The sequence below is a fragment of the Aphelocoma coerulescens genome, chromosome 2 (assembly GCF_041296385.1).
Source record: "Aphelocoma coerulescens isolate FSJ_1873_10779 chromosome 2, UR_Acoe_1.0, whole genome shotgun sequence".
NCBI classification, from domain to species: domain Eukaryota; kingdom Metazoa; phylum Chordata; class Aves; order Passeriformes; family Corvidae; genus Aphelocoma; species Aphelocoma coerulescens.
Genome location: NC_091015.1, coordinates 21,315,111 through 21,376,058, shown reverse-complemented (window position 1 = coordinate 21,376,058; position 60,948 = coordinate 21,315,111). Strand labels below are relative to the sequence as shown.

The window sequence follows — 60,948 nt, the reverse complement described above, 5'->3', positions numbered from 1 at the left end:
TGTTTGAAGTGGACACTGATCTGCACTGTGTAAGAGGTAAGCAGCTCCCCCAGTTGCTGGCTGGCTGAAGCTTGCACTTCAGTATACCTGTGGTCTGATACATTAACTGCTTTGAATATCCAACTAAAAAGTCATAATAGGCTCTAGAACCACACCTGGAGCCAGGACAGAGAGCTTTTATAAGAACATTTAGCCAAGAGTCTAAAAATCATTATCTACCTTACAGAATAAATGGAAGGTCAGATGTGGGATTAAGTAATTTATGAAGAAAAATTTAAGATTCATGGTGTGGATTTCTACAGCCAATATTATGTGCAGTTGGTGATGTTAGTATGTCATTATGGTGTTTCCAATCTTAAAAATACCTGAGTCAAATCTATAGAAAGTTTTGCTGAGGCAAAACTTAATATTTTGTAGGAGGCTTCATTATCAGAGCTTTAGTGTTATTTATGCTATTACTTAGTAATGAACCTGCTAGCAGAGGAACAAGTATTTCAAAGAATCGTATGGGCTTTTAACATAAATCTTATAAAAATTAATGACAATTTTACTGTTAAATCTGTTACTGTTTCAAAACATGGCAGTACAAAAGCTGAAATGTCCAATTCCCACTGGAAAAGTTATCTCTCAATTGTTTCCTACTTTTTTTCTGTAGGCCAGAATCCTTTAACTAACTGTAGTTGAAACCACTACATAGACAGTATTTTGTATTGATTATCCTGTCACAAGGGGATAAAATGAGGATGTGACCATGCTTTACAAAGAGAGCGAGTCTGTGGGATCTGAATTCAGGATGACATGCTGACAAAAGATGTTCAGCATTCCTCTTTGAACCTTACCTTTGTGAATATTGTCCAAGTTAAAAATCTTAGCAGAAGTAATTCCTACATGAAAAGCATTAAAGTTAATTTTAGATTGAGCAGATTAAATCTTATATCAATCAAAGCATATAGTCTGCAGAAAAATGTGTTTCTTTTCAAGAGATCTCCAGGAAATACTGATTTTTCATTAGTTATAGGTATTAACTAGTTTAATCACACAAAATCAATGTAAAACAGTCTAATGAGCAATCCACCATGCTGGTGAAAGCAGGGACTGGCTGCTTTGTGTGTGAAACCCCAAAGGACGGGACGTTGCAGGGGAAGCTGTGGCTGCACTGTGTTCTCACTGCACCTCTGGCTGCTCCCAGCAGCAGAGCTGCAGCACAGGGCTCAGCACAGCCACGGGAAGCTGAAGGTGCTCCCTGGAACATGCTGGATGTTTTGTGCTGAGCAGACTTGCTTGCAAGCCGGAGCATCCAGAGTAGCTGTCCACAGCCTGACTGCAGACGCTCATCTAGTTGGACAGCAAATTAGCGCATTGCACTAAGGGACTTGTTTCTGCTCGGGAACTGATGTGTAGACACAGCCATTCCTCTCCCCCAGTGGATTTTACTCCCACATCAGTTGCCTGCTCCATCAAGGCCCATCTTGGGCTTCTTTGACCTAAACTCATGCACACAAGGAACAGAAGAGGTGAGAGAAAGCATAGAGATGGACCAGATAAGCAGAAATTGTAACTGTCTGAAGGAACAAAACTTCAACAAAAGTATCCAAAAACCAAAATGCCCAGCATGTACTTAAGTGATTCACTGTTTTAAAGGGCCCTTTGTGTGGATTCTAACAAGGATATTTACATTTGGGTTTGTACTGGCTGCTTACCTTTAACAGTTCAGACTTTAACAAAGCAAGTATGTATTTGTTACCCTTCAGCTTTCAACTCTAAGTCATGTGGGCTAATATGAAGCACTAGAAGTAGTCTTTCCATTATTTACTTAGATAACTTATTTGAGGCTGTCTGACTGTGAACTTCAGTATACATTTAAGTGTAGGAATAATTTCTTTTACCATTTAGCCAGCAGCTGACCCCAGGACCCTTTTCCCCCCAATCACCTCTTTTTTATGAAAGTGAATTTAGAGCAAAAAGACACCAACATGTATCTGAACAATGTTCTGTCTCAAAGGGTTCTGAGACATGGGAAGGAGAAGCCAGTTTTCCAGACCAGCTGTCCGATGTCCTGCTAACTGTACCGTGCTGCCAGCCAGGACAGTAGCTGTCTCCCAGAAGATACTGTCTTTTCCTTGGCAATTAAAATTGAATGACTGTGCAATATGTAAAAACCCCTAGGGTATTAATCAAAATGTCATGTAATTGCATGTTTTGCTCACATGCTTTCTTACAGTTAGCATTATCAATTTCCTCTGGTTACTTAGAGCATGTATTTAATCCCATAGAGTGCTCTGATATTACCGACTAGGCTTCAATTTGCAAACTGCAGTATATACATACACACAGAGGCAGCACTTAGAGCAGAACAACTTGTGAAAATTGTATAGGTTCCTAGACATTTTTCTATGGGAGCAAATAAAAAGTAGCAAACATTAATACCCTGCATGTTTTAAGTCTGCTCTCTAAATAACCACATTCTTTTAGGGGACAAAAAGTGAATTTCCATAAAGGCAGAATCTCTCCCAGTTTGCTCGTCAGGGAAGAAAGGACAGAAAGGTTCGTTTGGCTGAGGTTCTCAGATGAGCTGCCTAAATGCCATAAAGCACTGTTAGTTAGCCTCTGTAATCCAAAAGTGAAGTAAACCAGAACCCAGGTCTCTAACAACTAGGCAGTATGAAGGAAAAAGGATACAGGAATGAGGGTTCTTATATCACACCATCATTGGCCAAATGTCTCTGGAGTACAGTAGAAGTTTTAATCCAGACTAATGCTTATATACAGATCTCACCAAAGCTGGGCTTCTAATTGATTTTTTTTTCTGTGAGATAGAACATAAATTTTATGAGAGTGGACTAGAAAAAAGGATGCATATCCTAACAGATTCAAACCATGATTCAGTGCAAAATCTGGTGTGAGATACTCCAGTACAAGCCCTGGACAGACACCAGCATTCAAGACAAAGAGCCAGAAAAGTGAATTTTCCTATTCCAAGGTGCCAGTGGAAATCTAAAGACATTTATGTTAAATGTGCAAAACCAGCTAAAACAAATACTTATCAAGCTTGACTATTTTTTGAAAAGTAAAGTTTCACGCCTGACATGCAGACTCTCCTAATTTGTTATCTGTAGTTTTCACCGGTAATACCACTGTTGCACAAGATTTTAATGTCAGGCCCACACCACCAGACAGAATACTTGTGTTCAAAGTAAAGCCAGTCCTAGGACAAATTCAGGAATCTTTTCAAATCATTGTTATCTGCAAAGGATTTTTTTTTCAGAAAAAGAAATCTAAAAAAAAAAAAAATAAAACTCTCTTAATACTAAGATAACTCTGTGATCAGTTTGCAATAAGGAATGGTCACGGTAATTCCAGAAGTTAGGAAATTACCTTTTGGTGTGGGTTTTTTCTCCCCCAAGATATGTTCAACTTCAAAGCTAACATTTCTAAACCTGTGGTCCCTTTCCATCATCTCAGATAAGCAGCAAACAAGTCCAAGTAAACCAAACTTTGAATAATATATGATTAAAGGAAAAGATTTTATTTTAGGGCTAAGAAGTTGATAATAAATAAAGGAATATAATAATGTAATAACAGATGTTCTCATGCACTTAACACATACAGTAATGCTGGCTTACACTGCTGTTTGGACAAATTAAGAAGAGGTATTTGGCAATATTATAAGTCTGAATAGTTTAAAGATTATAGAACAAGAAATTATTTCTGCTGTTTTTACATTTCTTTTATACAAATTCAAATAAATATTAATATATCTATTTTTCCTCAGATTTTCTGTTCACTTTTAACATGCCCAATAACTAAGCCACAGTAATATACAACTGCCAAGAAAGAGTATTTAAGAATTATACTTATTCCTAAAAATTTATTTATGTCACATTGTGCAAGCTCTTTAGGTAAAATTAGATTTTAGGAAAAACTGCAGAAAATTTTAACTCATTAAAACATATCCAGTGCAAAGGCCAGTTTAGTCCACACATTATGGTACTGTAATGTAAGCTAGTATAATTTAAATAATAAAACATGCCTATATGATGCTGAGAAAGCTGAATATGTTTCATGTTTTAAAGATCTGACATCTAATATGCAGATTCTGCAATATCAGAATTTTTCAAATCTTCATGAGATGGCAAAATAATGGTAAGACTTTATAAGTAGGCTTTTTTTTTAGGATAACTCACATTAACAGTACTACAGTGGCCAAAAAAGACAAACTATTATAATAGAAATCAATCTGATTAAAAAATTAAATATTCCAATTAACACTGAAAAAGTGTTTGTAATCATTATTTACAATTCCTCAATGATACCAGTGTATAACTCCACACAGTCAAAGTATACCACTCCCCAAGCAAATTCCAATTCCGTCTCCCCATCCGAGGATCCAACGGGCGGATGTTGCCCATGGACAACACCTCAGTTTAGGGAAGGAGATCGGTCTGTGCTCCAGAGCAGTTCTATGTATGGCCACTTGGTCTGCAAGCAGCGTTTCACGGGAGTGTCGTCAGTCTGCAGCATTGGTTCTTCAAAGCCCATAACAACTGCTGTGCCTTCTACATACATGACCTGTCAAAGTAAACCCAACTCTGTCAGCCTGTTCAAAAACTGTAAGATGAGATGATATTATCACCAGTTTAGGAGAGGGTTTGTTATGATATACATCAAATCTGTGAAGTTTTACATGCTTCTTTTTTTAATGAAATGGAGGTATGAAATTGAAAAACCCTAATCTTTGAGTGCTTCTGCCTACATTTTGGGGTATGAAACCACTGGATATTTCACAGGGGGGATTTTAAGGACTTAACTACAAGCTATTCCAAAGACTGAGCAAGTATATTTTCTGGAAGAGTCTTCTAACTTGAAGTCATTCTTGTTCCTTATGGCTCTTAATGCCTTACAATCTTTTACTCTAAATTCTCCTTCAGGAACTTAGAATCAGTCATATTGTGTTTGGTATACCCCTTTTTTCGAGAACACTGAAAATGAAACGGGTCATCTTTGTTTCCTCAGTAAATGGCTCAAAAAATACTAATTTTTGATGCAAGCCTGGACTACTAAAAAAATTTCATGAAAAATTCTGAACACCTAATTTAGATGTAGAGTTACTTCTAAAAGTTGCATTTTGTGTATGTTACATCTCCACCGTCCCTTACAGTTCAGACCCCCCCCTTATGACGGGTAGGTGTGAGAAGTGCTCTTCTCAAAACACAGAGTTTCAGAGACCTGGTCTGGCCAAGCAATGCAGTACAGTAGCTCAAATATGATCAGGAGCACAAAGCACCTTCCAATTCCAAATATATCATTTTGGAAGAAAATCATCAAAATAATAGCTTTGTAAAACATCTGTTTCAAGTTAAGAGTATTTTGCCTGTAACTGTATTCAGTTTTGCATAGTTACTGTTATTAGGGCTTAGATGTACATCTTACCTTTTCATTATAATTAGATTGCTTCAGTCCATTGTAATGGTAAACAGTAAATGACTCTGAAACCCTGGAGTCCTAGTAGAAAGAAGACAGTTAATTTCATGTGGCATACACTGTGCCTTGAGTCTCTTATTTTTACAACTAGACAGATGCATTCAACCAGGAAGACTAAAGGAAACTTAAAAAGTACCATTTCTTTTAGGTGACAAAATCTTCATTTTACCTCAGAAATAAAAAAACGGGTGCCAGTAAATTAATGAGTAATGGGCTCAAGAGCACGTCATGATTTTCTGTGTTCACCTGGACACTTTGAACTACAACTTCAGCACTAACCATGTAGAAGCTGTCCTAATGTTTAATGTCAGACACCTTATGCAGTAGTCACATGCATGTTTATTTATCACTGTTTGGATGCTACAAAGTTTTTTACTAAGGACTAGATCCAATCTCTGGCCCTCCATCTGAGAGCTAAAAAGCTAATATACTCCCATGCCTAAGTAAACTAATTTTGAAGACACTGGTTCTGCTGAGGTCCAACTGCAAAAGTACTGGCTCTGGTTGACCTTTACTGTTCCAGGTGTTTAAATGTTTTAGTCCTAAGAGGACTGAAAGCTTTGGATTTCACTGAACCAGGAAACACAAATCAGGTGTAGTATCAGCTCTTTTATGCCTACCGGACCAGGCTCCAAACAAAAGCTTATCCCTTTTTTGAGCACATGGAAGTAAAGGCTGGAACGAGAATAAATCTGCTCAGGTTACAGTACATCCATCACATTACAAAAACCCTCATTCATTTTTCTACTCTTGAATGATTCACAAACTCTCTCTCTATGGGTCTCTCACAGCCATCTAAGCTATTCAGTGGAAGGAGGGTGGTGAAAAGGAAGATAAGTGGTAGCTCTGCTTACAGAAGTTGCTTCACAGAGATAAATAAAATTAAACTTTGCTGGGAGGAAAGAGGACACATTCATTTCCCTGAGGAAGTTACACTCACCCATAAAGAAAAAAAATGCTGCTTTCCACTTCTTGTCCCATGGAAGTTATGAATTCTGTGCAGTTATTGTTTTCAAAAAAAAAAGGGCTAGCAGGGAATTCAGGAATCCCCCTCTCAAGGTGACTGCCCTAAGCACTAAAGAGTCAGGCTGAATAGCTTTGAATAATTTTTTTCTGAGCCAGCAAATTTCAGAAGGAAAGCTGAGATATCCTCCTACTTCTGAGGTGGAGTTGAGTACTTTCTAGGAGAGTAAGAACAGGGGTTTGAATATCCTCAGTGAAGAAGGAATTGAATCGGGATCTCCCAAGCCCTAGCTACATGTTCAAATATCAACACCAACAATTCCAACCATCACTGTTATCGGCTATTTCCTCAAAGTATTTGACCTTAATCTTCATTTGTGCAGAATTTCACTTTCAGAAAGAATTCTTTCAGGTGTCAGTATGGGTAAAAGCTACTGCTACCTGATCCACAGAGCACAGACACTGAAAAAATGGATACTGGCAAGTTCCAGTCCAAAACATGCAGATTGCTCAAACAGCACCCATAAGGCAGTAACAATTCCCATGTTTTGTACTGGAGCCAGTGAAGGTTTAACAGGTCAGGCAAAACTGAGTGGTGGGGAATCACATGTAACAGGGAATTAGCACTTGACAGACAGGCATTGACTTGGGGGCTCCAACTTTACAGCAGGCAAAGAGTTCCTCCACCAAGGTGACCAAGGCAGGGTTCTGCCCATGATTGCACTGTGCTTTGTTCTCCAGCTTCCCTTCCTCAGTCAATGATGCCCTTGCAACAGGAAAGAGAGGCAGCAGCCCCATACAATGGCTCTTTTCTTCCCCAGGTATCTAGGGCCCATGCTATTGGACAGTTTAGACACAGCCAATTATGGAGGATGTTCTTTGGCTTTCTGGACTTCATTCTAGCATCTGGGGCCTAAAATTAAGCAGTGGAGTCTTCCAGATTTGCAAATGTAATATAATTGTAATAAATAAGTTATATTCAATTGTGCATGTATTTCCACTTCTGTATAAACAAATGAAAGGAAGAAGAAACAGTTGGCAAAAATACAATGCAGATATAATTCTAAAAGTCCAGAGAAAATTAACACTAACTCCTCTTTCTCTTTCCTCTAGATGATGAAAGTCTCTGAATGATCTGTTCAATCTCTACTATCTATGGCAGTGCAATTCTAGTGTCTTCTGACTGACCAGAATGTTTCATAGTACAGAATACTATACCCAGTGCTGCACAATCCTTAACAAAATAAATCTCGCTGAAGGCACTTAAAACCCAGCAGTTCCACATTTCCTTGATTTTAAAAATTAAGCCACATAGTTTCAGTGACACATTAAGATAACAAGCCTTTTAAGTACTCCTCCCAGCCCTTCTCCTGCTTCCACCAGCCTATCCTTCTATCTCCAGGTAAACCTGCTCTCTTTTGCTAATACAAGCATGTGCATGGCAATGGAACAAGCCCCCAGACACCTGCAAAGAGAGCTCTTACCCAGACCAGCTCCCTGCTCTGGTTTACCACATATCTGTTTAAAGAGGCTCCCAGTGGCAGGGAGGCAGTGTGAGGGCAGGAAAATGTGATCCAAAGCAAAGGGAAAAGAGGACAGCAGTGCTAGGTTAACACCTGCCTCTCGGTAGTGGTGCAGTCTTAAAGAGTATACGGAGCAGACTGAGAGTTTGAAAATAATTTTCCAATACCCTAACTTCCACATATGTTAAACCTAAGTCTATAATGACTTTTTGTTAAACTGTCAAAAATTTTACATTATTAAGAAATGTACATAAAGATAATTTTAAATATGTTTGCAACCTTTTCCTATTTGTTGGCAATATCTTTAATATTCATAAAACCAGTATGGTCATTTATTCTCGTAAAAACCAAACTCCGATGAACTTTCTGTGTAAGGAAACAATTCAATGTCACATGCAAAATGATTATATATTTCCTGAACTTAAATTTAGAACTTGTTGCTACAATGGAGTTTCCTTCCAGTGTAAGGCTGAAAAAATCATGGACATGTTACAGAAAACAGAAGTCTACCATTTGTGGTGGAATACAGAAGTTATCTGCTGATCAGCTGAGTTGAATGAACGCAATACTTATTAAAAATTGTGATATTGATGAAAGTTTTTAATGAGTCACAAAGCCAAACAGAATGGACAATGCTCTGCAGCAATAAAGCTATACTGATTACCTGCTCAGGGAAAAATTCTTGCAGAAAGGGACCCAGTAGTATGATGCCCAGTCCTTCTGGGTCTAATTTGGTCTTCATGAGGTTTACACTAAGATAAAAACATTGAATATAAAAGTATGAGTAAGACACTTTTATTCTTGCATGACGAAGTTATGCTGTGCTACCATAGTACTGACTGCCAAGTATAGCAATACTATTCTATTTTTAATCACAAGTGACAACTGCACCAGAATGGTATGCAAGTTGCCAAAACATGGTTATTTTTAAATAAAAGTAATTTGTTATTTTAAATTAAATAAGTGATAATTCTGAAGGACCACCATATTTGGTAAAATAATTTGAAACCCATATAATCTAAAACCAGGTTTACAGCCCAAAAGGCATTTTGCTGTCTTGTAAGCATTCTTTAAAGATACAAAAACCAGCCATCTTTCAAACATAGCTCTGTCACTGCCAAACAACCTGTTTTTAAACACAGATTTGAAAACTTTCCAAGATTTTCTAAGTACGCTGAAATAAAATTAAATTTAACAGATGCATTTCTACATTTACATCGCATACTTGATATCAGAGAAGCCAGAACCAACAAACAATGGAAATACTAACAGTACTAATCTGGAAGCCTTACTGCATGACTATGATCTAATTTCAGGTCACTGCAAACAAAGATCAGTTATAAGTCTATATATCTATTTAAGCAATATATTTCTACAGGCAGCAGATTGTATCTACGTGCATCTACCTAGCCCTCTGCTTTAGTTACAAGTTGTACCGTACACAAGAACGTCCTCATTGGGTCAAACCAACAGAGAGTCTTGCCCAGTATCCTGTTCCTGACACTGGCCAGCAGTGGATGCTTACGATACAACAGGGCAAACACACAGCCTTAGTTTACCCTCCCCATTTCCAGCAGTCTGCTGCTCAAAGATATCTTCAGTGACAGGCAGTATCTAAAACACAAACATACATATTTTTCTTTCCATGCATGTGCCTAATTAGCTTTGAACCCATATATACTTCTGGCTCTTAATAAACTCCACTCAAAAAATGAAAATGAAACTATGGATTCTGGGAATAGATGTTCTCTGTTTTGAACCTGTCACCTGATAATTCAGTTTGATAATACCCCATTTTTGTATTGTGTGAAGCAATTAACAATCATTCCCTATTTACTGTGTAAATGGTTGTCTATCTTTTCCAGGTCAAACAGTCCTAACCTACCTTTTCCTTGCACTAATGGCATTCTGTATCTTTAATTAGCCTTGCTGCATTCCTGATACCTTTCTACAATATTTTTTTTCCAAGCTGAAGTGAAACAGCAGGCATTTATACAATGACATAACTCCTATGAATCCCACTCCATGTATATCACTATCAGTTTAAGTCTAGAGGTTTCCTGACCACTAATATCTAGTTCATAGACCAACAATGTGTATGTGCAATCAGCATTGCTTTATCCCTTGAGTGACCAATCTACATTTACTGTACTGACACTTCTCTGTTACCATATCTTCTAGTAACTTCTGCTGTTCTTACATATTGTTTTTTTAACATCTCAAACACATTTGTATCAGCAACAATCATAAAAATCCCTACTGCCAAATCCTTGCTGGCAAAATAATAGAATTCACAGACTTAATACAAAATCCTGTAAAATTCATCTAATTATCTCCCTCCATTAAGAAAAGGTGACATTTTTATTCTTTGGTCAATTCTTTATCTACAAAAACCATTCCTTCCTATTCCATGTTTAGCCATGAAATATTTATATGCAAATTTTCCCTCGACTGGCCTTCAAATCCTTTTTTAAGTGCTGTTGTTCATTTGTCACCTTCTCATTCTGATACTGTTTGGTACCAGCACAGTCCACAGTGGTAAGTCACCTAAAACAGTTCAGCAATGTCCTTCTGATGTTTCTTCAGGATTTTGGTTTTTTATTACTTCTTTTGACACTTCAGAACCTTAGTTACTCTGACCACCCATAAGAAGGCTTAAGTACAGAACCCCTCAGTAATCTCCAGTGATGAGGAGAACTGCTCCCTGCCACCTTCCCTGGTGAATAAAAAGAACTCACTGCACTTTTCTAATTGAGTACTTTTAAATATTGGGAGTTGTCTGTCAGAACTACAAACCTCTTGCAAGCCTCTTGGCACTGATAGGCTCAGAAGAATACTATTAGTTTTATAACTTTGCTGATTAGTCTACAGAAGATTTTAACTCACTTTATATTGTATTTACATTTAACATTCTATAAATCCAGATTCTTCCCTTTTTTTTTTCATGTAGGCACTATGTTTTCCTCTCAGAAGACACATTCTTAGCTTCTCACAGATGCCTCTTTTACTACATAGGCCTTAACCACCCCAGGTCTCTTTGCTGGGGGCTGTGGGCAGAAGGTGTCATTTCCGAGGTCTTTTTGATTGTTGTACAGATGCATTTTGTCCTTCTGGCTACCCCCTGCATGTCTTCTTTAAGTAACTTCCTTTCTTGGTCCTAACACAGAACTAGTAGTAAATTAATTGGACTCTTTTTGTTTCTCCCTCAACACACAGAGGATATATTATGCAAATCTTAAGAGAGTGGCTCTGTTAAGGTCCTTGGAAGACAAATTTTAAAATTCATAACACTGACTGTGATATCCTATAAACCATGCTAATTTACCACCTTTAAAAAAGTTCTCTTCTCAAGTGAAACCACGACTCAGGATTTGCAAGATACTGGACTTCAATCCTTCTATTCCTCATTCTCACTGCTCTCAAAGTACAAAATTTTGGTATTTCAGTGGCTGTTTGGAACCTGCCCAGATTCGTGAAATGCTGCAATAGAGTTGCAAAAACATTGTGTTTGCAAACAGAACCATGACAGATAATTTTTAAAATGCACTTAAAATTATGTAATTAAGATTAAAGCAACGTATATACTCACTAAAGAAACACAAGAACTGTTTAAAAATACAGAGCCACCTAAGTTTTTAAATATGGTAAGTGTACAGAATTTAATCAATTAAGCAGGAGGGTAGATCTAATAAACTTGGACTGTGTTATGTTTCAACTGAGGCTTTTTCCTTCAGCAGATCCCTAGCACCTTTCAACGTTACTGGTACCACAGCAGAGCTACTGAACATGTGTGGGCTTGTGCTTCAGTCTCCTCAGTGCAAAGCCTGGCACTTGAACCGAAGAGGTTACGAGTGTTGGGGTGATGGCCTTTGTACTGTTATGGCTGAGAAGTGTGTGGGGACAAAAGCCTGCACTACTGGTCAAATAGACAGCATAAAGTGTTTTAAACAAGCTAAGTCTAGATTGAGAGATGTGCTCAAATTGGTGCCCTAAAGGGCATCAAATGGTTTTTAGAAACAGGCAAAACAAATGAGACAGGTGGGTTCTCAGACACATTCACTAAAAAACTAGAAAATTTTACTAAAAACACATGCAATGGCATTCAGTACTGGCTAAGTCACCTTGCTAATGTCTGCTCTACAGAGTTTTCCCCTCTACAGTTCTAAAATGCTAATTAGGTCTGATCTTCATACATCCTGAGATTCTGAGAAACTTAAAGCCTTGGACTAGATCATCACAAATTTACATAGTACATTTGAGGCAAGGCCTTTAATTTTCCTTAAGAACAAACAAACAAAAAATAAGCAAAAAAGCCTGTATGGAGTTTGAAATACATTATTTGTACTTGTGTTCCACACTAAAAAGACAGAACATCTAGAACCAAAAGAGAGTAGGTTCTCAAGATAAAGTATTAGGCAATATATTTCTGTAAGAGGAGATGATTTAAGACTGCATATTCCATGGTTTCATCATGACTTCAATACAGCAGGTCTTTTGACTGGCTTTTCATACATCAATTTATATTTGATATACTATGCACAATAAAATAAGACAGGGCTATGCCACAAATGTCCTGAATGCCAAACAGCCAAATGGAAAAACTGCTGAATGAAAAATGAGGATTTCTGCACTCTGATTGAGACAGCAGAACAAAAAGGCAAAAGAAAGCTTCTCAGACCTATTAAATGATGGCTTTTTTCTTTCCCTTCCTTTAAAAAACAAATATTTTGAAGATTTCACCATTTCCTGTCATAATATGAATGTGAGCGTTTTGTCTTGTACTTTCTTTTGGTTTGGGTACCTCTTTATTTCAGTTTTCACTCCTATCCTCCAGAGAACAACTCAGTAAACTTCGTTACACTTCAGACATTTGGAAGGACAGAAAATGGGCGCAATCACATTTCAGATGGCTGTCGTAAGTAAACTTGCAGTCTCCACAGTCATTCCAGTTTTGACCCAAGTAAACTAGACCAAATGTTTACAAGAGAGCAGAAGCATCTTTTGGAGCAGTAAAAAAGTTCAAGGGCTTGGCTCTCCTTTCTGCGTTAAGCATTTAGTCACAAAACATGGTAAGTTTTGACACTGAAAGTTAACTGTTGTCACTTAATATTAGTCTTGTCTGTCCATATTAGAGTTAAAACATTTGAGTTTTAACTATAATCCTGAGAATCAATGTGTCATTTCTGAAAATAAATGGTAATTATAAACACTATAAAGTCCTGAGTGGTGGTGGAAACAAAACTGTAACTGAAGCAGTTTCAGCTTCAAACTCTGCAGAAAGATCCAGTGGTAATCCAAATCTGCCACTGAATACCTTGATTGTTTAGTTCTTCTGTCACACAGTTTCACCCCCATTAATATATAGAAATATAATCCTGACTATCTCCTCAATATATGGTAATGCAGTAGGTCTGAGGGATTTTTTTGCTTCTAGTTACCACTACCAAAGTTAGAGACATCTTAATTTCAATTCCTCCCCTTTAATTTAAAGCTGAAACATTTAAAAATAACATTCTGTGCCCAGAATGTAAACTAGGAAAAAAATCCAAACCACGAAAGAAACCAAAACCAACCCGAAATTATAACAGGTATGGGTTAACTGAATCCAGAAAAAAAGCCTTAAATGATAATTAATGTGATTAATTGATACTTCTGCAGTATTTAAATTTTATTATACTTACTATTCAGGATCTGAAACAAGGTCCAGAGCCTTCATTACATCTTCTAGCAGAGTGTCAGGTATAAAACCATTATCTGAAGAAGTAGCAAAGCTTCTTGTGAGGAAAAGAAACAAAATGCCTTCCAGGAGAACAAATTTCACTCAGAAATACAAATACTACATATCTTTATCTGTAAAATTTGCAAGCAAATGGTGGGGTTCTAGAAGGAAAGCAGTTTTCAAATGCTTCTCTCATGCTTTAAAAAAAACCAAAAAAAACCCAGTGCAATACAGAAACTGAATTTACCACTCACACAATTAGAAGCTTAATACTTGCTAAGAATTCAATCTTTGTATAGAGCTCTCCACTAGGTACCTTGGGGTAATAACTGTACCATTTTTCCCTTTTGATTAGTTAAAAAAGTACCCGAATGCCAGACATCCTGTTTTCCAAAACATAAGGAAATTTTCTGTGTGTGCTGCATACATTCAAGAACAAAATCTCATGAAGAATGATTCATATTAGAACAGTTTTTTAATGAAAATTTAATATAGGAGAAATAAATTTTATTTAAGCTTTATGTTAATTACAAAGAACATTACAAGGTTAAAAAAATCTCTTAAAAATTCTACTTCCTATTTTACAATTTCCCTTACTGCAGAATTCTCAGATAATTTCTTCATAGAATTATGGAATGGTTTGGGTTAGAAGGGACCTTGAAGATCATCTAGCTCCAACCTGCCTGCCATGGGCAGGGAAACCTTCCAGCAGACCAGGATGCTCAGTGTTGTAGATTGACTCCTGTACTGAACATTTCTTAAGGACTAGGCATGTCATTCCTCTCTTAATGAGTACACTTCTATTAAAAAAAGCTTATTTCAGCACAAAGTACAGCCCTTACCCTCAGGGTCATATGTCTGGAAAACTCTTCTTGCTTGTTCTGAAGGCGCTTCAGGAGCAACAAGGGCCATGTCCTATGGGGGGGAACCACAAAGAAACCTTACAAAATATTCTTAATTCAGAAATAGATTACTAAGAAAGTATTTAGCAATACTACACCCAGTTGGAACCTAAATTAATGAAAATTTCAATGCAACAGAAGAAAAGTTAAGGTGATTTGGCAATTTTGCTGAGTGACATAAAACAATCAAGAAATATGCTAACGATTACCCCATAAACTTCTAGACAAATTTTATGCAAGTCTTTTCATGCGGATGTTGTAGCACAAAAGCTAATTGGAAATTACAATTCCAATCATTTGCACTCAAGAGCTTCAAGCGGGAAAGAGCACAGAAGAAACTAATTTGGGAGGCGTCCCTTTGTCCTGATAATCTCTTCTGGTGAGAACAACTTGAAAATTGCTTACATACTGGAAAAATAATTTCTAGATTTTTATATTAATTCAGTATCATAATAATGTAATTTTAAGGGTCCATAAATACTACTTAATTGAAACAAACCCACTGTTTAATGAAAAAATTTCAACTGATTTTATAAATGAATTATAAGTAGAACATTTAGAGAAAACCAGTATTTTAACAGTTTTTAAACTGCTTTAACTCTTTTTAAACAGTTCATGTTTACATATATTCTAAAATCCTTTAAAGTACTTTCAGATAAAAAGTCCATATTAGCTCAATACAATTAGTTTCATGATGCCAAATAACGTATGAAGTTGTGCAGTTGTTGAGCACATACCCTGTCATAATGGGTAACATGTTATTATATAAGGTACATACAATACACTATGAAATTTTGTAGTGTGTGATCAACTCTTAAATAATTTGTAACACAAAACATACTAAGCAGTAGATTTCATTATTACAGTGTATTACAGTAAACTAATGCAAATATTTCTCGGTTTAAAATCACTGATGCCATGGCATATAGAACTTATTAACAAGATGATTAGTGATTTCAATATTCAGGATTTAACTCTGAAGAAGGGGTATTTTAGTGGTAGTTTCTTATTAATGAATCAGCAGCTCACAAAGGCTATGCAACAAGGGAGAACTCTTAAAATTTCCAATAGTATGGAAGGATATAACCCAAAGTAACTTCCAGTGGCATAGACATATAACTTCAAATGTAAACTACATAGTTCTACTTTGGTTTATGAGTATGCAGTTCTTTCCACACAATCATAATGTAATCCAAGAACAAAGACTATCATTCACGTTGTCTTCCCTACCCACAAATTATCTTGTTAATGTAGTACTTTCCACACTCTCGTGATGAAAAATGGATTCTTTAAAGCAAGTGTCCTGCAACTACCAATTTTTTTGATAGTCCAATTGCAAACACTGTGTATTTCTGTTAGCATTTTAATTTTTCAGGTCCTTAGTTTTTCAGTTCATGTATGTATACATAGGAAGAACTTAAGAGATGAAGCCACTGAATGCATTACTCAATACTGAAAATTCTCTCTTTCAACAGAACTTTCAAATACGGTAAAGCCTCCAAATTGTTACATATTAACACTTTTTATTCACTAAATGTGATTTACTGATGCTCTAAGCAAGTAACTTCAGGTGAAAACTTAGAAAAGTCTGCCCTAGAGAGATGACCAAAAGACTCACCTCTGTTACCTGTAAAATAATTCACCTTTTCACTGAGACTGCTGTCCTATAAAAAGTTTAAAATGCAAGATCCTTTATATATAAATCCCATACAACCTCTAACTTATCATGTTATTAATTTCCAGTATCCAGGTAACTTTAAAAGTTCAATTAGTCCATATTTTTGTATCTAGGGGAAAAAAAATACTATAGTTCCCTCATGCAATAAAGCTGAAAATGTGATACACATCTAACAAAAACATATTTCAGCTGCCCAAGCTGATATTTCACCATATGTGCCAAAATATGTTCCCCACTCCAGCCTTATGAATTGTATTTTGATGTAACCCATGCATTGAAAGTTCCATATAAGGGAATCCCACAAACAGTTAATTACAATAATTATTTCCAATACTAAGTACAACATGTCCCAAAAATCATGTTTCACTCATTGGCTCTTGTGATACACAAACAAGTCATTTTACATTACTTTGAAAAGTTATTCTCATCAGTAGTACCAGTTATTTTAAGATCCCATGTTTAGCCTCAGAGGCAAAAAATATTCTTCATAAGTTCTAATGAAAACATTCCAGAAGTTTTCATTCTACAAATCAAAAGCATAACATAATGGCTAAGCCACACTGAAATCCTGGCTATGAATTTTTACAAAGATCACACCCTGAAAGACCAATTGCCCTGAAAAATGAAATCTGCTCGCACATGAACTGCTTTATGGTTCTACACTATCACTATTGAGTGATATGGGTAAGAATTACGTATTGTAATACTAACTGTCTTCTTCAGAATTTACCTAGAAACAATATAGAAACACTGGTTATTTATCAACTTTTTAACTTGCTGTAACTTAATCACATCTGAAGAACTGAAGTTTATTTAATCCAGTCTTGTATTACTGAGAAAAGCATGTATTTTTCAATGCTATAATCAGTGGCTTTCAAGACATCAACTTTTCCAAAATGGCTTCCTAAGAAAACAAGGTAGATGGGATCTCTGAAACTGACTTCCATGTCTCTAACTGACTTCTGAATCGATTGCCCAATTTCAATTTTACAGAGGAAACAGAAGTCTCACAACTGGTTGTTGAAACTGGATGCCAGGCAGAGCATCTCAGTGAGGAGTTGGTTCAAAAAGAAAGCTGATTTCATGTGTCAGCAAGGTTCCTCTGGAGATTATCTTTTGAAAGAGAAAAGACACTTCACACAATCCTACTGATGTACTATGTAACTGTATCATTACAATTCAAACACACAGGTCTTTCACACATGACCAGAATGCATTTCAAATTGATAGTGGTCTGAAATAAGAATGTGCAACTTCAGTTCCTCCTGCGGCTGTAATCATTCATTTGCAGTGAATCTCCACATCCACTGTATGTACCCCGGAGGAGACAGAGAATGTTCTTCTTCAAAAGGTGAAGGGATCCTTCACCTTTTGAAGAAGAAATGTTCTTTTAGCCTAAGATATAATAACTCATTTAACTAAGAGAGAATAGACTTGAATGCAGCTTTATTTGAAGGCAGGGAGCAGAAGTGCCATATGCATCAGCACACATACAAATGATGTTGTGTGTCCTAAAGGCATCAGATAGTTTTAGTTGTAGGGACTGGCTAGGAAACGAACCAGAAAGTAAAATTTAACATAGACAGTATCAGCTGAAAAACAGGAAAGCTATCATCACTACAGTAGCAAAAGTAAGCTCAGTCTTAGAGTGATATAAAAATCCAGTTGTTGATTCTCATTAAGATGAAGAAGTCTCAACAGAACTTGGGCATTGCTTGAAATGACATAACAGCTTTTTTTTGTAGATTTTCCTAGGAGCTATTTATCAAACCAAGGAAAAGAGAGGCCTTAAGATGTAAAATGGGAGGCCATTATTACCATCATACAAAGAACTGAACAGTTATGGAGAGGTCATAGATCTTGTTTCCTCTTAGGCATTACTAAAGCAGTATTGAGACTGCTGAGGTATGAAGTTACTGGTTCTAAAAATACTCTAAAAATACTGAATCTACTGTCAATTTAGGCAGGCTATTGTGAAGGGCATGTCTGAAAAGGGACAGTTAGAGAATTATGCCTTGGTAACAAAGCAAGTAAAATCCTAGAGCCCTTTCCTGCAAAGTCCATCCTAAAGCATTTGATGTTATCGACATAAATGCAGTTTCAAAGATTATGAGTCTGGCTCTGAACAGAGGGATGGCCAATGAAGACTAGTTCAAGACTCCCATTTGTATTCAGGGACATCATCTGCACCGGCAGTTCGCAGGGAGCACTGTCCCTGGTTGGTGCAGTGATAGCAGCGCCCTGCACAGAGCGCTTACAATGATTTTCTTGTGCTCGCCAATGGAATGTGAGATTGCTCTGCAGCATATTATCTTCCATGAGTGAAGGCATTAAAAAATGCCAAACAACTGGAATATAACCAAAGAATACTTGAAGGAGTATAAAATTTTTCCCACTTGAGAGCTGTATATGGAAAAACTGAAGGAAAGGTCCTTGACTTATCTGTCACTATACAAGAGCTCTGCAGCCACAACTACTTCCACTTCACAATGGCAGGTTTAAAAGATTATATACTGTATCCTCCTAAGTCTTGAAGAAGGGCTATGAGTCTATCAGGGATTCAGAAAATGCCAAAAGAAAATACTTTTCTTGAATAAGAGAGGAAAAAGACACCATAGGAAGAATGCCGCCCCCAGAGTAGCAGTGTTCTTATCAGGGGTCAGAAAATACAATATCGACCTTGTAGTTTAGACCAGGAAAATACAACAGTTTATCTGAAAGTGTTCACCAAGGGATAGTGGTGGTGGAGGAGGAGGAACATTGACAGCAAGCAATTTGTTACAACAAGGTGGTTAAAAGGAAGCAAACTGGCTCTAGTGGCACACTGCCTTGCAAAAGTGAAAGGACTGTATTTACTTCACAGTACCTGCAGTACCTTGCTGAGAACAGAAGAGAGTTCTCCATAGGGAAGAATGAAAAGCTACATATGGACTACTTCAAATTCTTTTTCACCTTCAGCCATACTACCAGACAGAAAAGAGAGCCTACTTGATCCAAGAGTGGGGTGAGGCTGTGGAGGAAAAGTGAACACAAACCAAAGAGGAAGAATTAACAACAGAAATCTAAGGACCCTGTCAGCCTATTCATCTGGAAAGTGGGGTTTTTAACATACACTCAAGTAAGTTATATAAACCACAATATATCCTCCATTCCTGTGGGAGAGGATGGTTTAATAAGCCAGCCAACAAAAAAAGCCACAGCATAGCAGTTTTTAAAAATAAGAGAAACACAAAACTACAATTAATACCTGTTTAACAGTTACATTGCCAGAGATGCTGGTGATTTATTTTAAAACATCCCAAGAAGGCAACAATTCACTTGGTGACTCATGAAAAAATAAGAGCTTTTTCAACGTGTTCCTTGCTTTCATGGACTGATTACAAGACATTACTGTGAACCAATAAAGATTAGGCATATAGTATTTTTCTTCATATAGTATTTCAGTATCTTGTTTTTCATATTTCATATCTTGTTTTGCTCATCAACATAAAGTCTTTGTTTTGAAAGCAAAAATAGATTACTGGAATTATAGACCAGGAGTCAGCAAATTTGAGTTTACTGGAATTCTTATCTAATAACTAAATTATATACTACCCTCAAGTCACAAGCTTAATCTGAAAGGGCAGCTTTTCAAATTATATTCACATAGCTTATTTTTTTTTTGAGGACAGAATGCAGTGCTATGCAAACACTATACTTTGTTCCTATGAGGAATCAAGCTGGAAGTGGACAAATTCCACACTTTATGACTTCCAAAACCTCCACAGTATAATTCACTCAAGATGAACTTTAGCTTCTATTATTATGCTACCCTTTTTCCATGTAAAAAAATTAATACCTAGTCTTAAATATTATTTCTACATCTAATACCGTTTCAGTCTAAAGGCATGAGCTTATTGCCATACAATGCAGTGGTGAGTATTGACATACTAATTTTATTTGGGAATTACAATAAGGAGGCAGGAAATGAACAAGTATGTCAGGAACATTTGATACCAAAGTTTACAACAAGTGAAGATTCACTGGAGAAATTTAAAACTTCCTAAGTACAGTTCTCACAATCCTGAAAGCTGCACTTAATATTGGAAACCAGCTTACAGTATTCAGTTTCCCACTTAAACCATATAATTCTCTCTTGGGATGACGAAAACCCTCTGGCTTGCCTCAATCCAGAATGATGAAAAGTTTTTGAAAATAGACTGGATCAATTATTTTATAACTCAAAACCAACAAGTGTTTCTAAAGGACAATTTTTAGCATGGTTATTTAACCTAACAGTAATATTTTATGGCTTTTCACATGAAATGTACAAGCTCTGGGAAGCAATGAAGCAAAAAAGTATATTAATAATGGCATGTAAGCCACTGTTATTTAGTATTGGTAAGGAGTATTTTAAGAAATCTTTATATGCACATTGCTACGTGTACAGAGAAAATACTAAATATTCATAAATACCACCATTTCATATATTATAAAAACAGTATTGCTGTTTACGTTCATATTTGAAGTATATTATTTCAGGTAGTTAATTCCAACAGTAGCAGAATAGAGCAATTAGCTTCTATAAAAACCAGTATGTTTATTCTTTTATCAATACAAAACTTGTGACACTTTTTCATTAAAGCTGTATTATACAGTAAAGCCCATCTCACTTCACTCAAACTGCATGAGCTTTCTTAACTATGCACAGACAGTGACCAAACTTCTCTAAATACACCTGCACTGTTTCAATATTTTCATAGCACAGTCTCTTTGACTGACAACTTTGGCACCCCTCTGTAACAGATATTCTTAAAGTACATATATAAGATACCCTAAACTATCAACTGGTAGAGGAAAATGGCATTGGACTCCCTGTAATACAAAGAGAAAACAGATTTCATGCACTTCTTATGTAAAACAAACTAACACTGAAAAAAATGCACTTAAATATTGAAATGACGTTACTACAGTTTTACAAACAAAAGAATATATTATTCACATAGCTAATCACATGTAACTTCTTATGTTCTGTAAGAGGAGAAAGATAGCAAATGAAGGCAACGTCTAAAATATGACTAAATGTGCTTCACCTTTCCTAGGAAGAGTTCAAAGGTCCCTCCTCCATAGACAATCCCTGTCCCTGCCTTTTCTCTGTATTTGTATTCTTCCACATTCAGACTTTCAGGTTTGAAAGTAGAGCTGCCTTATCAAAAGAGGTCAAAGATGTTATTTTCATTTTGGATGCAAAAAAGCTGCTATCGATATGAAAGGACTAAATAAAGCAAAGAAAAACTTACTTTTCAATGCTTTTAAAAAAGTGGTTAGAAATTGGTTGCTAAACATCTTTGTGATTGTACTTGGATTAAACCCAATTCTGTATATGGATTCACCCTATTTTCCCAGGGATTCCACAGCTGTCACATGTATTAAGGTTCTGTGGATCAAACAACAGCTACAACCCAAACCAATTTTAACCAAGTTCCTGCCATTTATTAAATGACCTAAAGTCTTCTGATAGAGATTCTCTACACAAGTCCAGTCTGTCATGTCACATGCTTATTAAGCAGTTTGTGAGTTTTGCAAAAAGCAGAACTTGGCACAAAGTTTCAGAACAGGACTACAACAGTTACTATTTTAAAATGTATTTTTATTACTGAAGCATATGTTGTTATGTTGGCAGTCTCATTTACTGTTTCTAGTTCCTGCATCTATCCCAGCAGGGTTTGGGCACATGGGAATAAAGCAGGCTGAACAGAGAATAAAAAAATACGTAATCCTCCACTTCCAAGGATACATGGTGCCCCGCTCAGCAAGAACATCTGGTCTTCAGACATTTCGGAAAAAAAACATGCAGGGAGGCAAATGGCCACAAAATAATTTCCCTGTTGTTTAGCCCAAGAACACTTCACTTAAAAATATCTTTAATAGCCATTCAATAACTATATTTAAAACTGTCTGTTTCCTAAATTCTGTAATACATTAATGACTTCAGAACATTTTCTCAGGTAGCAAAATTGTAAGGGAAAGAATGATTCCTCAGATTCACTCCAGAACATGTATTTATAACATGTGAGCAAGGATTAACAGCCATTCACAGAGATTCATCTTCTCAAACAGAACACATGGCAGGTAGATAATCAGTTCATAAGCTGGAACTACCATTCTGTCTCGTGGTGAATACTACATTCCTAATTCTAAGTCTTAGTATTCCCAGTATCATTATCTGGTATTAAAAATATGCAGTCAGCAGGCCACAATTAAAAGATAAAGTAAAAAGGAAGGTGTTTTGTAAAGCAAAGAATGGATGGTGAGAGTCTGGCACTATCAAGGTTTATGATTTCTACCTCTTGCCTCACGTAAAAGTACATGGAATATGTGGAGAAGTTGTTCATTTCATTTGCCTTCTCTTCATCGTGATACTACAAGCATACTAAATTCCGTATTTTGGAAGACAGTGGTTTAGGTTTTAGGGCTTTGCTTCTATCTACTATCTTTGCTTTCAGAATTTATTTGATAGAGTGACTTATAATTTATAAAATTGCATTTAGAAATTTCTTTGATGTATTTACTATTTGTAAACCACTGCATATACTACAAAAAAGAATAAAACAACTACAATGTGTTTCTTTAAAAATCAGTCCTTCCCTGGGTAGGCTAATGTACATGCAAACTAGATGTTGCTCATAGCCTCCTCCTTCAACACACAGGAGGCTGCAATTCCTTCTAGAAGTTCTCCTATGAGGTAGGACCCAACTTGTTACCTTCCAGCCCCCAATTTCAGTTTACATATGAAAGTCATACATTCTAATATGAGGAAAAGGAAAATGTACTCCTCAGGACAGCCCTGCCTACAAATGGGCAGGAAATGACCCACCATTTCTATACTGCTCAGTGCATTTTTCACAACAGCTGCTTTACATGTTCACCACTAAAAGCTTTCCACTAAACATAGAGCTAGCTCATGTTCAGAGACAATGTATCCACCTAGCTATTGCCAAAAATTGTCTCATGGAGATGTCTACCCATTAATCTCAGGTTATGTTCCCACAACCTACTGCTAACCTTTAAAAATCAGACAAAGTTTGTTTCTTAACCAACTAAAATGCAAACTCAGCAAGCAATAAGTAAACAGAGCACACACTTGGAAGGGAACTAGGAAGCTGGAAAAGTAAATTGATGGATGACCTCTAGAATCACTTGTCTTCCTAAGTGCATTTAAATAGGCTTGAAATGATTAAGGAGACATTTTTCCTAAAAATGTTTAATGTGATATTTGTAGGCATATCTTCCTTGTAAGTTTTCCGATTCAGAAGTGCTCCTACAATGCACTAAATTGAGAGCTTAGCAATTTGCGGGACATTCCTTCATTTTTGATTTGTGGAGCTAGAAAAGGTTCTCTTATTGCACCGGCTTTCTATCCTTTATTCTTTCACCCTTCCTGCCTTCATTTCAAAGAGTATCTCATGCAACAAGTGGTAGTGTTTTATTTTCAATTTTTATATCTAAATGTTGCTGGATCAAAAGTTTCTATTAGAACTGTGAGAACTACTCCCCACCCCGCATTTTACAAGTTTTCATCTAGGTGTGGAAACAATGTGCCCAGAGTCAGTACCAAGGCATTCTCTCATCTACCTGAGCACAGAATAGTATCAAAATGTGTAACATTTCAGGATAAACTCTTTTCAGTAAGTATAGCAACTCAGAGGAGCTTTGCCTTCCTCAGTATTTAAAAATTCTTCTAGTAAAGCTGATGTAGAGACCATCAAAAGTTGTGAGCAGACAGGGAGATCTGGTATTTCCTAGCAGCTATCAGAGTTGGCTCAGCATTCAAACAATGTGGGAAACAGGAAAATAACATGAAACAAGTATTTGTCCTGAGCAAAGCTAAAAACTGTATGATGGCTAAAGTTTCTCATGAAAGCCACCTCCACTTAAAACCAAAACTACATTTCTAATTAAATAAAAAAACTTGTAACCAAACAAACCTCCCCTCTCCAAAAAAAAACCCCCAACCAAAATAAAAAAAATCCCACCAAAAAAACCCCAGAGACTTCATAAATGACAATGCACCATGACTTTGGGCAAATTGATGCCATGGACTGGTTTAATTAGAAACAAATATGCCACCACACACTGTTGCATCACCTATAGAGTCTCTTTTACTAGAATGAAAAATTCAGACAAAATCTAGAAGTTACTTGATAAATGCTGGTGTGCAAATCACTGACATGAATGTAAAAAGTACAAGCTCTCCTACAGAAAACCTTCCAAACAAACTATAAAAAATTGCCCAGAGGGACCTGTTCACAAAAAGGACCACACACCTGTAGTATGAACAAATCAATCCACAAGTAAAATCAGAACAGACCCACAAAGAGCAGAATAAGGTTTCACAGTTCAGCTCTGTGATCTCACAAAGCTAGAGTAAGGTAGAACTTTTCAGAAGTATTTTGAGATGTACCCTGCCAACAATGAGACCTCAAAACTGGCCTTTCTACTACTTTCCAAAACTCATTTGGAATTGCTTGTGAACTGCTGTGTTATTCAGAACAACTTAAATTCATTTAGGAATAGCATTTACACTACAAATCTTAAACCAACTAGTAGAGTAACTTAAATTCTTTTTGGGAGCCCACAGTTCCCACAGGAAACACCCTCCTTTAACATTCATTTTAAAAAGGGATCTCTTCCTGCAGAAAGGAGCTCTCAAATTAACAGCCAATAGAAATATTTGAAGATTCAATGTTGATTTAGTCAAGTGACAGCTCTTGTCAAAAATGAAACAGCATTTGCCTCCCTACTCTTAAATAGCACAGAGAAAATCAGAGTCCTACTTTAGCCCAGAAATGATTTCTGCAGTTGCCTCAGACATCTACATTTTTTCCATCAGTTGTCCAGACTGTCCCAACCAGAACCAACTCCTCTTACTCCTGAAAACTAAAGACGCTAAATCCACATGCTCTGTAACCATTTCCTGAAGTGGAATTTTCAAAATGTGATTTTATTTTCTTCTCTGATGAAAACATACTTTACCCGCATTCACTGGTCATGGGAGCGAAAAACAAAAGGAAACGTGTAGGTATTTTTCACTACCCTTCCAAAGTAGAAGAGTTCTTAAGTTAAAGGAAACACATAGGTTACTTTTGTAGAAACCAAGCTTGTTAACATATACTAATAATGACTGAATTTTTACACATGCATCTTATTTTCTTTCATGACCACTGACAACCTCTGCTGGTGTTCGGAGCTTAAATGCTGTACCAACTAACACTCCCCCACAGCAGTCCAGCTCTCGTAAACACCACTGAGCCACATTTAGGCTCTCCTATAGCAGTGTCAGTGTTCGCTGAGGTGCCCCTCAGTTGAACTCTGATGAAAAAGATTGTTTAGGAAGAGAAGTGAATGTCCTTTCTTCTGAGAGACAATACTATCAAGGATGCAGAAAAAAGGCCCTGAGAATATGCAGAACAGGTTACAGTGATCAAAGTCAGAAAAATAAAATCTGAAACCAGTGTGGTTCCAGGAGACCAGGACAGGACATTTTCCTTCAAAAGCAGTAATTTGTAACTTACTCAGATTTCTCAGACAGAAGTTTTCTCTGCTTATCTAACTCTTTAAGTCTAGAAATGCTACAATGCTGTAACTGAAAATGGATAGCCAATTCTGTTGAGGCCTGTGTGCTCAAAGACCTAGAAACAAACTAACGGAATTTTTAAAAAACTTACACAGCTGAAATGTCCCACAGACAGTTTCAATCACCTGAAGTCACCAGACTGACCTTCATTCCATGCTGTCTTTTCACTTTCAGCAAGTCTGAATTCAAACTTCAACACCACGTGGATTTGCATGTCAGCAGACAGTATTTAGACAGCACCTATTAACCTCCTGTTGTTCCTCCTATTGTTTGCACAGGAACATTTTCTTGTTATATTTTGCATAACATTTCAACTTGTTGGTATTCTTTTATATAGTGTCTAACCACACTTTGACATTCCTAGAAGTTCTGAATTGTCTCAGCTTGTTGTAACTTCCTATGAGTACCATAAAAATAATTAAGAAGTGCCCCTACAACATTTCATCCAGAACATCACAGCCTTATTTAGAGCTGCCCCACTTCCTACTCTCTCTTATCCCTACAATAAAAGAGTAAAAAAAAAAAAAACAAAAAGACTGTGATGATAAAGCTGATTTTTAGAGGACATTTACAACACCACATATTTCCATTTGCACCGTCTGACAGAGCATGCAGGGAAACTCAGTGTGTCAGATGAAAGCTTCCTTGTTTGCTTTTGTTGGACTGAAGCCATTTGAAAGTCTTCCTATTCACTGAAAGGAAGGGTGGGCAGGGAAAGGCAGAAATGATGGCTGATTAGATTAAGTAGCCTATGAAGAATCTACATACTTTTTCAGGCAAAATCTACCTTGTTGCAAATGCACAGCCAGTGACCTCTAAGAGTAATAGCCACATTTCCTTTTTTGGAAAATGTTAAATTTGGACTGCTGAGCATTAAGCAGCTTTCTGACTTTATACACACACATTTGTGAAGAAAAAGTTTTCCAACTCTATTATGACACACAAGTATCAGAGTTCTGAAGAACTATTTAGGTAATGCAGATGTTCTCATGTCCTTTCTGACTTCAACATTTATTCATGTGCCGAATAAGCTGTAGTATTTCTGCTCAACCCAGCCTACCTTAAAAATGAATTTATGGTAAGATGCGAGGTTTCATTTCAGATATTTCCAGATTCTATTTTCTTTCCAAAAGATCTAACTACAAATAATTATTTGGCTGATGAGAGGCTGGCAAAGTCCCAGACATCAAAACTACTGATACTGTCTTCAATAAAATGTGCTTCAATCAAAATTGCTGTTTCAATGAAGAAATTATTTGTTATTTCTCTCTACCTCCAAATCTCTCTACTGAAACAAGGCTAATAACTCACTAGGTACGTACAGAAATGCCACGACAATCAAAATGTGGAGATGAAGACCATGCAGGTAGAATAAAATTTACTCTTTTAGTAATAGGAGAAACCTTTGACCCACTGTAGACTTCTCTTAAAACTAGGAATTGACTCAACAGCCTCTGTTTAAGGCTACTTCATGCAGCAGCAGTTACAAAAGAGCTTAAGACCCATTACATACTTTAGTTAACTCATTTTCACTTGAAGCTGTAAGTGTGACCTTTGGCCAAAGATACTGTGCTGCATTTTGCTCACTAAAATCCATTGAAAATATACAAAGTTTTAGGATGGCAGCTATGAACAGGTTTATTTATTTTAGAAAATAAAACACTTCTCACAGTCACAGCTACAAACGAATGGTCCCCGCTTAAGAGTAGCGCAAATATGTTCTGGCAGACAGCAAAAGAAGTCTACAATATTTAAATCAAAATGTTCTGAGATAGAAAAGTGTGGAGGTTAATTGTTCATTCCACTGATAGGAAACCAATGTTTATCATTCATCAAATGCAAAAAATCTGAGTCAAACATCTGAGTACTAAAGAAAAGCAGCCAGCTTTCTTTACGTAAAGCAGTATGCAGAATTTGAGTGAAACCTTTTGCTTGTTAAACCTCCATGCTCAAGGAAAGATAGCAATGAAGATTCTGCTCTGTTCCCTGATTTTCCCATGCTAGTTGTCTATAGCAACAGTAGCCTAGGCAGACTGCTGTTTCTAGATTTCCAGACCAAATTACTCAACTAATGACAGAAGTGACTACTGTTCCGCTTAATAATTGCCTAACATTATTCTATTTAAAAATACGGCTTTATGATCCTGTAAAATATATGCAGCTTGAAAGAATTAGAACTTACTTGGTTTTTTCAAACTTAATCTGCACTGGTTTGGGCTCCACAGTTCATTTTTCTCTTCCCATTCTGAAAATTACTCTCTCATGTAATCAAACTCGCCATCCTCAGTACCAAACTGAGGATGAACCTACATCCTCAGTATCAAACACCATCTACACAACTACACGTGCTACTTTAACAATTTGCTGATTAACCTCTGGCAATAAATTCAAGTTTTTTCCTGTAGTTTTTGACATGTAGCTTCAATTGATACAATAATGGTTTGTCAACACAATTTGTATTTCCACTGTAGCTGACATCTCTGCTCCGACAGAAATGCTCAACAACCGCTGCTTTAGAAAGGGTGAGGTTAGATACGCAAATTCAAAAACTAAGAGCTTTTACATATCTTCAGCTCCTGCTCTGCTTAATAATAATAACAACAACAACAACAACAAAAACTCTAGGAAATTCTTTGCCAATACCATGTCAATTCTTTATTCTGCTTTTTATTAATCACAAGCTGAAGTTTTCCACAGCCTAAGTGGAGTTCAGTAAAGAAAGGAGAACCAATTGGAGACAGTAGATATTGATACCCAGTTACTCTAAACCCAGGAAAGAGCCTTCAACACCCTAAAACAAAGAGCATTAGAAGTGGATTTCTGTCTGGAAACAGTCTCTGTCGACACTAAACATTAGCTGTTAACACTGTGACAGGAATGCTGGACTGGCGTAACAAAGTGATTATACCTATTTGCACCATACTGCTGTTTATATGACAAAGTAGTGGCTTTGGTGGTATCATTCAGAAAAACTGTGGAAAAAATTTCAAAACTGAAATAAAAAAGCTTTACTAGGAAAGACTGGGGAGAGAGTAAAGCAGGAAAAAAAACCATCCAGAGGAGAATAAGGATTTTTCTGTTTCATGAAGTAAGGAAGAAAGAATATTTATCAGACATTAGGGATTAAAATTTGAAAAAAAATATTCAATGTGTAACACTGGCTAATTAATTTAAAGGGTTTTTTAAAATTTAAGTTTAATGATAAAAAAATACTACTACAGATAAACTTCCAATATACTGTGGAGGTTTGTTTTTTTAATAAGAAAAATCTAAGCATTTGTGCTGTCTTTCTAAAGATTAGGCAAAAGTTTTACTTATGGAAATTCAACAGCTCAAAAATTTACAGCTTTATCTTTGTCATATGTTCTAGTATTTATTTTCAAGATTTATAACTAAAGTTTTAAATAATTTTTAAGATACTAGGTACAGGAAAGTTCATTTCTAGTAAGTGCCAATAAATATACTAGTAGGTACCATTCAATGTTTCAATAAAACTTTTAGTCAGAAACAAGTGTTGTATAAAAATAAAATTTAAGAAAAACAACTTACAATCTTCAACTAAAGAAACAGAAATTGTCTCTTTGGAAAATCTGGTCTAATATTTTAAACTGAGAGTCCTCCCAAAAGCATTTTATGTTTCACAGGCTACAGTAGATATCTGATAGAATATCTGATAAAATATACATAAAGAATTACTGTAACAGTCCTGATATCTATTTTTAATCTAGAACAACCGACTACAGATTAAAAATTGTGAAAGTACTGTCAGGGAGATGAAATGACTATGTAACTCTCTCTTGCATGACAGAAATTTAAGACGGTACTTATCCCAAGCATGGTGTTCCAAAACATAAACTACCCCCAGCCCAATAAATTAAGCTAAATCTGAAAGGTTTCACACTGAAATTTATGAGATATTGATGAAGTATGGAACAACTCAGCCTTAAAGGGAAGGCTTAATTAAAAGGTTTAGTGACTATGTTTTTACATTAAAGCCACATAAAACTCACACTGTAGCAAGATCTGCACTTTGAATTTATGTGGTGTTTATCTGCCTGAGGTTACCAAAACCACATCTAACATACCTTGGCAAAGAAGACTGTGAGGTGTGTTTCGCTGCCAAGTATCCAAATGGGAAATTTTGGAGATTTCAAATAGGAGCCAACCTAAAAAGGTACAACAATATCAGAAATACAAAGCAAACCCAGAAAGGCCATCTAGTTAGTGACCAAGTTAATGAGAATTCAGTTCGTTTTCAAAACAGCTGGGACTCCACTGATATAAAATGTTCAATAAAATGACATAAGTGTCTAACTTGCAGACAAGTACTATTAACAGTAATAATGTTAAAGCCTGAAACAGCTTAATGAAAGAAAACTTTTAAATGATGTAGAAAACAGCTTACCTTACAATATCTCAGAGATTCCATCAATGTCAAAAAGCCTACTGTTGCCTGTTTGTGTATGCCAAGAAGTTCTGTTCAAAAGAAAACACAAAACTTATTCAAGAAAGATCTGCAAATCCTATTTTAAGTAAATTTTTCTTACTTTCAAAACTGGTCAAGTAATAACTTTAAGTTATGCAGTTTTAGTAACAACAGCAAATCATAAAGATATAGTAAAAAATGGTAATTTCTCTCTATATAAAATAAGATCTCTCTATATATCTCTCTATGAAATAGTATTTCTCTATAAAATAAGATCCAGACTCATGGTTTTAAGAGCTTCCTGTTGGATTTTGTAGGGGATGAAGTACTTGCAACTTACATCACAATTATTCTTAGAAAAATCTAAGAAAAACAGCTATCTTGAAGAGGAGAAAATCCCATCTATATCCATATATGAATGTTTCTTTGCTCTCCCTCTTTTTTTCTTAAGAGTTCCTTGGCCATATTTATCTTAACCATTTCACATTCTGAATATTAAAGCATAATTTTGCAAATAATAGTTTTGTTAGCAGAAAAACTAATTTTATTTTCAATACTGACTTCCACTTAAAGCTCTCTGACACACACACCTGCCAGGAACAGCCGAAATATTTATGTACTACTGATTGGAAAAGCACTTACAGAGCCTTACTTGAGGTCCTCTAATAAAGAATGAGAAAGTACTTCAAAATTCAAACTTCAAACATAATTATACAGATTTGGAAGACGCTCTGGGCTTTCATATACATCATCTCCAGAGTTTCAAGTACTGTCTGCTTGGAACAGCTCTGCTAGATACCCAAACATTGTCTAACAAGAGCAGCACATACCTGGAAACATACACCATGATCAATTTAAGAAGATCTGGATTTACTTTTTTTTTAGTGAACACTGACTTTCATATTTGAAAGTTCCCTCTAAAACACTAAGTCTCACCCGTAATTTTTCACATCAATTATTTGCGTACAACAGCATAAAACTGACATCTTTATCCATAAGCTAAAGCCCCAGGACCATAGCAAGTGAAGGAAACTACTCTGAATTTAAAAGGTTTCTGGATTTGCAGAAGTCAACTCTGCAGCACCAGGAATGCCATACTCCCTTCACCAACTTCAAGTGTACCTGAATTTTGCAACAGTGCAGAACAATTATAGTAATGGTTTAACTTTTCCCTCTACTGTTAAGCAGAAGTCCCCATAAATCCAATTCTGAAAATCAAAACCCAAAAAACTTACAAACATGAGCTTGTTCACTACCTTTGTGTCTGCAAGTACAACTCCTGCATTTGAGTGCCGGCTATACATATTAAAAGGATCTTTTCAGTGTAGAATTCTTTCATCTGAAAGCTGTGCTTTCAGAGATTATCTTCAAACTCGCTTGGAATTAAAATATTCAGGGGATGCATAGATTATCCCTTGCAAAACCCCATTATCTCACTGATTTATAGCTGAGTTACTATAAATTGACATATGCTGAGACAATTAATCTTTTCTTTGAGCTGAGGGAAGGAGAGCTATAGCCCAATTAAAAAAAAACTAGTGAAGATTCCTGCAATCTAGGGAACAGCTAACACACAGAAATAACATACTTATATGTGCAATGAAGTAAACAAGTGGCAGAAGTAAGCAACAGTACATGAGAGAAGTAATTTTACACACCACATATATTTCTTAAAAATCATTAGCAAAAATCAGTGTAGAGTTCAGTCTGCTAAACAAGGGCTTCAGATGCAGGAGCCAATGCCTGGGTGCAGAACAACAAAGTCATGTGTAAACAATATTTACTATGCAGAAAATTATTCAAAATAATTCTATGTTCCCCAGACAGATAACTTCATGAGAACTGTGACTGATGACTAGAGAGAGCTGGGATTTTGGCTACTGCAGAAGCCACACAGTGTGCGTATTCTTTATAGTTAGCAGTCAAGCTAAACAGACTGTGTATCTGGAAGCTCCTAGGTTAACTTCAGTTTGTAGTCACTGGCCTACCCATCCCTCCTTCAGAATTAGCCAACAGAGAAGAGAGACACAAAAGCAAAAATCAGTCTCAGATGATTTACAAAGAAACAAAGGGAGACTAGCGTTAAGTCAAAGTTTATTCTGTGAATATCCTCATCCCACAAAGAGAGAAGATGACTGGAGAACACCAAAGATCACCTAAGAACATAAATATTTATGCCTCTTGCCACAAAGTTAGTTTCTCTTGCTTGGAAAAGCACTTTTGCGAAGTACTCAATTTCTGAACACATTTCTGTTACCAGCCGCATCAGCACAGCGCCACCGAGCGGCCACACCGACCCCACAAATCCCCGGCACTGCGGGGGAAAAGCAGATCCAGCACTAGTTGCATTCATAGGGAATTGCTACAGCGCATGTAGGAACAACAGTCCTAAAAAAAAGTGGTAAAAAAAAAATTACCTACCCAGATCTTCCCACTGTGGACAGTTGTGGCAAGAGAAGAGATCAGAATAAGAAGAAAGGTTTAAAGGAGAACATGTAGATAGTCAAAGAAGAGATATCATTTCACCGGCATATTTACCAGCAGCGGCCAAGAACAATTCCAGTTAATAACTTCTACCCTATCTGGAAAATATGCAACACTGTGAGAGTCAGTGCACTGAGTACAATCTGCAAACACATGGTAATTCCTCAAGTTTGCAATTCAGTATGTTCTTTTGTCACTGCTAAAAGTACTAGCAGTACCTTTAAAATGGCTTATAAATATTTTTAATAATTTACTTATTAATTCAAAACTGCTTATCTAAATAGATGAACAAGAGGTAAAGTGACTTTAGATAACTTCTGAATAAAAAAGTACTCAGTCCTTGTTATTTTGATACCTGCAACCCTTCTACATGAAAAGCTCATAAGCACTGACAGGAGAGAAGCTAAAGGTTTTACACACAAAGAGAAACAAAATCCAAGAGAAATGATCGAAAAAGAAAAGATGGCAAGAAGAATTTTTAGGTAAAGAAAATTTGACAGTGTATCCAAAATTCAGTCTTGCTAAGAAGTTGTGAACAGTACCGGCTGCTCTTTATCTTTCTTTTTGATAGACAACAAATCACTTGGTAACAGATATGATTATAGACTTAAGACAGTGAATAAGCAGGTTCTGACTGTAATTATCCAAGGGCTTCAAGAAAATTGAGGGCTCCCAGCACTAAAGTCCAGTTACTTCACTGGTCAGAAAAACTAACAGGACACATAATACCAGATCCTTAAGAAGCAGTAAAGATCATTTTTTGCTCCTCCACTCCCCACAAGAAGAGATGGACTCTATGGGAGTTCTGGTTCTAGGTTTTTAGGGCAGAACTGACTGAGAACCTAAGTGTGGACTATTACTATGTCCAAAGAAAGTTCAGCATTCTCAGAAAAGAAAAAAATTCCAACTTGGATAACCAAGAAATAAGGCCTACCAGAAAGATAATCTGAAAGGCAAATGAGTGAGTGAACTCACAGTATTCAAAACCAATACACTGAATTGCAGAACAGCAACTTATCCTCATGTAAAGAAAAACTGCAAGAACAATTCAGATTGATTGATCAATCATAATATAAAAATTCAGACTGATAAATCATAATCAAAAAGGGAAAATTAAAAATACTGAAGAGAACATAGGGATAAAACCCAGAAGGCTAATTGAAACAAACTTCAGTTAGAAATGGGGGGATCAATGACAACAATGTCAAACAGAGGAAAGTTAAACACAATATCCAAATGATATTCTGTAAGCCTTAAAGTACAGGCTGCATGGAATCATAGCCAAGTGCAGTATGTCTCAAAGGAGATCATACTACTTCTTCATTGCCAAACCAGAGCATTTTGATTCAGGTCTTGCATGGATCTGTCCTGAACCTCATTTCAAGTAAACATTTTCAATGCTGACTTAGATGATGGAAAATCATTGTAAGAAACGTGCTGATGAACCTGAGATGGACTTTGTAGCAGTGGAAGAGAAGATGTGAATGTTTCCACAATTCAAACTGTTCCTGTTTTCATATAATCTCTATTTGTAAAATGAAATGCAAAAAACACAAAAGCCCTCTAACCATGAGCCTCCACTGAACTCACTCCCCTACGTCAATGTCTTTCCTGCACTGGGGAACCTAAAACTGGACACACCACTCCAGAGCTTGTCCCACAAGTGCCAGATAGAGGGAAACAACCACCATTTCTCTCCAGCTGCTGGCTACCCTCCTGCACAGCCCACGATGCAGCTGCCCTTCTTTGCCAGAAGGACACACCTGAGTACAACTCAATGCCCACAAGGACCTCTGGTCCTCTTCTACCAAGCTGCTTCCCAGCCAGTCAGTGCTGCCCTGTGCCGTTGCATGGGTTTATTCCATCCTGGGTGCATCTCAGGAGATTACTGTCAGTCCATTTCTCTAGCTTGATGTGGCTGCTCTGAATAGCGGCCCTGTCTTCAAACTTCCCAAATTGCAGAGATTCCATTCCCTTCCATCATCCTGGTTATCAGGTAACTCCTATGTTCAACTGGTAGCTGACAATCCTATATTCACTGATATTAACATCAGCAATTTTGTGCAAGTATGTTTTATTTCCATTTGAGGTCTACTAAAATCAAAGGGCAGTAAATAAGGAGACTATCAAAACAGAAATGGAACACATTCCAAATCTATAGGTCAGCATCCCAGAGTATGTAAAAATTATGAACAAGCACAAACTAGAATCAACTTACTCATTCCTGAACATTCTCTGTCTCCATCCCACACGTTAGAAACAGCATGTCCCGTCAACAGCAGATTAATCAAACTTTGGCTATACAACAGAAAGAAATTATGTAAGACATAAGAAATTAAAAAGGACATAAAATTTATTTCAAAAAAAGTGGTTATCTGTAACAAATTAAAAAATTATTGGATTACCCAGACAGCCAAGCAGACATTTTATAACTATTTTCCATTTACTAGTGCGTATTTCTAATTCAGGAACACTAATAATCATCTCCACTCTTTCAGACACAAGCTTGATATGGAATGTAGCCCTGAATTTGAGAATTATTCTTCTGAAATTTCAGCAAAAACAGAAGCATTTCCTCAGAACTGATACAGTAAATGGACTTAGCAATGAAAAAAACCCACGCTTTTCAGTGTTGCTTTTAGTTATTTTAAATTTATAATTGAATCTCTTTTAATGTCAGTAATTCCCTAAAAGAATGATCAGTTACATAAAACAGAAAAAATTACCCCACATATCATTTTAAGTGATAGCAAATGTATTTTACCTTCCATGACCATAAACAGGATCTATCAATGGCTCAGCTGCATCTTCAATTTCATTTTTTATGTTTTCAATACCCTGCAGAAAAATTGCAAACATTTTTGCTATCTTAAGGAATGAATTGCAACATTTATACAACAACAGAATGCAACAGTAAAATATAGGGAGGCTGATGTTTTTACATGAGTTGATAACTAAACAGGCTGCTTTCTCTTCAAAGGAATATGTTTTCAAACATCTTGTAAGAAAGCATGTTTTTAAAATGTGTAAGTCTCCCAGATCAAAAGAGAAAAAGACAAACCAAAACCCAAAAAAACAAAAGGCCTGAGCCTTTCAAATTTTTAGGCTGGAACTGTACTGCAACATAAATGAAGATACCATTTCATCCATTTGTCTGGACTTAGTTCATCAGTTACTGTTCATCTTTTACAGAAAAAGGGTTACATGATTGAAGTTTCTCTTAACAAAGAAATATAAACCACACACAAAATATATCAGGCAAACCACAAACCTTTGTCAGTATTACAGAATACAGAAAGAGCAATACTCCAAATCTGTTTGTCCACGCTGAATATTGATCCCAAACTGCATCCTTCAGTTCAGGGAAGCTTTTGAATGCTCGTTTGCTAAAGACAAAAAACAATAAGAAACAACAGAAAAGAAGTACGTATTTAGATGAAGCATTAGAATAGTGCCACAAAGCACAACCAAGAAATACTAACACCCAACATGAAAGTGTCAAAGTAAGAGTAGAACAGATCTGGTGTTATATACAGAATGACACAGCAGCTCTTCTGGAGTTACTGAAACTGCCATAGAGTCATTAGTATTTACCCATCTGAAGATGATAAATAATTCTGGAGCAAAATGCAAAAATGAACAATTTTGAGATACAAACACTAACCATAAAGTTACATACATGTATGAAAGAGCTGAGTGGCTTGCACCACTACTGTCACTCTATAAAACGCTGTTACTGAAATTGCAAATAGATTGTATGTCACCAAAATAACATATGCATTATATAGTGTTCTGAAAGACATTCGGCCCATAAACAAGGGAGAAAAAAACCTTCTACTTAACCAGGTAAGACTATCTTCCAGGCTTTTGAAGAAATTACTATATTTCCCGTAAGAATTTGAATTTGTTAGACTCTTGCTCTGGAAAAAGCAAATTGTTCAAAATATTGAACAGTACTACATTAACATTTGGGACACTATCTGGTTGCGTAATATGGTGACTATCTGGATGATAAGGTAACACCATGCAATCATATGTTTAAAAAGAAAAAAACTGAAATAAAAACCAAGAAAAGGAAGAAATTAATCAATATTCCAGTGAAGCAATACACTTTCAGTTTCTTGGGGCAGTTAGAGCTAAACACTACATTTCAGAACACAAGCATTAGTTTTTACTGAGTAATTCAAACTAGATCATAGTCTCTGCTTATCTTACACAAACAAGTATATTATTTTCTGATTTCTTGCACACTTTTAGTAAGCTTTGTTTAAAAAAGAAACAAACATCTACAAAAATACATTCATAGATGGGTTTACTCTGGCTAATACTTGATTTCTAAACATCCTTTCTTCATCAGTAGAGTACACGTGGCATACAAAGTATGCAAGGCAAAGCCAGTTCTGAAATCCATCTGATGTCTAAAGGTAAATGCCAGAGCATTCATTCCCAGTGAGAACGACAGAAAAAAATTAAGTGGGTATCACAAGTGCAAAGAGTGAGGGGGTGAGCAGGAGGGGAGGGAAAAGGGCAGGAAATTACTGTTTTGATCAGATAAGGTTATAAAACTTTTATGTACTCATCTTTCTTATTTCCTTATATGACAATGATTTAAAAAATAAACTATAATTACTACTGATAAAATAAATTGTGGGTATTTCAGTTCTAATTAGCAATATTTTCCATCTCAGGTGTTTTTTGGAATTCCGCTGCTCTTTATTTCTTCTTTGGGGATTGATTTGTATAATATTTACCCAACTGTTCACTGTGAAAATAAAAGGCTGTTGCCTTTAATTATAAACTTACTAGAACTGTCAGTTCTGTGTTTACACCCCAAAAAAAGAAGAGGGTTTAAAGTATGAAACAAAAATCAGTCTTGTATATGAAACATTTTAATAAATGTTTCTTACGATATCCCAAATCAGGAAAAATACTAGATGACATTACATAAATATTGAGGATTAACATCTTTATTATAAAATCTTGATTAGCTGTGTTCATATACTTGAAATGCACAAACTATCCGGCCAATTTATCACATTACATTGCTTCAGTTTTATTTTAACGCCTAATACTTATGCTCAAAATAATATTCCATTTAAAATGGTTAAAATGCAAAGAAAAACCACAAAAACCCCCAAATCAAAACTTGAAATCCATGTTTAACCTGATGAGTAACACACAAAAAGTTCCTCAGCATACCCCTTTAAGGCCTGTGAATATTAGTGTAACTTCAAAATATTGTATTTTAAATGTTCCAACATATTACTTACTGAATTAATGCATGAAATCGCTCAAAGCCAAGCTCTTCGACAGCCAAGGCAGCTATACACAAGAGACACTTTTCAGCACTACACATGGCAAAAAAATGACACAAGATACACACAGCAAGCTAGTATACTTTCAAGCTCTAATTATATTTTTAATCCTCCCCTGACATTTAAAATTAACTGATTAGTATAAACTAATTTACCGCAACATTAAGATTCCACCATACAAATTAGTGAGAACATTTCTATTTGTACTAATCAATTTATTAAAAGCACAAAGCCACTGGAGTGTGTAGTCTTGGAAATATTTGTCATATACTAAGCTGTAGATTTTGTACAAAATGTGGCCGTCACAAAGTCACCAAGCATATGCATTCTATAGATAGAATTTTGCAGGTCCACAAGAAGTACTACTTCCTAGAAAAGCAAGCATGATTATTTGGATCATTTTATCAGTGTAGATAAGCTGTATTTTTTATTTGAATATACACTTCTGTTACTGAAATTGAGGGCTTTTTCTTCCCTTTAAAGCTTACTTATTACAAACAAAAAAGTAGAATAATTCTACACAGTGTTATGCATTCTGTTTTTAAGCAAGTTCTCGCTGTTTTCTTTCAATAATGGGTAAACACCCTTTCAGGTTAGTGTTGCGTCCAGGACATAAAAAAATACAGCATTAGTGTCTTCCCAAGTTCAACACAGGCTTTATACCTTTCTTTTTTCTTTTCTTTATATTTTTGCTAGTAGAGCAATATACAAAACAGACAGATCTGCTTTTTGATAGATGCCACTTGATGCCGAATATTTAAACAATGCCTGATCACCCAGCTACTGAATGTGATTGCATACAATTCGGTCAAGATCTGAAGCCATTAGGGCTAATTTTACTGATTGATTCTTCCCAGCAGAATTCCAGAAAAGGCATTTTATGCCCATTCCAATTGTATTTTGAAAGATGCACTTGATTTGCCCTATATGCAAATACAACTGATTCTCAGGCAACAGATTATTTTCATTTTCTACTTCAGAAATACAGCAGTAGCAGTCTTAAGAGTTTTAGTTTTTGTCATTTGAATAACTATAAGGAATTGCTTAGATTACCAAGAGCAAAACTGGACTTAAAAGAATGTATTTTTAAGACATTTTTATAAAATATGAAACAATGAATCTAAATTGCAGAAAATTCTGCAGAAACTGACCTTGTTTGAAGAACACATGTTTTTGTAAGCAGAAAGTTAGAGGGACTAACTCATATAAAGCAATCTTTGAACCTGGGAACTTGCACTACTAAGCCAACGCGTGGCCAACAAGTGACTGCTATACACCACAAAAGCAGATGAAAAATGCTGTTGCATTCAGTAAGTGTGCTCGAATCCACCTTTTGTTCACACACCAGGATGATAGGCAGTTTCATTCTGTTACTAAAGAACAGAGTGAAATGCTAAGTGAATTACTATTTGAAATAAAGGGAAAGAAGTAGAAATTCTAAAGAGAAGTAGAGCTATACATAACTCAAACAATGCTAAATAAAAACAGTGCTTAGTGGAATGAAAAAGAACAAACAGCAAGAGAACATGAGATGTATGAGAAATACAATTGTATAGAAACTCTGTAAAATTATGCTCTATAGTGCTGTGTCTAACCATATTTCATGGCTTTATTATAAACATATCACCATATTCAATTCCCAAATAGCCTGCCATATGGAACTGTATCTGCAATACTCCCTGCTCACCCAACTCATCTCTTAAGTCCTATCAACTATGACAATGCCAGTTTCTATTTTTATTGAGTACAGCAGCCAAGAAAGAAATAAATTTATCCTTTTGCACTAGCAGTTACACAACTCTGCATTACTACAATATCTTCTCCTCAACATCTCTGTCCCACCCCTAACCAGGTTAAGAAGATGGTTCACAGTTAAACAGCAGGACAGAGGAAGGGAAAAAAGCCCAAACCTAACTAACATATCTTAAGTTGGTAAGTGTATTGCAATATACATAGAAGGCAAAATACTGTACATACGAGAGATGCATTCAGTGTCTAGCAGGGAATGTAGAATAAAAACAATGAAAGAGATTAACATTGCCTGTGGCACAAGCAGACTTTACATAGTAAATATATCCTGGTCTTCCTTGAGCACATTCCATGTTATTAAGGACAAGGCAGGCAGAATTTGAAGACTTAGACAGAAACATGAAAAATGTAGTTATGTAATAGAATGGATTAGCTCCTAAGTGTCAGTGTTGAGAGTAATTATTAACTGAGTGTGTGTTTAAAAAGACTGTTGAACATTTTCTATGGTTAGAAGCCCTTTGGAACTTTGGAAGGCAATACATTAAAAAACAGGACAGCAAGATCCTGCAGATAACTAGTCTCTGCTTCACTTTCTCTTCAAAGCCAACTTCGTATCATTAGCAAGAGCTTCAGAGACAACTAAAAAATGCACAGAAATTAGGACTTTCAGAGTTACAATGCCTTATTTTGCAAAGGAAGATTTTTTTTTTTACAGCAAAGTTGCAGATACAAATTTCTGTATAATACTTTTCCTTACTTAATGCTCACGTTGGAACTCTTATGCACCGGCCTTCTGTTTTCCAATTAAATAACATTTTAATTATTGCTTGAGCCTTCTAAAGCACAGGGAGCACTCGTTGGAAGCACATGAAGATGACTTGTAACATAGAGCTCCAGCACTACAAATTTCTGTAACTAGCTGTGCACATAAAAAAATCTATTAATACAATTTTTACTTTGCAGTTATGCCACAAACTGATGAATAACATACTCCTTCCATCAAAAGATGGCACCTCTATAAGCAACATGTTCTCATGTGAGGAGTTTTTCATACTTAAGGGACCCATTGCGAAAAAAACAACTGTAAGAAAAAGCAGCTTATCTTTTAACGTATCAGATCTCTCCTGTTAAAAGATTAATAAATACAACTCTCTGATCATACGTGCCCAGATAAGCTTTCCATGTACTGTCTCTGCAGTAGTTAGATATGACTGGATGCCTCATCTTAGTGCAACAGATGATGTTCCCCGTATCCTTGATGTCAGTAACTAATGAAGGAATCAAGCCGTTTGCAAAAAGCAGGTAACTGAAAAATTCTAATCTACAAAAAAGTATTATAATTTACTAGAAGGTGATTTAAACTGTTTAGTACTGCACAGACAAATGGAAAAAAGCTATTTCTCCATAACAGGGGATCCAGAATGTTTTAGAACAAATAAAGCATTGAAGAATTTCCTACAAAAACTCTTCTAAAGCAACAAGTGACAAAGTATTCTTCCAGTGTTAAGAAGCATGTAGATGTTTCAAAATTAAAGATCTATCAGGTCCCAATAAATTACAAAATAAAATTGAAGATTATGGAAATTGCTGAAATTCTAAAGAAACATGTATGTTAGAACTCCAATGATAGACAGCCCATTGCTTTCAAAAACAGGATCAATGCCTCAGATTTGTGTGTTGTAGTTAGTCTTTTACTAGTGGAATCACTAATGCAAAAACCCCATCTGTGAATAAATAAAAAAGCAGTGGGCCCTCAAAAACTATGCAATACTTCACTAAATGATGGGCAATTTAGCATAGAAATGCATCTTACAAGGTTGTTCCTCTCGACGACTAGATTCTGCAGGACTTTCAGAAATACTAGCAGTTTCTTCAGTTGTTTTTCCTCTTATCCATGTTGCCAGACAGTATGACTCAGAGTTATCAGAGCAAGCCATTTCCAAAATATCACATAATGTATGACAGAGAAGGTTCTTCTGCTCCTCTTCTGAAAGATCAGAAACCCACATGAGTTTGATTGCTGAGAACCACTGTCATACATAAGCTACTAGTATCTTTTGTATACATTAACACTATCTAAATAATTATTATTTTTATCTCATTAATACAATGTTAAGTGCTCTTTGACTACACTGGACCAAAGATTATAAAGCTGTCTTTCGAAAAATATGGTTTTATAGGATTTCTAACCCATTCCCTTTCTTAATAATGGATTTCAATTAAATATTTATAGAACACAGAAGCATTAAGGACAAGCACAGAACTCACAGACTGGAGTTCTGAAGCATGTAGTACACATATGGTATGGAAGCATGCAAACAAAAAGAAACTGTGAAGTATTTTAAATTCTTTGAACTGAGATATGCTTTACAAAAAAATAAAATGGAAAAATAATGAGGGGAAAAAAAGAGGTTACAGTACCTGGACAATCTCTCCAAGTAGACTTTTCACTGGTAAAAAGCCTCTTCAAAAGGAATGCCTTTGGTATTAAAGAATAAAATACTATTAAAATACAAGACAACACCAACTTTTATATCATGTCACAAGCTCTACACCAAAGCATTTTTGCATGTTATCAGAAGAGTTTCAAGCTGCTTATCATTCAGTACAAGAGTCTGAGCCTGCCCTGTTTACTGACTTTTCCCCATCAAACCAGCCACAAAGGCGGCCTCATAACTACATTCAACACTAAAGATTTGAACCTCAAGTACACTTCAAATACACATGCTATATAATGGCATACACACCTCCAGACTCACAGGACTACAATAATGGAGGCATAAATATTTTTCAGTATAACTCATCAGTAGTACAAGACATCTCTAGTCACTAAGACAAATCCCTTTAGTGGTTAACAAGCCCAACTCTTTTAACCATTGCAAATAATAACCTGCAGATCAGGTTAAAGAAATCCTATGCATCTTCATAGCCCTGCTTTGTTTTATCATCAATGCTAGTGCCGCAATTAAAAAAAAATGCTCCGAGTTACAGAGAGGGAACAATGAAAGAAGAAACTTTGTGAAAAGGTCTTGGGTTTTCCAATTACTCTATAAGATGCCATTTCAGGTATTTGAAGCCCCTTAAAAACAGCTGGTTCAACTTTCACTGCTTTCCTGACACGCTCACCCCGTTCTCCCATTACAGATTTTTTGCACACCCTTCTAGTAATTCACAGCAGCAGCAGGCACTGCAAGATCTGCTCGATCGCCTCCTCCTTTCCTAGCTGGAACCCAACTCACTTTTAAATATGCTTTATTTACTTAATTTCAATGAAGTTTACCTATGTATCATCTAAAAAAAACATTTGTCTACAAGAACATTTTATACACTAAAGATGTGGCACTGCCTTTAAAGAGCTGGCTGGTCCTACTCTTTACTCTCTCCAATCCCCCAAATAAAAGATTTGTAGTTCTAACATCAAAGACCAGACACTCTGCATCTGGTTTTAAGACTAGAGAATTAGAGAGAGCCATGCTATGGAGTACAATTCATAATAAAATAGCTTTTTATTGATTGTTTGCCACTTAAACAAATGGTGCTTCTTCCTGTGGTACAAGTCTTTTGGTGGGACCAGCGTTTAGAATGGCAGAGATTTATGACATTATACACACCAGAGATGCAAACAATTCCACAGCATCAGTTGTCTGACCCAGTTACCTTCCAGTTCATGACCAGATTCACTCTCTGTATGACTTAAGTATGTCCCAGATCAGTGCACAAGGCCTCCAATCAGATTGAGACATACCCACAGAATTTGATCTGTGTTTAGGAAGAGTCAACAGCAGGTTACCAGAAAAAGTAATCTCGTCCATGATTCAAAGCCTGCCTATCTCTACAAGGTGCTCCTACAAGAATAAAGAGCAGTTGCAGTTAAACAAACTGCTCCAGCAGAACAGATCCAACCTACAGGTCCTACATCCACCCAGCAGTCAGAGCTGCCCTGAAACAGCATTGCAAAGAGCATGCACAGCCTGCGAAGGTACAATCGAGTAAGAGAACAAAAAAATCACAACCACAGTTGGTTGAGCGTATCTGCAGCACAACTAAAATCCTAAGCACATTATCAGGAATAAAATATATTCACCTGACATATTTCAATTATTCTGCTAATTAGAACTTTGAAAGTATAATGTTTCCCTTTCAGTACATGGCAAACCGTGTTAGATTTGAAAATCAACTACTTCAAATATTTCTAATAAAGAGTTACAAAAAAAAGGCAGACACTGTGACACAGGTATTGCCCTTAAGAGCAGGGAATTCAAGAGATGTGAAAGGATTAGCATTAAATTTCTATCTGATCTTTTCCTCCTCCCTTCTATAATGCATTCTTGATTTTGAAGTTACTTCTACTTGGATCAGCCTGCTGCATTTCCTCAAACAAATGTCCTTCTGCAAAATTATAGTTCAAAATCAGCCCATGCCCATCTCCGTATTTTTACAGAGATTCTGCCTCCTCCAAACTTTAATTATGATACAACTGATCTGCAATTTTGTTCATATTTGTTTTAGCTCCAAATACATAAAGAACAAATTTTGGGCTCACTAATTTTAAACCATTCCTATAGTAAATGCATCGTACCTGCACAGGTGCTATCACTGCACAAGGGCCACCTTCAAATTGTTCTAATGCAGTTGATTCAGAGTCACTAAAAACAAATCCTGTCAAATGAAAAAGAATTTTATTCAGTGAAATATGTAAACGAGCACATGTTTAGGTATACTCCTTCCCTAAGAGAAATGACATCTGACTTATTCACCCTTAAAAATCAGGTTTTTGTTTCCTTGATAATGCAACTGCGTATGGTTAAACTGTCTGAAGAAGTTATGAGTACAGATGAAAGGACAGAAATTAATTATTTATATCTGCAATTAAATCATGACCACAAAGGTCCAGCAGCAAGGGTTTTAAACAAAAGAATTTCTACTTAAACCATGTTTTTCATTTTATTATAATTTCTTATCAATAAATTAAAATTTGTGTTACTATTTTGTCTCACATATGTAAAAAAAATACATCTTGGAACCTTCACTGAACATGTATAATACACTTCCATTCCTGATGAAGGGCATGGTATGCCTCCCACTGAGCTCATTTTTGACCTACCAGTGCATCCTATTAAGACTGAAATATGCTGAGTAGCTTAAATATTCACTTGTAACCACTGAATCAAGCCTCTTAATGGTGTTCTTTCACAGAAGATACACTGCATTTACTGAGATGCAACATCACCTATTTTCCCTCTCCAGCTTTAATGTATTTGTATTTCAGAATCATCTTACAGTCACATAAAAAAGCACATACTGGAGCAATTACTGCAAAATTGTTTCATTACCACCTTGCCCTTAAACTTGTCTTTAAGATAAGGTGATTCATAGCTTTCATTTCTCATGGATAAATGCACATGCAATTACCTTGATGAAGATGATACACGGCAACTTACAGTGAATGATGCTGTACATTATCCTTTTAAGTAATGGTAAGACTGTGCCGAAGTCATTCTAGTTCACTGTAATCTAGAAACCATGCAACTGTAGTCAACAACTAACCAGCAAACACAAGCAAGTGGGGGCAGGCAGAAAGGGGGATACACATGCATCTTGTCACACACTGACACTGTCAGTCTCAGCACAAAGAAAGTTCAAAGCTACTTTCCCACAATTTCTCCTTTTCCCAATTCTATATGATTACATGCTGCCATATCAAAAGCATCTCTAAGCCCCGGATGTGAGTTTGAACTGAGGAAATTAATCCCCCCACAATACAGCATGGCAAGTAAGTCATCCCAAGCAGCAAGAGATAAGACTACTGCATGTTTTGTAGGCCATATTTCATCACAGAATGGTAGCTGATCCCCAATAATGTTCCCCAATATTTTTTTGTTTTAAAAAGGATCAGCGTAGCCATGGGATTTCCGCTGGATCTGGCTGAAGGCTCCAAGTTCCTTTTTAACCACATGGCAAATGTGCCTTACAAAGATGTATTTTATATCCAAAACCTTGGTGCCTATGTCAAGCCTACAAACTTAGACCTGGCATCACCTGATGTCACAGTGAAGCTCCATTAATTTAACCAAAGCTCCATACTTTAACCAAAATTTGCAGTAATGTCATTTCACTTCCTTGTTAACATGCTCTACTAAGAAATATCCTCAGTCCTTTAAACTTTCTGAATTGGTATGTGCAGGCTTAGAATATTAAAAGATAAGTCCTCCTCTGCTTGTGTTACTGCATGCCATCTAAGCATACTGCAACTAGAAAGCTTTTTTAGTTGTTTCAATGATTTGTTTCTGCAGAAAAACAACATACTTGGGTGTGGTACCACTAAACCACACTTCAGAAATCTCGAATTTGCTTCACATTCTTCAGGCTTCTTACAGAAGGCATGAACTGTCTCAGCTTAACCCTGCCCTGTTTTTCAAAATTGCTTCCTAAAAACAAAGAACATCAAGTGATCCACCAGAATGAATACAAATTTGAGACAGACAATGTAAACTCAGTATCACACAATTTCACAGAATACAACTACAGGCAAAACACATATATAATACCTGAGGAAACACTTCTTATTACTTAAATGCTACTTAATGCTTAATAAATATTAAGATTCTAAAAGCTGTCAAGCAAAAAAAGGGCTTCAGGCAGTATAGTTTTGCTCTCTTCTTTAAAAGTTCTACAGAACTGTAAGTCAGGTCAGGTAAAATTTCAGAAATCAGCATTCTGAACTCCAGCTGGGTTCAAGTCTACCTTGGCCTGCAACCACACCAACTTACCTTTTTAACCCTCCACAACAGTCACATTTTGGGCAATCTAAACACTCATCAACCCCGTACTCTTCCTTATGATTTGTAAGAATGGCCTGGCCACCCTTTAAGCAACCAAGATGAGCATCTCTTATCCAGAGTAACTTCTACTTTCTCTCTTAACCATTCATACCTATTATACAGCTCTTTTCACTCAAGATAAAATTTCTAGAAGAGAAAATAGGTAATGCAGACAAAATAATATTTTTAAAATTAATCTGTGTGCCTTTTATCCATGAGTATAATTAGCATCATTTCCCTGCAAGAAACATAAAATAGTGTCATTACCATACATTTTCCGTGTCATTTATAACCCTATTAAACACTCCATTGACCCAATTTTTTCAACATCACTACTGCTCTGCTGCTTTAACCTTTTGGGGCAGTGTGGCACGGAGATGGAATGGATCTAGATTCCCGTTGGTAGTCAGTGCATTGCCCAATATTTTGAGTAATGACATTCAGAAATCTGTCTTTATATCCTTTGTACACTATAATCACACAATACAAAGTTTTTTCTCCTTATTTCCCCATTTGGAATTTATGAAGGTCCATGTTTCTTTCTCACACCTAATTCTTAGCTCTTCTATGTACATTTTGCCCAAATTAGCGTATGACTTTGTTACCCACTCTTGTCCTTCATCTAATATGCCACATCATGTTCCAAAGCACTACAAAACCTATTAATTCTTCTATTATGACTATTCCACCACTTTCCTGAATCTTTTCACTACTAGCCTGTTTCTAAAAATCTTTTTTTTCCATCCAAGACACCATAGACATAACTGTCACTTCACAAAGTGTGAATGCTGTGTCTCTTCAGTATTTTCACTCTGCACAAGAACCAATTTTAACTGAAGAGACATGGGAATTAGCAAAGAGCATGCAACTGTAACCAGATTAGAAAAACTCTTGCTGATCCAATCTAGCTACAAAGATGCTGTGCTATTCACTTCTTGTCCTAGAATCACAGAATATCCTGAGTTGAAAGGGACCCACAAGGATTGAGTCCAGCTCCTGTTCCTGCACAGGATACCCCAAGAATCATAGCAATGTGCTTGAGGGCATTGTCACAATGCTCCTTGAACTGTCAGGCTTGGTGCTGTAACTTCCCTGGGAAGCCTGTTCCAGTGCTCAACCACCCTCTGGTTTTTCAAACCTTTTCCTGATACCCAGCCTAAGCCTCCCCTGACAGCTTCATGCCATTTTCTCGAGTCCTGTCACCGATCACAAGAGTGAAGAGATTAGTACCTGCCCCTCCATTTCCCCTCGTGAGGATGTTGAAGACCACAGTGAGGTCTCCCCTCAGTCTCCTCCAGGCTGAACAGACCAAGTGACCTCAACCACTTCTCACCATGGAAGTGCACTCCATTTTCTCTTTTGGGATACAAGAACTGCCTGAAACACTAGAATAAAACATTATTACCCAAGCATGACCCAAACACATCTTAATGTTTCATCCTTTCTCTAGCGCTGGGAACAGAATGATACACATTTTGCTTGTGGCTTTGGGTTTTCCAACCATATCTTTGCAGTAAAATGAAACTTCTGAAATTTTCTGTGGGGAGAAAAACCCCCAACAAACAACCAACATTCTTCTGCCCACATAAAGGAAGAAGCATTTACTACAGCAATACCACAACAAAACATCACTGAATAGGTTGTGGATAAAGAGACTTAAGTCCTGCAAAGGTATGAGGTATGTGTACAAACTACCTGGCTGGCTACCACTACATTGGGCAACTGGAAGCTTGAAGAGAATCCAGCTAAAATGGACCTTTTTACATTGTATGTTATCCATATACACGTAAACTGTACTTCCCACTATGCCTGTGCAGTTAAATGCTTGTTTGAGAAGACCATTCCGTATCTTTCTTTCCGAAGACCAGTGAGAACACAGCTTATGTAACTTTGAAAGGTGCACAAATCTGCCAGACATTTACACTGGATAGACACGATGCTTCATGCCTTGGGAGTGATCTGAAGAGCAGTTTTATGCATGAAATTTGTCCCTTGGATCAATGGACACATTTACTCCTAACACAGGTATGTTCCTTTAGGGTTCTGTCGTCTTCTCAGCTCCTTCCCAAGTCCTCCTATCTATGCCAGGAAACACCGAAGAGCAGACTGAAGCTTTGCACTACATTCCTGTGTCTGCTTTGAGGATTCTGGTAAATGGAATCCACAAGGCTCAAACTGCAAATTCTGCTCCAATCATAAAGAAAAAAATTCTGTAAAGAACTCTACACGAAAACTCTCACAACAACTTTGCAGCCATGCTTTTGTGGCTCCTTTGTTAAGTCAGGAATAAAACCAATATATTTAAAGTTGCCAATGCAGCAAACTGAGGGAGTTACTGTCACTAACTTCCAACAGCATATCCACATGAGCTGGGTCAGCTCTCTGAACTGCTCACAGATCAGCCCATCTTCAAATGAGTACGATGGTCAACAAGTTTGGTGCATAACAGGATTTCTGGAATGCTGCTGTCTTTACTGAGAAATTAACAGGTATGAGTCTTACATTCCTTCACACCCTCCCTACTGCCTACTTTTCTTTCCAAATGAAAATCATAGTTCTCAACTTCCAAAGGGTTTGATTTGAGAAAGGATCAGACGATGTTCAGCAAGTATCTGAAAAATTGCCAGTGTTGGCATTACAATCAAAAGAAATAAACACACAAAAAAATCCAACACCAAACTAGTTGTTTGGTGCTTTCTGTGCATTTTATTGGAACAGGATCTATCTTTTAAACTTTCAAGTCTCTGGAAATAATAAAGCTTGATATATTTGTTTGGTTTGGTTTTTTTTTTAAATCTTGATGAGTCAGTGTTGACAGGCCTCCTTTGCAGCAAGTAAATGCTGCAGAACTTTTTCAACAAAATAGAAACTGAAAGCTGGGTGAAAGTGTTATGCAGGTACACAAGGTAAGTGACTGGAACTGACTATTTTGATTCTCAGTACAAGACCTACAAACAGACTAATTTAATGTCATGGGGTTTTGCTACACAAAATTGATTATACTGAGGAGCATATAGAGAAGGGAACAGATACACTACACATTGTAGTCACAGGGCTTTACTAAAGAGAGATTGGAAATAGCAGCTCCACTGCAGAAGCCACCAAGAACTCCGGAGACCTTTTCCATTAATCCTTCAGTCAATCACAAGTACAGCGCATTATAGCACACATTTCAATAAATTTTCAAACTGCAAAAATTTCTCATACAAATTATCTTTAAAACTTCAATTGTGGAAATCCAACATTACCAGTTAAAGAAATAATTAAGCTTTTTAACACCGATTCTTCTTTTCTGACTTTGCACACACCTTGTACTGAAACAGCAACATTACCAAAATGTAAAGAGATATTTCAGAAAGTAATTATATTTCAATAATCAATTTTTTTAGGAAAAGCAAGCAACAGCTTTACTGTGCCTGCTAAACTTGAGATCTTGGAAGGAATTTGGCTTTTTTCCCTAAATATTTATTATTGAATCATCTGAAGACAGATAAACCTAGGGAAAAAGATACGAGTCTGGTAATGCACTGTGTCCAGCAATGGGGAGCAGCTACGCAGCTCCCAAATCTACTGAAACTATGTAGATGACAACACCCTTGTTAAAAAAAAAAAAAAAAAAAAAAGGCAAGGAAAAGAAAACACTAAGAAACTTCTGTTTCAAGCAACTTTACCCTGAGACCTGGATGTTTTGTTTTTTTAACTATAAATTCCACTATCACTTATGAATTTTCTCCAGGAATCACTAGTTTTATCATGAACATCATAATCATTATTAGAATCCTTCAAAGCCCACGAAAGTTATAGAGAAGGCTAGTATTCCCCCTTTTCAGCAAGGAAAGGTACACAGACTGATTCCTTGCATATAATCTTATAGGTAAGCCTTGCAATTGAACTTTTAAGGACCGCCAGCAAGTCTCCATCAAGAAGAAACCATGCATAAGCTACATAACTTAAATACAGAAAAAACACGTTACAAATACCGCAGGTCCCAGCGCTACTGCTGCTTTCTCTCTTGACATATCCTAATACTGGCATGCACCTGCTCCCATGGCCAAATAACCAGTTAAAAAAAACGAATGTGGGCTTCTATCCCAAGCCTGTCCCCGCTTTTGCTAAGTCTATTTGTGACTCACATATTCTTCGCAAAAAAAACCAGAAACAAAGCACAACTTATGTTCGTTTCCACAAGCTATGTAAAATCACGACATGAGACGCTATTGATATATTTAATAAATTCAGATCCTTTTTTACACAATTTTAAGTTCCTGCGGAGATTTGTGGCTAAAGACGACCATGCTGCAATAAAACAAAATAATTATTTAGCAAGGGAAGCTGCCGCATCATTTTCCCGCGTGAGCCAGCGCCGAGGTGCCGCTGACACAGGAACGGCAGCAGTGCCCAGGGCACGGCGCCCCTCGGGCACAGGGCCCCACAGCGCAGGGGGCGGCGGGGGGAGCTGCGGAGGCGACCCGGCGGGCGGGCCGGGAGAGCGGGCGGGCAGCGAGGCGGGAAGGGCCGGGCGGGGCGCGGGGCACGGCGCGGGGCACGGCGCACGCAGGTACCTTGCGCCCAGCGGCAGAATATGGTGTCGGCCAGCCCGCGGGGCCCGGCCTTCTTGCCCCACACCAGGTGGACGAGCTCCTGGCCCGCCTCGGACATGGCGGGGCGGCGGCGACCCCGGGCCGGGCGGGCGCGGCGGCTCCGGCGGCTCCGGCGGCCCCTGCGCAGGGGAGGGAGGGGCGGGGCCGCGCGAGCGGGGCGGAGCCGGGCCGGGCGGAGCGGCCCTTTCCGCTTCCCCAGCAGGCTCTGGGGCTTCCGCGAGGCCGGGGGCGGGCGGGCAGTGGGGCGTGTGGGCGTCGGCATTGCTCTGACAAATCCGGAATGGAGGTGTGCTCTTAGGGAAAAGCGTTTCGACCTGAAAGTTCCCCAGATCAAACTGTTGTGTATTCGCACTTGGAATTCTTTCTGTGGTGAGCAGCCGAAATGGAGCTGCGGTGTTGTGCCCGCCCACTTTAGACAGAATCACAGAATCGGTAGGGTTGGCAGGGAGCGCTGGAGATTGAATCATGAAATCATTGAATCATCGGGGTCGGAAGAGATTTTTACGAGCATCAAGTCCAACCATCACCCAGCACTACCACTGTAACCACGAAATGACATCACCCAGCGCCAGATCCAGACACCTCTTAAACACTTCAGGCATGGTGACTCCACCACCTCCCTGGGCAACCTATTCCAATGCCTGACCACCCTAACAGTGAAAAAGATTTTTCTAATAATCTGATCTGAATCTCCCCAGTGATAATCGTCAGATCATCTTGTCCAAGCCCCTGCTAAGGCAGTCACCTGCAGCAGGTGACACAGGAACGTGTCCAGGTGGGTTTTGAGTGTCCCCAGAGAGGGACACTCCATGACGTCCCTGGGCAGCCTGTGCCAGTGCTCTGCCACCCTTAGTGTACGAAATTCTACTCATGGTGAGGTGGAACTTCTTGTGTTCTAGTTTATGGCCACTGCTCCTCATCCTGTGGCTGGGCACCACTGAAAAGAGCCTGGCACCACCCTCTTGGCACCCACTTCTGAGATATTTATGTGCATTAATGAGATTCCCTTCTCTAGACTGAATAGGCCCAGTTCCAGCACTCCGTCCTCAAAAGAGCATCTGCTCCAGTCCATTAATCATTTGTGTGGCCCACCACTGGACCCTCTCCAGTAGTTCCTTGTCTTTCATCATACATTAGTGCTTTTATGAAGATTAAGCACGTATTGAGGCTGTTACATGTGCAATCATTCTGAATTAAATATGAAAATAGCCAATGTCAACCGTTTTTCTGCGTTTTCTGACATGTCATACCACAAATTGATCAGAAGATGGAGTGGTTGTACTTCTGATTTTTAAATGTTTTCAAGTATATGCACAGTTAAGCATGTTCTGAATAATTACTGATATGTCATCAATTTCCTTCAATATTGATTAACAGAATAGATTCTGGATTTCAATAAATAATGCAATTATAATGGACACTTTTTGATTTTTAGTGTAAAAAAAGAACTTCAAATAATAGGAAGGAATTTAATTAGAATTAAAGACATCATGACAACAAAATTAAGTTCTGTACATACTATAACAAAGGCCATCATGTTGCTAGTTTTTGTGTCTTTCAAATCAATAGTGCAGTAAAAAGCAAATTTTGTTGTAATACTTTGAATTTAATACAAGGTATACCAGACTTGTAAATATCCCGTGAGCAGGAGGAAAATACCAAAGTACATTTATTTTCAAGAGTGTTGTTGTATATACATTTGAAATATTTCAGAGTCGTAATTATCAAAATGGTGCCATGGTGGAGGTCTAAGTCAGTCAGCTTAACAAATTTTGGACTATATCCATTGATAGGAAGGCTTTACAAGGCAGAGGAAAGAAGTGCAAGTTTTAGGCCATCTCTTCAAGTTCCTGGGCTTGTTGTAAGGAAGAAAACTTTTATTGTCATGGGTGCTTAGGGTGCAATCTGAAAAACAATTCAGTAGACAAGTGGAGAATGGAGGGGAGAAGGCACTGTAAAACAAGGATGCTGAATCTACAATGGGGTGATGGTCACTGCTGTATGGCAGAGGAGTTGTATGGCATCACTCAGAAGCACTAAAAGGCTGGAAAAGCTCCTTCACTTCCATCTCTGGTGCATTGGGTCATCACTTCAAGAAAACCATTATGTGTGTCCACAGAAGGGCAACAAAGCTGGTGCAAGTTTTAGAGACCAAGTCATGAAGAGTGGCTGAGGGAACTGGGGTTCTTTAGCCAGGAGAAGAGGAGGCTCAGGCTGGGCCTTATCACTCACTACAGCTACCTGAAAGGAGGGTGTAAGGAGGTAAGGAGTGGGCTCTTCTCCTGGGCAACCAGCGGCAGGATGAGAGGACATAGTCTCAAGCTGCACCAGGATAGGTTCAGGTTCGACATCAGGAAGAATTTTTTTATGGGGAGGGTCATCAAGCATTGGAACGGATGGCTGAGGGAGGTGGTGGAGTCACCATCCCTAGAGGTGTTCAAGAAATGGCTGGACGTGTCACCAAGTGCCATGGTCTAGTTGACAAGGTGGTGATCAAAGGTTGGATTTAATCTTGGAGATCTTTTCGAGCCTAAATGATTCTATGACTCTGTGGTGATTGTGGAAAGCAAGTTAATAAGAATAAGCATGCCCTTTGATTTCATAGGTACGAACAGGTATTCACAGTGAAACTTCTCCACATGTAAGGAAAAGCTGAGTCACAACTTGGAGAGCTGTGATCCAGAAGAGATCCTGCAGTTTAATGTGCTCTAAATTAGAGTGTGACAAATTTACTTTCTCACCATAGAGTGGAAGAATGCTTATCAGCTTCAAATCTGTGATTACAGACCTGCAGGTGAGGTAGCAGTTCATACTCCTCCAACATCACAATATAAAATTAAATCTGTATTTCTGAGTTAGAATGACAAATTGCCACATTTTGGTGCAGTAGCAGTATTTTTGTGTAGCAGTAACCGATTTGCAGCTAATGCCTTGTGTAAAAATGTTCTCACCAGCAACTGATGTAAACTCTGATATTGCTAATTTGATCCATATAAATTGATATGAGAAAACACATTTTCAGAGTTACTCACAATACTGGCAAAAGCAAAGACGGTAATGAGAGACACAAGATGTAAAATGATTTGACCCATCTTGATTTGGTTGGCGTACAGCACATGGAATTCAATATAGACAAATAAAAATTAATTAATCTAGGAACAAGGGAGCAATTTTGGAGATATGTGCCAACTGGAACAATCTGTCATGTGCTGGTTAGGAAATTCAGTGGGAAATTGTTTTGGAAATACTATGAAATATCACTGAAATCATTAGCCTCACTAATACAAATGGTAAAAAGTAAACTGTATACCAGCTGTAGCAAACAACACTGAATCGGAACAAATGATACTCTGGATGTCATTGGTTTCTTTTAGGTGTTGGGCATCCATAAGCTAGTGATACGTTGCATATGCCTACCAAAGATTTGCACAGGAAGCTTTGTGTGTGAATTTATGTAGGTAGCTGAGTTGCAGTTAGTGAGGAGGAAACTAAAAAGGATGATTGGGACAAACTGCAAGCTCAGTTGTGTAATAACACGTTGACAGCTATGCTGTATTTCAGAAGTAAATATAAGTGGATTGAAGTCAGAACTCTGAACAAAGGGAGTGCAAATCTGCATACTACTACATGAAAGTAGTATTTTCTAAAATTATGAAACTGGTATTTAAATATTTTTTCTGTGGACTCTGGTGTGTAAAAACTGTACTGTGAAGTCAGGGCTTCATGGAAGATAACCAGCAGATTTATCTGAATATTGGGTCTTTAAGTCCTTAAAGTATTTAGAGGTGTGAAAACAGAGGAAGATTGAAAATTACTGCCCTTCAGCCCTGTTTAGTTATATTATGAATAATATGCATAGATTTTAAACTACTTTTTCAAATAGTTTCTATTAAATGCAAGTTTTTTTTCCTTTTTTTAATGTTGGACTGCCATCTTGTGGTTGGTTTGGTGACTTAGGGTGCACTTCTTTTCCTTTGTGCAGTGCAGCTAATTCTGCAGGCTGGTGTGGTGGGTTTGGGGTTTCAGAAAAACGTAGCAGATACTGTTCTCTCCCTTCTAATCTCTAATCCGAACTATCTTGATTCTGTTGGTTGCAGTATGTTTCATCTTAGAACAGTTCTCTACTAGACAGAAGGAGTAGGTAAGGAACATAAGCATATACTCTATGTCTGTGCAGCCCCATTTGGTTTACTTAATATATTTTTTAAGAATTAAATCTATTTATGAAAGCTTTTGGAGTAATTGAGAATTTATGGGTTTACTGCTATGAACTGTTGACAGGCAGCAGTACAAGTTACAGACATTGTAGATTTTTGCCAGACAAATCTCAGTAAAGTTCATCTACACTGAGATGGCTTTGCCTTACTTGTCTTTAAAAATGCTGGCTTGGGTGGTAGGAAAAACAAATATATTAATTAATGGCAGGCTACTTAGTCCATACAGATCCAAAGGGAATCACAGTGGTGTTGTATTACTAAATTGTTCTGAGAATGTAGAAATGAGTATTAAAATTAAAGTTTTCTACAGTTCCCTTTTCTGTTTATTCCCATGTTTTAATTACCTCACCCCGTCCCTCTGCCCTCTCGACCCAACAAAACAAAAATCAATCTGTCAATCAGATCTGTATAGAAAAAATGTTATTGAGAAGCTGAAACATCGTGGTGGGCTAGAAAATGATGTTGAACCAAATCACAAAAGTGTTTAGTTGTCTACCTGTTGGCGTTGGATGCCTACTTCCTACTGATGTGAATATATCCAGACTTTGTTTATAGTGCAACATGAAGTGCTATATGACTGTGTGCTCTCAGCATGATCTCTGAGAAGAAATTTTAGTATCAGAAGTCATGCTCAGAATTCCATTGTGTACACATTTGTGTCTGAGGAATAATGAATGTTACCAGCTTACAAAAGGCTGATTACTCTGTCCCTTGCAGCAGAGGTAAATTCTGAACTGTGGCTGACATTGATTCTTCCAACTAGTTTTTGGTGAAGAGGTAAAGATAATTGTAGTAGCACTACACTATATGGAAGAGCCAACATGGTGTCATGCTTATCTGCCCCGTGTCCCCACCCTGAACTGGGGTAGCCTAACAGGGGGTTTTGTCTGGCAAAGGAAGAAGTCCTCTTGTCTAGAGCAGAGTAGGGTGCTTTCTGCCAGGAGGAAGACTGGGAGGAAAATTTGGGCATGAAATTTAAATTCTTCAGGTGTCAAGGGACATCCTATGGCCCTGACACTTTCATAGTCTCTTTTGTCTCTTTTTAGGCCTCCCTGTTTTGAGAAGTTGGTGAAACTTCTATTTTGACCTGTGTATCAGGACCAGATTGTCTGAGAAGATAGAGTCCAAGTCTAAGAAACAGAAAGCTCTCATGTCTCTTATTTTCTCTTTTGAAATTGTGAATTAGGGCTAGATTTGAAAAAGTTCTTAGTTTACTGCTCCTACTGAAATTATAGAAGAGAGAAAAAGACCAATTTAGTAGTAGTTGGTATTTGCCCTGAGAATCTGTTGATGAGACTAAACAAGCCAGTGATTGTCCTGGGCATGTGAATGCTTGGGATTGACATCCTTGAGGAATGGGAAGGAATTTCTGGAGAATCACAACTTTTTTTTGATAGCAAGGTAAAAAAGATTTATTTCTTGTGTATATGCCAAATATATAGTGTCTTAATGCTATAGACAATATATTAGTTTTAAGCTGTTTAAAACTGCTGGAGCTAAAACTCCATCATTTGCAGAAACACCAGTGAGTGAATACCCCTATATTCCTAGTACAAGCTACATCAGAACTTAATCATTCTACTCACTGTTGCATTTCATTTAGGATTCATAAGTGTATGGAAGAAGAAAATGGACTATTTCAGAAACAGTAATTTATTCATTTTTTTCAAGTTACCATGGCATTTTCATGTTGTTTAAAGACAAGAGTCATCTTTTCCCCCAGGCATCCTGAGATTCTCTATTATTTTCAGATAAAATGATCTTGCAGAGACAGGTAAATTTAAACATCCATTATCCTTCCGTCGTCACTCAGTGTGTAGCTCCCAGCAAATGCTTTGGATTATGGACTTCAATTTTTTGGGAGAAAAGGAAAAAGAAAATGATGTTGTAATTGGAAAGGAAAAAAGTCTATCATTATTAAGACTATTAGGAGTATAATTAAATTAAGAATGTCAAGTTCCAACACAGAATCCAACACAGAATAATCTCTGGCATTATTAGTTAGAAGTGGCTCAGGCAAGCTTAATGCAACATCAGTGGGCTAATAACTTGTGTGCAGTCAGTATCCTCTGGTTAATTGCAGAGTGTACCTAGCAGTGAAAATCCACAAAAGAAAAGATATAAGGCATGTAGAATAATCAATTTTAGTAATGTGACCTGTACTTCAAACTAAAAAGTTATTTGATACAAGGGACCGAATTTTTGATTTCAATAAAGCTGAATCAAAATATATTAATTGCACTGAAATGTTAAAAGAATTAAATATGCATTATTTAGTCAAAATTAAACAGGAAAGTTCCAGTCTTCGAAGAGGACTGGTTTCCTGCAGAAGATGCCATCATTGTGTTTAGACTGGTTTTACTTTTTATCTTGGAAAGACTGAGGAAAAGTTGGTTTTACTGGGGAAGTTTTGTTTCCAAGCAGGTGATGTGTTGGAAGAATGCAGAATGAAGAGGTGGTTCAGATTGCTGATAGGAGAAAACAAAGATACTCAGAAGGTGGCCCGTAGTAAAGGGGCAGGTACCTCCTTCTCTAAGTGTGGTAATCAAAACCATTTGCCCTTTTAAGTGTCTTGCTCTCTAAATGATTTTTCTTACTTTTACAGGTTTTCTGTTTCAACCTCCTCTTTTTTAAGAGCCTGACACACTGGTTCTAATCTCTCCTTCATCTACAATACTTCTGTTTAATAGTGCTTGCCTTTTTATTAAATTTTCCATCCTGAGCTGTTGTTTTGTCCCTTAAGTATTAATCTAAATATTACTGCTTTTTTTATTCTTGCAATGATCTTTTCTTCCTGTATGACGTTGCGTCCTTCTGATCTGTGATGAAAATTCATTATTTCATCTCTTCGCAGAGACAGCTGAAAATCCCATCTACCTTCCTAATGATACTCTCTGTCCAAGAATCTATGAGTTCTTCGGGCCTGTGACACATTTGTGTCTGCAGTGCAACCTTCAAAAGTATCACATACTTATAACATTTTAAGAATGCATAAGGAAGAATGCAAGGATCAAATTCAAAAGGAGCACCCATGTTGGGAAGACTGCTTTGTTCAGAGGAGATGCGGGACAGTACTGAGAATAGCACCGATGAAATTAGAAAATTCAGGGAAAGGGGGTTCAGGAGTAACCTCATAATTGAGTTGAGATGGTCTTTTCTTTCATCAAAAGATGAATTCTTACTTTCTCTTTATAAAATGTTATCATCACACCAAAATAAATAATAGGATGTTATAAATCATTATAGTTATATATAGCTGATTTGTATAGACTGTGTATGGCTGCATCAGGCACTCAGGCTCGACCTTCAGAAAAATGCAACCAGTGGTTGCTTTGGATCATTGAATTTATCTGGTTTTCCATATTTGAATGAAAATTCTTTGCCCTATAGAGGGTGTTGTAGTTCTTAAAATAGCTAGAATACTTCTACTGAGCTTAACTAAATTCGGTGAAAAAAAAATCCTCAGCACATTCCTGTGGTTGAGAAATTAAGGGTCAGGGAATTTTGCTGATTTATAGCAGCTGAACACCTGCTTTGGAATACACATAGTGAAGGATTCAAATTTACAGTTTCCCACAACAACCATGACTTGTCTCTGTTTTACATACTGTTGGCATTTTCTTGAACATATAAACTGTGTTAGACTTTGGTTTGTTGTCTTGTTGTTTTTTTTCTTTTCTTTTAAATTTCTCCCCGAACAAAATTATGCTGATATTTTTATTTTCTTTCCATTCTCTTATTTTTAGAAAAACCAGAAGAACAAATACTAGTAAAATCGAATAACCTCTCTCCTGTCATTCTAAGTAGCGATTGATAGACATCAAAGCTTCAAGAGATGATTGTGATCTAGAACTGTCTAGATTAATTAGGAACCTATCCTCAATACCACATTCCTCTTTCAGTTAAAAAACTGTGTAGATGATTAGGAGCATTTCCTCAACACTACACTTCTTTGTTACTTAAAACCATCTATTCCTGAAATAAAATACTTGGAATGATTCATAGTCCTTACAGACCACAACTGCAAGTATTAGAATGGTTTTGGGTTGTTTTAATTTTGCCATTAGATGGAAATAAACAAGTTTCCTTGTTTTGTACCAATTCAGTTTTCTTTGGGTTTTGTGAAACTAACAATTCCAGAAACTGAGCCTATGAAGAGGTGTTTTTTCTTCTCTTCTTTCTTCCCTCCTGCCTCTTTGAAATATACTAAGTAGCTTTAGCTATTACATGTTCTTAGAAAAAAATATATGAACACCTGATAATTAAAGGCTAAAAAGAAAGCTGCTCATTCAGCACAACAGTGGGACTGCTGCTGCTAACACTGCTTTAAGAAAAAATAATCAGCAGATAAATTTAAAGTATTATGGCAACTCTCAAGATGGCTGGCTGTGGAAAACAGAGGAGACAGTCTGATATTCAAGCATATTGTCACTTGAGTCACTAGAAGTGGTTGAAGCTTAAATGCTTGTTATTAAATGGTATGAAACTGGTAGTGTCAGAGCCTGTTCTGCAATTTGACATATGGTACATCCTTGCATAGTGTTTTACAAAACTTAGCATTACATGAAGTGCGTATGGATGAGTTTCAAAATCCATTTGCCTCTGCTATTGCCTCACTAATTTTTTTGCTTTAAAAATCTTCATAAGCACTCAGCATTAGTATATTTTCAGCAGCATCACCTATGCATGGTGAAATCCTAGTGCAGCTTTCCTCTCCTCTTTTTGATAGCTTCATTCTGTAGCAGTGCAACTGAAAGCAAAATTCAGGAGCTCATCAGGAGATGTGAATGTAACTTAGTGCTGTGATGATTCACATGACGACAGAGAAACGTTTTTGGCTTGGAACATTTTTCATATGATATTGAAAAGAAAAATCAATGTGTGGCTTAGCATGGCAAAATTTTTAACAAGCTTTGTGTATTTTAGTGAAGAAATCTGTTCATTTCAGGAAATGAATGATAAGAACATATACTCTAAATCTTGCACTTCTGAGCTTCCAGTGTTGTTGCATTTGTGTGAGAAATTGCTACAACTGACAGAGAAAATGGAAATCCTGACTCCTTTTGAATTTCAGAGGTCATTGTTTTACAATGAGCAGAAGCCTTGGGGAAAGAGAAGTTTCCCAACAAAATTTCAGAGGAAAATGCAAGGCCAGTAGGTAACTAGCTGGTTTTGGCTTCCCACATTTCTGGGTTTTTATTTTCTAGTTTGCACCCATTGGAAGCAGTTGCCGTGGAACTGCTTCCTATGGCACTTCTCAGCTGTGATAAGCGTTCTTTACCTATATATCCTATGTGCCATGTGGTCTAGGAGGGTCATCTGCCTTCTATTCTGTGATGAGATGACCAGCTAAGACATTAAGAGCAATGGATGTTGTGTTGCAAGGCCTTTAACAATCTACATAGTGCTCCTACAGCCAAACTGGTGAGCTGGATAAATAGACAGTATGATGG

General features: G+C 37.1%; 1 protein-coding gene across 3 annotated transcripts; it reads right to left on the bottom strand.

Annotated features, from left to right (window-relative positions):
• Window positions 1-3,505: 3,505 nt before the first annotated feature.
• On the bottom strand, window positions 3,506-51,413 carry MINDY3 (MINDY lysine 48 deubiquitinase 3). Of its 3 annotated transcripts, none has more exons than XM_069006738.1 (15): window positions 51,240-51,413; window positions 44,436-44,515; window positions 42,278-42,335; window positions 41,670-41,843; window positions 38,063-38,114; window positions 36,064-36,178; window positions 35,557-35,630; window positions 35,011-35,090; window positions 30,288-30,358; window positions 29,968-30,048; window positions 14,529-14,601; window positions 13,649-13,721; window positions 8,632-8,719; window positions 5,431-5,502; window positions 3,506-4,569 (listed from the first exon to the last, which is right to left on the bottom strand). In XM_069006738.1, the coding sequence occupies exons 1-15, from the start codon at window positions 51,334-51,336 to the stop codon at window positions 4,420-4,422; spliced, it is 1,338 nt and encodes a 445-aa protein (XP_068862839.1). In that variant the 5' UTR covers window positions 51,337-51,413; the 3' UTR covers window positions 3,506-4,419. The 3 variants fall into 3 exon arrangements, with proteins under 3 accessions (XP_068862839.1, XP_068862841.1, XP_068862840.1); XM_069006740.1 differs by lacking the exon at window positions 51,240-51,413 and adding an exon at window positions 46,163-46,252; XM_069006739.1 differs by lacking the exon at window positions 44,436-44,515 and having other exon boundaries at window positions 51,240-51,319.
• Between the last annotated feature and the right edge of the window lie 9,535 nt (window positions 51,414-60,948).

Excerpts from the sequence above, each read along its gene's own strand:
- MINDY3 (XM_069006738.1), bottom strand. The coding sequence starts at position 51,336 with ATGTCCGAGGCGGGCCAGGAGCTCGTCCACCTGGTGTGGGGCAAGAAG. Across the intron at positions 44,516-51,239 it reads ATTCTGCCGCTGGGCGCAAG|GATTTGTTTTTAGTGACTCT; the intron begins GTACCTGCGTGC and ends TTCATTTGACAG. Across the intron at positions 38,115-41,669 it reads TCGTCGAGAGGAACAACCTT|CTGCCTTGGCTGTCGAAGAG; the intron begins GTAAGATGCATT and ends TCTTGTGTATAG.